Source organism: Schistocerca cancellata, chromosome 1 (assembly GCF_023864275.1).
Source record: "Schistocerca cancellata isolate TAMUIC-IGC-003103 chromosome 1, iqSchCanc2.1, whole genome shotgun sequence".
Lineage (NCBI taxonomy): Eukaryota > Metazoa > Arthropoda > Insecta > Orthoptera > Acrididae > Schistocerca > Schistocerca cancellata.
Window position 1 is genome coordinate 464,938,781 of NC_064626.1, and position 72,089 is coordinate 465,010,869.

Below are 72,089 nucleotides of genomic sequence, written 5' to 3' on the forward strand. Positions count from 1 at the left end.
CCTTTTCCTTAAGATTTTCCAAACCGTCGGCTGTGGTACGTTTAGCTCCCTGCTTGCTTTATTCGTCGACTTCCGCGGGCTACGCGTGATACTTGCCCGCACGCGTTCAACCGTTTCTTCGCTCACTGCAGGCCGACCCGTTGACTTCTCCTTACAGAGGCATCCAGAAGCTTTAAACTGCGCATACCATCGCCGAATGGAGTTAGCAGTTGGTGGATCTTTGTTGAACTTCGTCCTGAAGTGTCGTTGCACTGGTATGACTGACTAATGTGAGTGCATTTGAAGCACGACATACGCTTTCTCGGCTCCTGTCGCCATTTTGTCTCACTGCGCTCTCGAGTGCGGCTTCAGCCGAACAAAACTTTATGAGTTTTTCTACGTATCTGTAGTGTGTCAATGAATGGAGCTACAGTGAATTTATGAAATCGCTTCAATCATTTGTAATAGCCCTGTATATGCTGTCACTTAGCGATATGTGGCTAAACAGTTGCGTCCCAGAGTACACTATATACAGTCTATAATATAACTATATTATTATTCAAATCTTCCATTTGTAGTACAAAAGTAAGCTTATGTGGAAGTCTGGCCACTTCGCCCAGCAGACAAGAGAAAAAATCAGGCTCCGATGACGTGTTACCGGCGTTTCTAAGACACACGTTTGGATGTTTCTCCTAAACTGTGTCATCCAAACATTGCCTGTCACATTTTTTTCTGTTTCTTGAATAAGTGTGGTAGATTTTCCTCTCAGCAAGTTGAAATGTCAAGTAGCGTAAACCAGTTACTGACATGCCATATCTTTGTTCCACGTCAAAAATATGGTTAAAAAATCCTTCCCAAATATCTGCTTGTCTTCGGTAGTAAGTATTCTTCTCTTGTGCCAGTTTCTTGAGACACTGAATACTTTGGAAGTTGTGACAAACGGTATCTTATCTTTTGTTATAGTGTCCAATGCCTCTTGCATAACTTGGGAATCACTTGATAGTTATTATTCTGTTAAATAATTTAATGGTATCTTAACATACATCTTTGGCAACTCCGTTGTCTTGAAAGACTGGTCACTATGCCCCACAGGACGCCCTTACGCTAAATTTTTGTCTGAAAACGAAATAACATAACCAGAGCTAAACTTAAAAAAGTCATGTCGTAGGTTAAAATATAACTTTTCACCAGCATTGCAGCAATAAGCTGTCACAACGTACATTTTTTTAGTACTTGCAAATGAATTTGTCACTTTCCTCACATCACACGTAGAGAAAACACAAAATGTTTCACTGCAGAGAAGCAAGCGTAGCTGTCGCACGGACTCACTGACGAAACAAAACTAGTCTGTCTGAATAGATCGCCATTAGGCTGCAGCAGTCTCAAAGAGAATAAAAAAATGTGGACACGCCCTGACCACTGCAGCCATCCATAGCCTGTGGGGAAAATAAATAAATAAATCAATGAATCAATTCTACAACAATCCAAGTTACATTCTAATGAAACTGCAGATTTCTTGAAGTGTAACGATGCATATGCGGCAGTTGTCGGTCACCAAATACGTTTTAGAACAGCTCTCCATACAGACCGTGCTCCTACAAATGGTCACAGATGTAGAGTAAATTCCGATTTATTTCCCTTCCATATCTAGTCTCTGCAAATCACGTGAAGCGTGAAGCAGCAGTCTCAAAGAGAATAAAAAAATGTGGACACGCCCTGGCCACTGCAGCCATCCATAGCCTGTGGGGAAAATAAATAAATAAATCAATGAATCAATTCTACAACAATCCAAGTTACATTTTAATGAAACTGCAGATTTCTTGAAGTGTAACGATGCATATGCGGCAGTTGTCGGTCACCAAATACGTTTTAGAACAGCTCTCCATACAGACCGTGCTCCTACAAATGGCCACAGATGTAGAGTAAATTCCGATTTATTGCCCTTCCATATCTAGTCTCTGCAAATCACGTGAAGCGTGTCGCAGTGTGTTATTGTACCACAATATATTATTTCACGTGCAGCATGCTGAGTGGAAAAAATTACTGTTATACAACATTTAACTGGGTTAATTTCATCTTATCGAGTGCTACCACTCTCCTAGGTAACTATATCACTTACGTGTTTTAGTTGTTCCCTTGTAAGCCAAGGCCCCTATGGGTCTATCTGGGAGCACAACTGAATATGACCAACAACTAAATCGTAATTTACATTACACTTCCGGGACGGTTTTTCTTATGAGATCCCATCTCAGACTAGCACTTACGTACAAGCTACCTCCTCATTATTTGCAGGATGTATTCCAATCTGTCTTCCTCTACAGTGTTTACCTTCTGGAGCTACCTGTACTATCATTAATACCATGAAACTTATTCCGTGACGTCTTGACACATGTGTCTCTTCTTCTTATCAGTGTTTTCCACATATTCCTTTCCTCGCGTCGCCAATTGTGCGGAGGACCTCCTTATCACGCGCCTTATCAGTCCACCCAATATTCAACATTTTTCTGTAGCACCACATCGCCAATGCTACGACTCTCTTCTGTCCCGGTTTTCCCCAGTCCATGCTGCACTACTACACAATGCCCTCAGAAGTTTCTTCCTCAAATTAAGGACTATGTTTGACATAAGCAGACTTCTCTTGGCCAGGAATTTCCTTCCTGCCAGTGCTAGTATGCTTTTTATGTCCTCCTTGCTCTGTCCGTCATTGATCATTTTGGTACCTAGTGAAAGGTCTCTGTTGGATTCCTTTCATGTTAATTTCTTAAATCTGTTGTCATTTACGGCATAAATTCCTCTTCTAAATTTACTGTGGCGCGTCTGACTAACTGGGAGGAGACTGAGTAGTGGAAAGTGTTACTTTTACACACAAACAAGAACGATCTGTCACACTACTACACTTTAAAACACAGTTTATATGTAATTCATGTCACACAGTCTCATACGGAACCTACATCCGCTTTCTTTTATATACTGTATATGATAAGATACTGTCATCCCCCTTCCCTTCTGTGTGAGAGGATGAATGAGCAAATGTATTTCTAGTTGCATGCTTGAGGGTAGCAGACAAGCCTGTCTGCTAGAGAACAGTAGGACCAACGTCAGAACAGGTAGCTACGCTTTCTAAAAGCAAAGAGGCTTCTATCCTTAGTATGGTCCTGTCCGTCCTTTGTCATGTTGGTGTAGGAAGCTGCCTCTCTGGCCACTTCCGTTTGTATTTGTGAGCCACCCCTCAGGAATGGACCAGGGCAGTCGGTCTGTGGCGAGCGTCTGAAGTGGTAAGATCTCCGGCTAAGCGCGTGTCTGCTAAGTCCGTAGGACAATGGATTTCTTAAGTTCAGCCTAACTGAAAATTTAATCACCTTTATTTCAGGTTTAGCTCTAAAATATCTAATGTTATCTTAAATTGCAACGCAGTGTAATTCGCGTGTGAAGTTCAGAATATCTTCCGGAAGTTGCTTTGTTACTACTTTGTGAGTAAAGTGGAACCACGTGTTCATCAGTAACTCTAACTAAAATCATCAATCTTAAATGCGAGTGTGCGTGAGATTATAACATCTCGTCTTGACAATATTTTTCAATATAGCACCCACGTGGGGTGTACTTTGTGAGACCACTACCACGTGCTTATATAATTGTTTGACCCATCAGGTTAATAGTAAGACGTTAGTAACCAGTTCGAGGTTTTTCTTTTGTAAATTGCTTTCCGATCTAATTTATTTTAATTATCAAAATTATTGTGGAGTTACACGCTTTGTGTAAACCAAGTTGACCACGTGAAGCATGTGGTGTAATCATCAAAGTAGCCCTCAGCTATTCTTTTTGGGAAGATTTCACAGAGAGTTAGTATGAATTTAGTATACCAGTGTGTGGTAATTACCTGACGGACAGGATTGTGCTACGAACGTAATTTCTTTGGGTGAAAATTGAATCGGTTGGTTGTGGTTAATTTCCTCTTGCATATGTTTCAACGTTCTTCGTGTGTTATTTTATGAATGCAGTGTTGTATGCAGTCTCCCAATCTTGGCTCCATATTTGATGTGTTCCGTAAGAAACCCACATTTGCACAGTCCTAAATAAGGCACCAGCTTAGTTATGACTCACGTTTAATATACTGAAATTTTAATGATCAATGTTAAAATAAATTTCCAAATATAAACTGATTTATTTCTTTTTATTTAAATTCTCTGTTATATATATATATATATATATATCACCGGTTAGCGTATGCCTATTAAAAGATTATAATTCATATTAGTCTGGTTGGGAATTTGGTAAGCTAAACTGGATACCTGGTGAAACAGTTGCTCATTAATGCAAGATTAACTTCCCCAGACAGCTCACAGCTTTTGACCCGCTTTTATTGTCTATCAGTTCAGCTTACATAGCAAATTAAAGCAACAACGTTACACTGGGTAGCAGAATTCCTTAACTTCAAGTGCTTTGTGATCACTGATCCTGATGTTAAGTTTCACGCTGTTCTCATTTCTGCTACTTCTCATTACTTTCGTCTTTCTTCCATTTAGTCTCGGTCCGTATTCTGTATTCTTTAGATTATTCATTCCACTCAGCTTCACCTCCTCTGAGGGTAGCAGTGTCATTAGAGAATCTTATCATTGACGTCTTTTCACATTGAATTTTAAATCCACTCTTGAACCTTTCATTATTTCCGTCAATGCTTCTTCGATGTACAGATTGAACAGTAAGGGCGAAATATTACATCCCTATCTTACATCCTTTTTAATGCGAGTGCTTCGTTCTTGATATTCCACTCTTATTGTTTCCTCTGGGTTCTTTTACATATTGTATATTACCCGCCTTCCCTTATAGGTTACCCCTATTTTTCTCAGAGTTTCGAATATCTTGCACAGTCTTACATTGTCGAACGCTTTTTCCAGGTCGACAAATCCTGTGAATGTGGCTTGATTTTTCTTTAATCTTACGTCCATCATAACAGAAGCGTCAGAACTGCTACTCTCGTGCCTTTACCTTTCGTAAAGCCAAACTGATCTTCATATAGCGCATCCTCACTTTGTTTTCCATTCTTATGAATATTACAGTATCTTTATCAGTAACTTTGATGCGTGGGTGTTAAGCTGTTTGTACAATAATTGTCGCACTTGACAGCTCTTGAAATCTTCGAAATTGTATGGGTGATGTTTTTCCAAAAATCATATGCTACATCGCCACACTCATACATTCTATACACCAGCGTTAATGGTCGTTTTGTTGCCACTTTCCCAAATGATTTTAGAAATTCCCGTAGAATGTTTCCTATTCTTAGTGCTTTATTTGATCTCAGGTCTTCCAAAGCTCTTTTAAATTCCAATACTGGTTCCCCTGTCTCTTCCCTATCGACTCCTTTTTCTTCTTCTGTCGCGTCATCAGACAACTCCTCCCCCTCATAGAGGCCTTCAGTGTACTCTTTCCACCTATCTGTTATCTCCCCTGCATTTAACAATTGAATGACTGCACTCTAAATCTTACCACCCTTGCCTTTAATTTTACTGAAGTTTGTTTTGATTTTTCTATATGCTGAGTCAGTCCTTCCAACAATCATGTCTTTTTCGATTTCTTCACATTTTTCATGCAGCCATTTGGTCTTAGCTTTCCTGCATTCCCGATTTATTTCATTCCTGAGGGTCTTGTATTTCTGTAATCCTGAATATTTTGTACTTCCTTCGTTCATCGGCCAAGTGAGACATTTGTTCTGTTCCCCATGGTTTCTTCGTTGTATTTACGTTTCTCTTTATTACATCTGTGATTGCCCGTTTTGGAGATCTCTATTTCTCTTTAACTATCGTACCAATTGAGTTATTCTCTATTCATTATTGCTGTATCTACAGCGTTTTGAAAACATTAAGCGTACCTCTTCATTTCTTAGTACCCCCGTATCCCACTTCTTTGCGCATTGGTTCTTTCTGATTAGCCTCTTAACCTTCAGCCTACTCTTCATCATTACCAAATTGTGATCTGAGTCTATAACTGCCCCTTGGTATGCCTTAAATCGAGTATCTGATTTCGGAATCTCTGCCTGACCATGATGTAATCAAACTAAAATCGTATGGAATTTTTTTGCGGAAATCCGTACGACGGCAAACGAACATTTTTAAATGCAGCGCAGTAATTCGTTCGCTGCTCTGCACGTGTTTTGCGTGGCAATGAAATAATTTACTTTTTCACACAAGCGAGATTTGGTGAATATGGTACGGAGTGCAAATTGCGAGGACAGACACTCGCTCCCTCTCTCTTGCCCTGTTAACTATTTGATATCTTTGTTTAGTGTCACTTGCGAAAAACCAACTACCTTGTCTTGCGTCTGAAAGTATTTTCAGGATTAAAAATGAAACTACCTTGCGTAGTATTGCAATATTCAAAGAATGCAGTAATTTTCGTTCTGCAATGTATACTCAACTGAGCACATAAAACAAAACGAATTCTTTTGTGATGGTGCGCTTGATCCTAAGATTAGTGCCATATAGAGACTGGCGGGTTGTAACAGTACTGAATACGATACATTAGCGTTCTGAGTGAGCCATACTTGCTTCGGCCACGTCTACTGTAGCTGTAGTTAAATAAGATTCTTTTTGTAGAATTTGATTTTTAAATATCAGCACATACGTTGGCAAGAGAAGGACAAATACGTATTTCTCGGAATCAGTAAACCAAGATAATGGATAACTCAGATCCACTGTTTTTCTTCGCTATACCCTTGTTTAAAATTTTTGTTTAAGCTATTACCCAACACGTATCTCCAGATTGTTCTCTGTTATAAGACGTTATTCTGTATGTAAACAGATAGTTGTTGGTAAAAAATGTATGTAGATCTAACAATTGACCAATTAGGTATAACTTTGTCAATCTTATCCTTTACCAATTATGAATCATATATCTTACAACTTCTCAGTATGTTTGGTTCGTCTTTGTGATGAATGAGAACATCTTTGTCTGTCTGCCATAAGCATTTCGCTTCTTTTATTTTTGAAGTATCTGCACTGGCAATTTTGTGTTGTCCTTTCTTTAGATCCTGCCGCTAAGGAAGTGTATTTGGTTCTTCACTAGACAGTTTTAACTAGCGAATACATGAAGTTGATGTAGAGAACTGCACAAGCAAATGACCATTATAGGACATTCTGACCTGTACAGTATAACTAAATCCGACTCAACCACTCATTCAGAACATGGTTGAAATCTCGCACTTATTTTTCCTTGGCAGGTACATTTTTTCTATGATGACACTTGTATAGTGACTATATTTTTAATGGGTTCACCAGGGAACACCGAAGCTCCAAAGTCCAATTTCTGTGTTCTTCGATTCGGTGAAGAGTGTTTATTATTACTTAGGTCCTTTCTTTCCGCTACTTTCGCCTGATTCTCGAACTGAACATCCTTTAACTCTCTAACAACTTCTTTTTCACTTCGACCTTCTCTTATTCATTACATTCATCCCCGGATTGTAGTAAGCTGTCTTTTTCATTCTTATTGTGTTTCATTTCTCCGTGTCGCCTCATGTCTTTGGGATTCTGCCTGAGACTGATCCAACGCTCTCACCCGATTTGCGCATTTCACCTACAGAGGGTCTGATTCATTCGTTGTTGAAGTAATACTGAAGCGTGCTCGTCGAAATATGCCTTACATATCTTCAAGAATCAAAATTAGTAGAATATATCGTCTAAAATTTTAAGTTTCATAAAATATGTCGACAGTTCGTAGAACGTTAGACCTCACTCACACATCGAACGTTACTTTATGTATCACTGAAGATCTTAATTTGAAGTTCATATTTTCTACCCTTTCCGATACCAGCTACTTCTAAAAAGTTTTAATAGTTTCTAGAATATTATGTCCTACTTGCACATTTTCCGACCCTTCCACATATCCTCCGAGTGGCTAGCTCAGTTCTGTTACTTACTTCCACGAGAACATTTTGGAGCATTCTCGACCTCCATTTATTAGTCGTCAAGATTAGTTCCATTGACTTTAATGACTGTTTGCACTCTCGACCTCCACGCAAGAAGGCAATCTGTTAGAAACGGTTAGAGTACATCTCGCCACACATTTTTACCACCCACACTATTCCAAAGTGACTAAACTTTCTTATTACTAGTAAGAGACCGTTACTGTGACCGTGTAACAAAAGGGAGGTCCTATTTGCTATGACGATTTCAGGACGTTTTGGTCATAAATGTGAATGAAGTTGTGAATTTTATAAGACTGTGTTTCGGACCAGAGATGTTGGTCAGAGAGGTTAACTTTTCTTTATCAGAGTAAGTCAAAGAGTAGCAGTGGCAGCGTGTATTGGACGGTATGGCGATATGTTTGGTTTAAAAAGAATGGACGTGTAGCGGAGGCGGCATTAAAAAGGATTATGTAATAATATGTTTTGAGCAAACATATTGAGCAAATGAGGTTATGTTAATGGAAGAATGATAAAATCCAACTTTTAAGGTAATCCAGTTCTTTATATTTGTAACTATGTAGCTTCTCATTATTAGAAAAATACTTATGGTTGAAGTTTGCTGTAGAAATTTTGTAATGAAGCGTGTGGTTTTATCTTACAGTTGAAACAAGTGTCTAGGGAGGCAATTGTACACAGGAGAGTTATTACAAAATATTTTTCTAACTTGTTTAGATGTGAGGTGTATTGTTCTTATGCCTTGCCGAAGTTAAACTCGCATTGTCTCTTTTCATTTATTAGTCGTCAAGATTAGTTCCCCATTTCCATTTACTTTAATGACTGTTTGCACTCTCGAATTGCATATCGTGAGTCTTGTGTTGAGAAGAGTTGTGAAAATTTGTAGAATACCGCTTGCTTTGCACATCCCATGTACGGCAAATGAAATTTGATTTTTGACAGTATCATCATTATCCGTAATAGCAATAAGTTGCAGAGTAGGTGAGATCTCCGTCAGCAAAGACGCGCTAATAAATTTAATCACCATCAGAATTCATATACACTGTAATGAACAGCGATTGGCAGAGTGTATTTGTGAAAATAATATCAGTATCAGTTTAGGGGCTCAATACCAGTAAAAGATTTCAGTGAAGTGCCATCTTTTTAATTTTCAGGCACTTTTATCAGAAAGTCAGATGTATTAATTTTTGTGTTCATTTGCTGTGTAGTTAGAATAACAGTTCTGGTACAGTCATTGTTTGCAACTCTAAACATAAACACTAGTGATAGTCAGAACCAACATTTTAAACTAAGGTATATTTTTTCTGCAGTCAGATGGCGTATGTACATTGCTTTCTCGCAGACGAATTGTTCGGTGTATCGTCTAGATTTCGCAGCCTCTAGTATGAGTACCTCTTATTTCGGTTCAAAAATAAATTTGCACGTACTAGTTCTACTGCCCTGCACTGAGACACAAATATTTAGACATCAATAACAAGTTTTGCACATTTCTCAGTCATCAACTTGTCACTAACGATAACGAGTTTAAATACATAAGAAACTTTCACCTGTCAACCTTTTCTGCCAGGCTGTATAATTACATTGTAGTCCGCTGATATTTGCAGTCATTTGTTTCGCAACCATATGTATATTAAAATTTCAGTTCCAGGGTTTGACTTAGCAGTTACTTTCAAGATTTGTGAGACAAGAATTCAGGTCAGGACTCTGTTCAGACCAGTCCATTACAGGGATGGTATTGTAGTGTAACCACTCCGCCACAGGCCGTGCATTATGAACAGGTACTCAATCGTGCTGATAGATGCAGTTGCCATCCCCGCATTACTCTTCAACAGTGGTAAGGAAGAAGATGCTTCAAACATAAGTGTAGGCCTGTGCTGTGATAGTGCCACGCAAAACAAAAAGGGGGTGCAAGCTCCCTCCTTGAAGAACTCGACCACACCATAACTCCACCGTCTCCGAATTCTACTTTTAGCATACACACGCTGGCAGATGACGTTCACCAGGCATTCGCCATACCCACACCCTGCCATCAGATAGCCACATTGTGTACCGTGATTCGTCACTCCACACAGCGTTTTTCCACTGTTTAATCGTCCAATGTTTACGCTCCTTACACCAAGCACGGCGTCGTTTGGCAATTACTCGCGTGATGTATGGTTTATGAGTAGCCGCTCGACCATGAAATCCAAGTTTTCTCACCTCCCACCTAACTGTCATAGTGCTTGAAGTGGATCCTGATGCAGTTTTGGAATTCCTGTGTGATGCTCTGGATAGATGTCTGCCTATTACACATGACGATCCTCTTCAACTGTCGGCGGTAACTGTCAGCCAACAGACGAGGTCGGCCTGTACGCTTTTGTGCTGTACGTGTCCCTTCACGTTTCCACTTCACTATCACATCCGAAACAGTGGACCTAGGGATGTTTAGGAGTGTGGAAAACTCGCGAACAGACGTATGACACAAGTGACACCCAATCACCTGAGCACGTTCGAAGTACGTGAGTTCCGCGGAGCGCCACATTCTGCTCTCTCACGATGTTTAACGACTAGTGAGATCGCTGATATGGAGTACCTGGCATTAGGTGGCACATCACGTAGTGTACATTTAACTGAACATTTTCTTTCACAACTGGGTTCCGTACGTATGTCTTTGCGAGAAATTTACTCAATAGATAATAAAGTTACTTTATAGTTGATACCTTACCTTTGATTTTCAAGAACTTGTAGCTTGCTAATGAAAATATCATTAACATGTTACTCTTATCACCAGGAATGATAAGTTTTTTGTAGTTGTAATGATACCATGGAATCCGACAAATGCTAAGATGATGTTACTCCTAAGATTTTTGCTCCAGTGATATAAGATGTTGACTGACACAATAATAACATTAATTGAATGAAATAAGGTTTTTATTCCAAGAGTGTACATACAATAATTAGCTACTTTGGTGACCACTGTACTTATTCCTGATGTTGTTGGGCATGAGATATATGGTAGTTAATATTCTGCCAGATAGATAATTGTATGTGACTTAAGAAACCGGATTCAAGTCTTTTTATTTACGTAGGTACTTAAAAAATGGAGATACGTATTCAAGATTTACATTTGACAACAGATTGATGATTAACTGTTTACTTGTCTAGGCAGTAGGTTGAAATGTCACCAGAACTTTACTGACTAGCCTGATACATAATTTATGTGATGTCCATGTCATAAGACAACCATTTCTACTGTATATACATCAGACAATTCATTTTGGCACTAAAATTCATTTGTGAATTTGTTTAATGTATTCCGGACATGCTTGGGAGGTGATCTTGGCTAAACCACACACAGGCAAAGCTTAATGGAAAGAATTGCTGGATGATTTCATGCAATTTGCTGTGGCACTAAGCTGAGGGTCACACCATGCCTCAGCTTACGAAAGATATATCAATGGAAACACTCCTCATTATGTCAATTCTACGGCAATGATTGTAGCCCTTTACATTCCACATTGTCAGTGGAGGTTGTGACAAGACTCGATCCTCCCTAGGTCTGCCTGGAAAACGTACTTATTTTGAGCCCTGTGTGTTGTCAGTGAAACCTGAAGGCAAAGTTCCGCGCCCCCTGAGTCTGCCTGAGGAGTGTGCTCATGATTCCATGTTGTTGCAACTGCGATAAGCGTGTGTTTGACAAAACAGTGATGCTTGTGACATTTTACTATGACACTGTATGACGTTGTCCTCCTATGTTCTCTCAATAATTTTAAACAAAAAATTGTAAACATTTTTGTAATGTACTGTAAATGTGTGTATCTTTCTTGCTTTATCTGAACTGATAAGAATATTCGCTTGTCTTAGTAAGATTTTCTTAAACTTTCGAATAAACAGTTATTTTGTTTTGTACGATGTTGCATGCAATGTGTTTATCTTCCTTACTTAATTTGAATGGAGAGGAATTCTTACCTGTCCTCCTAGGGTTTTTTAAAAAATTTTGTAGTTAATTGTAAAGACTTTGTAACCTTTTATACCTTATTGTAAAACTGCATGTATTTATGGAATTTTATTTGACTGAACTAGATTACTGATGTACCCACGCAAGCATCTTGTGATGCCATACCCTCTGTTGCATGACAAATATGTAAAATGACTTATTACTGGAATATCTGAACACTTGTTTGCATGTATGTACTTTTGCTTGTATTTCAACTTGTGTATGATATTTGTAACATTTTGTAGCTGTTCACTGATATTTTGTATACACTATCGCCCACATCAGGTATTTTTAATCACACATTTTGTCGATTTATTAGGTGATTGATCGCTTCGGAGAAATTTTTGAGTGCCTCCTGCTATTGTATCAGCAGAAACAACTCCGCAAAATTCTTGTGTAATAGGGGAGGGGTGATTTAAGGGGGCTGTTCTATTTGACATGACGATTTTCATGAAGTTTTGGCCTTAAATGTGCGTAAAGTTGCGAATTTTATTAATGTACTCCACCTCTGTAGTGTCGATATAACCATACTGCTTATAAGATTGTGTTTGAGACTAAACATATTGGTCAGAGGAGTCAACTTTGTTTTGTCAGAGTATGTATGAAAGCAGCAATAGCAGAGTGTGTTGGATAGTCTGGAGATATAATTGGTTTAAACAGAATGGAAGCTGGCCTGACGTGTAGTGGAGGCAGCATTATTTGGAAAGGATTTTGTAATAATATGTTTTTCGGAATGATATTGAGCAAATGAGATTATATTAATGGAAGAATGATGAAAATCAACCTTTAACGTAATGAAGATTTTCATATTCTCTTGTTAGTAAATTGCATATGGTTCAAGTTGAACGCACAAATCTCATAATGAAGCGTATAGTCGTGTCTCATATTTTAAAGAAGTGCAAATGGAAGCTGTTGCACGCTGGAAAGTTATTAAGAAATATTTTGCTAACTTTTGTAGCTGTGAGAGCTTTAGGAAAATGTGTATTGTTGTTAAGGCTTGATGAATCATAGTTCTAAAAATCTTTCTTCTTATTTGTGAGTCGTTTAGGTTAGTTCCCTATTTTGATTTACTCTCATGATCCTGTTTGTACACTCGTATTGCACATCGCGAGTTGTGTACTGAGAAGCATTTATGAAAATTAGTAAGATACCGTGTTGCTTTGCACATCGCAAGTACGGAAAAAGAAATTTGTTTTTTGACAGTCATATCATTATTCCCAATAACAAGTTGCCTATCAGCCGAGCGTATCATAGGCCAATAATATAATTATTATCGAAGGTCGTGCTCACTATAAGTCACAGTGATTGGCAGAGTGTATTTGTGAAAGTAATATAAGTATCAGTTGAGAGGACTTAATACCAGTAAAAGATTTGAGTAAAGCGCTGTCTTGTGAATTTTCAAGCAGTTTTATCAGAGTGTCAGATGCGTTAATTTTTATGTTCATTTGCTTTGTAATTATAGTAATAGTTTGGTAGAGTGACTGTTTGCAAGACTGAAAATAAAGATTAGCAATATTCAGTGCAAAAATTTTAAACTGAGTTATTTGCGAGAACTATATTAACTCTGATACGACAAAAACGGTACAAACAAACGTAGTATGGCCATATCTGCTTACGCCAAAGAGAATCAATTGATTGACTTCTTCACTAACGTTTCTTTTTAAATGAGACTACTGTGTTCTTCCTCTCACGTTGTCGTTCGATAGGCACTAACGATCGTACTCCGAGATGGAAGGGAGGAAACGATCGAAGCTAACTCTACGAATGCAACCACTGAATCATACGCCTGTCTATGGAGAGAGAAGACAGAAAGACAAAAGATAAACACTGCAAACTATTCTTAAAAGCTCCACCTTAAGTCCAGACTTGTAACTAGAGATAGCAACATTTATAAAAAAAAACACATAGTTACGAAAGTTACCAACGTAAGTACCTGCTCAACGGATTGAATAAATAACAAAAACCTCAGAAACAAATAATGAGACAGGGTGCACTAATACAATGCGGAATACTTGTCGAATCGGTGAAGGACAGGACTTGGTCACTTCCTGGTAAGGTTAGGTAGTGAGAAATACACTAAAGTGAATAAACTGGCCACTTGCACGCCATGCGTCCATGGAAAAAACTGACCGCTGATTGCATGCCACTACATAGTTTTCTGTGGAATCCAAGAATTCACAACCACAGTGACGAAAATCTGATATTGACCAAAGCGAGATATCCACCAAACTAAAAATTATGTCTGGGTAACAAAACGAAGTGAAACATATCAAAAAACTGAAACAATTATTTCATCATATGATATGATATGATTGTAGTATGCAAATATATATTCATGACATTATTTCTTCTTAAAAATTCTTCATTTGACACTATTGGTCAATTTTGACCCAAGAGTCTTTATTGAATTTGCATGTAAACTAACGAGAAGAATATTACTAACCCAACTGAAACAGCACACTGGTCGGTTTGGAGACAGCCTGATACAGATTTCCAATTTTACATTTTAATATTTTCTTGTAATGTTGAAGTAATATTGCAGCTTCAGCATAGGTCAATTGCCCCAGTGAAACGTGAATTGTTGACGATCGAGTCTTCATACACTGTCTCTGTGTAGGTGGTAAGCATTCATACACTGTCTCTGTGTAGGTGGTAAGCAGAGTGGAAGGGGAGCCACGTGATTGTTGTTTGCCTCCAAAGTGCGTTATCTGCAAGAGACAAAGTGTCTCTGACAGCACATCCCAGCCAGCTAAGACATATACTATTACGAAAATATGTTTCTGCTGTGAGTAAACACAAATTCCTCTTCTTTAACACTCGTACATATTCCTGTGAAGTTTCACCTTGTGTCAAATAATATGCAAAAAATTTTACATGATAATGTATTGTGTTTCTGGATTATGATATTTACGACGATTTTAACAAAAATATATGCTTGAATATCACATACTAATTTTGACAGCGGGAACAACTTTCGTTAGAGACAAAACTCAAATTTTATTTATGGCTGTCAATCAGCAGCCGTGGAGCACGTTTTACGAATACAAACAATCAGTTGTCAGCTGCACAAATTTTTATTAAATTAACTTCTTGACTAGATTCGGTAAAGTAATTTGTTATCCTCAAAAGATTATACAGTTAAGGTTACATCAGGAAACAATCGTCAAGAAAACTCTGGACAATAGAGTATTCCAATAAAATTTTTACATAGAACTGTCAACCGCTTGAAAAAGAAGGTAAAGTTAAATTTTCTACGTTATTTCTTAAATGCTTGACAATACTATGTAAAAAGTTTTAACGGAGGACTCTATCGTCCAGAGTTTGCTTGAAGATTGTTTTCCAATGTAAGCTTAATTGTATGATCTCCTGAGAATGGCAAATCAATAGCCGAAACTAGTCATGAAGTTAATTTAACAAACATCTGTGCAGCTGCAAGCTGATTGTTTCTATTCTTAAAAAGACAAAACTTTCATTGACGCTTGCCAGAGACACCAGCAGTCGTTCAAGAAGCCTGAGAAACAGCTGGGCACAGGTGCTCTACGACCTTAGTATGTTGTCTATCATCCAGTCATTTACTTTGCGTAAAAGGCATTATGCCGACCAATAGTGAAGCACCTCATTTGCTTCTAAAATATCTCTTTGTCCTTAGAGACACTCATTCTTACAGTTTGATGCTTAAACTCAGTTTATCAATTTAGTGGGGTTGGTAGTACGCCCCCGTGCGGGATTAGCCGAGCGGTCAGAGGCGCTGCATTCATGGACTGTGCGGCTGGTCCCGGCGGAGGTTCGAGTGCTCCCTCCGGCATGGGTGTGTCTGTTTGTCCTTAGGATAATTTAGGTTAAGTAGTGTGTAAGCTTAGGGACTGATGACCTTAGCAGTTAAGTCCCATAAGATTTCACACACATCTGAACATTTGATAGTACGCCGCACGCCTGGTTAACAGAACCTGTTTGGTTAGCCCAGAAAGTAAGTTCCGGCTGTCGCGAAATGGAAAGCACAGTGAATCTATGTAGTTGCAGTTTCGACATTTTTCGTAGCGTTGTACCAATTTTCCAATATCCTTATCATAGAAGACAGCCGACTGTGCTTAGCACCAATTCTCTATGCAGGACTGCAGCTCGTTGTCTGTACGAAATTTGTGTGTTCATAACCAGCAGTGCATATGACCAGAGACGAAAATGAGAGCGAGTCATGTCTGGGCTACATGGTGGGTGACCATACACTCCCATCGAGAACGCTGCAGGAGCTTCTTCATTGCCCCTGCACTGCATGGCCGAGAATTACAATGATGTAGGACATGAATGATAGTTACCTTATATTGGGTTGCATGAAATCAGGCAAAATTTCTCGGCAGGCACCCACATCTTTATGTGTCACTTAGCGCACTGAACTGCAAAGCGCAACGTGACGCGGTTGACGTGCAAACCAGAGACACTGCTTAACACATGCGTGCAAAGCTTTACCGGATTTTCTCTGTGGTTTCTGTTTCGCGACCAATATGAACTTAATCAAAATATCCACGGGTGTACTGCCGGTCTACAGTGTCCAACGGGCACAATATTTCGGCAATCATACATGTCGCCATCATCAGGTGAACTGACGGACTGAGCTCCTGTGAACGTGCCGGTACGGAGATCAGTACGCTATGGATGCTCAGGGGGAACTGGGTTCGGTCCCTGCGGCGGCCGATTTAAATGCCCTCCGCCCGCGGCGCGCTCCCTCTGCTGTCCGCGCCCCGCGCAACGGTCGCTCGGTGGAACAGATTGCGACGGCGTCTGTGATGACGTCGGTGTGACGGCTCTGTCCGCCGTGGTCGTCACAACTGTACGTTTGCTCGTTTTACTCTTGATTGTGCTGATGACCTCGATGTTGAGCGCCCATAAACCCCAACACACACACTTACTCTTGATTAACCCAATCGCTGGTTCCCAAGCCTTGCTAAGATTATAGCCACAGTCACGGTTTATGAGGTAGTCATTGGTGCGAATTTCGATGGCCTAGAGAGGCCACCGCGCGAACATGCCGCGGGGCGCGGACGGCGGAGGGAGTGTGCCGCGGGCGGAGGGTATTTAAATCGGCCGCCGCCGCGACCGAAGCCAGTTCCCGCTGAGCAGCCATAGCGTACGGATCTCCGTACCGGCACGTTCACAGGAGCTCAGTCCGTCAGTTCACCTGATGATGGCGACATGTATGATCGCCGAAATATTGTGCCCGTTGGACACTGTAGACCGGCAGTACACCCGTGGATATTTTGATTATCAAATACGCCGGGAGAAACTCAAGAATCACAATCTGAACTTACTTTCTGGACACCGCTCGTAGTTCGGTGAAATCTCGTCGTCCCAGGGCCGGCGGATACCAAAGGGCGCCCAGTGTTGCTAGGAAGCGTTCGAGAACATTCTAACAGAAGTTGATTCCCATGACGTGACCCCGAGACGTTTGTCGCGTTGCGATGGCCTACGAGCATGCAGAGTCTATAGATTATTCCCTGAGCTACAAAAAATAAAAATAGGATGTAACGTATATGCTGCGTAAGGTATGACGAGGATGTGATCGTCCTTCGTATGGGCTTCCTGCTTACATCCTCCTGGTGCTACTCTTAGGCTACAACAGAGACAAGCAAGTCAGCACGAAATCAGCGCTCACGCATTTTGCAGCGAAGAAAAGTAAGTGGCGGCGGACGGCAGTGGCGCCGAGCGGGTGTAGGGTGGGGTGCGGTGTGGTGTGGTGCGAGGGGGAACCACTCAGACGTATGAGAACAGCGTCCGGCTCTCAGGCCGCTGCCGTACGTCTGCATTAGCCGGCGCCACTGGCTGGCTGCTGCTCCTTATACCGGGCGCGCCGCTGTAAATTGCCCCGCATTACTGCGCCACTTTCTTCCCCTGTACTCGCCGCCGCCGCCGCTGCCGCTCTTTTCAAACTCCAGGCGCTCCTCCAGAGTTGCCGGCGGCGTTCCCCGGAGTGAGATATCCTGGCGGACGCGGAACAAGAGCCAGCTGCCTCAGCACTCTGCTTTTTTATCGCCCTTACTTCCGGCGCGGTTCGAGCAATCTAGAAGTCTCTCTCTCTTTTCTCTTCAGGTGGGGTAGCTGATCGACTTCACTGCAGCACTGAAACAAAAATGTAGTCACATACGTGGTAACGCGTTTACAGTTACCTCCCACTCTTTACGGTGATCCGTAGATTATGTTTAAATATAAAAAAAATGTGGTTAATACACGCTTCAAAAAAAGTTTTCCATCACCCCGGTTCCAAGAACTCCTGACGTTGGCTGTGGATAATGTATCACAGACACAGACCCTTTGACTGTTCAGAGATGTCACTAAACCCGCCCAGAGATGTGAACAACCATGCATGAGCAGCGCCCTTTAGACGGAGGGGCCCGACAGCCAGTTCCCAGTCATTGCCCAGGAAGGAGGTACACGTCTCGTGTTGTCTGTAGTTCAACCATGCCAAAACCGTCAATACCGCGTCCGCATTGTTACTTTGTGCCAGGAAGGGCACTCAACAATGGAAGTGTCCAGGCGTCTCGAAGTGAACCAAAGCAATGTTGTTCGGACATGGAGGAGATACAGGGAGACGGGCACTCTCGATGATACGCCTCGCTCAGGCCGCCCAAGGGCTACTACTGCAGTGGATGACCGCTACCTACGGATTATGGCTCCGAGGGACCCTGACAACACACCATCATGTTGAATGATGCTTTCCGTGCAGCCACAGGACGTCGTTTTAAGACTCAAACTGTGTGCAATAAGCTGCATAAAGAGCAACTTAACTCCAGACGTCCATGGCGAGGTCCATCTTTGCAACCGCCGACACTATGCAGCGCGGTACAGATGGGCCCAACAACATGCCGCATGGACCGCTCAGGATTGGCATAACGGTCTCTTCACCGATGAATGTCCCATATGCTTTCAACCAGACAGTCGTCAGAGACGTGTTTGGTGGCAACCCGGTCACTCTGAAAGCCTTAGACACACTGTCCAGCGACTGCAGCAAGATGGAGGTTCCCTGATGTTTTGGGGTGACATGTGGGGCCGAAGTACGCCGCTGGTGGCCGTGGAAGATTCCGTAACGGCTGTACGATACTTGAATGTCAACCTACATCTACATTTACACTCCGCAAGCCACCCAACGGTGTGCGGCGGAGGGCACTTTACGTGCCACTGTCATTACCTCCCTTTTCTGTTCCAGTCGCGTATGGTTCGCGGGAAGAACGACTCCGTGCGCGCTCGAATCTCTCTAATTTTACATTCGTGATCTCCTCGGGAGGTATAAGTAGGGGGAAGCAATATATTCGATACCTCATCCAGAAACGCACCCTCTCGAAACCTGGCGAGCAAGCTACACCGCGATGCAGAGCGCCTCTCTTGCAGAGTCTGCCACTTGAGTTTGCTAAACATCTCCGTAACGCTATCACGCTTACCAAATAACCCTGTGACGAAACGCGCCGCTCTTCTTTGGATCTTCTCTATCTCCTCCGTCAACCCGATCTGGTACGGATCCTACACTGATGAGCAATACTCAAGTATAGGTCGAACGAGTGTTTTGTAAGCCACCTCCTTTGTTGATGGACTACATTTTCTAAGGACTCTCCCAATGAATCTCAATCTGGTACCCGCCTTACCAACAACTAATTTTATATGATCATTCCACTTAAAATCGTTCCACACGGTTACTGTACTAACTGCTACCAGTGTTTGTTCCGCTATCATATAATCGTACAATAAAGGATCCTTCTTTCTATGTATTCGCAATACGTTACATTTGTCTATGATAAGGGTCAGTTGCCACTCCCTGCACCAAGTGCCTATCCGCTGCAGATCTTCCTGCATTTCGCTACAATTTTCTAATGCTGCAACTTCTCTGTATACTACAGCATCATCCGCGAAAAGCCGCATGGAACATCCGACACTATGTATTAGTTCATTTATATATATTGTGAAAAGCAGTGGTCCCATAACACTCTCCTGTGGCACGCCAGAGGTTGCTTTAACGTCTGTAGACGTCTCTCCATTGATAACAACATGCTGTGTTCTGTTTGCTAAAAACTCTTCAATCCAGTCACATAGCTGGTCTGATATTCCGTAGGCTCTTACTTTGTTTATCAGGCGACAGTGCGGAACTGTATCGAACGCCTTCCGGAAGTCAAGGAAAATAGCATCTACCTGAGAGCCTGTATCTAATTTTTCTGGGTCTCATGAACAAATAAAGCGAGTTGGGCCTCACACGATCGATGTTTCCGGAATCCATGTTGATTCCTACGGAGTAGATTCTGGGTTTTCAAAAACGACATGATACTCGAGCAAAAAACATGTTCTAAAATTCTACAACACATCGACGTCAGAGATACAGGTCTATAGTTTTGCGCATCTGCTCGACGACCCGTCTTGAAGACTGGGACTACCTGTGCTCTTTTCCAATCATTTGGAACCTTCCGTTACTCTAGAGACTTGCGGTACACGGCTGTTAGAAGGGGGGCAAGTTCTTTCGCGTACTCTGTGTATAAACGAATTGGTATCCCGTCAGGTCCAGTGGACTTCCCTCTGTTGAGTGATTCCAGTTGCTTTCCTATTCCTTGGACACTTATTTCGATGTCATCCATTTTTTCGTTTGTGCGAGAATTTAGAGAAGGAATTGCAGTGCGGTCTTCCTCTGTGAAACAGCTTTGGAAAAAGGTGTTTAGTATTTCAGCTTTACGCGTGTCATCCTCTGTTTCAATGCCATCATCATCCCGGAGTGTCTGGATATGCTGTTTCGAGCCACTTACTGATTTAACGTAAGACCAGAACTTCCTAGGATTTTCTGTCAAGTCGGTACATAGAATTTTACTTTCGAATTCACTGAACGCTTCACGCATAGCCCTCCTTACGCTAACTTTGACATCGTTTAGGTTCTGTTTGTCTGAGAGGTTTTGGCTGCGTTTAAACTTGGAATGAAGCTCTCTTTGCTTTCGCAGTAGTTTCCTAACTTTGTTGTTGTACCACGGTGGGTTTTTCCCGTCCCTCACAGTTTTACTCGGCACGTACCTGTCTAAATCTCATTTTACAATTGCCTTAAACTTTTTCCATAAACACTCAACATTGTCAGTGTCGGAACAGAAATTTACGTTTTGATCTGTTAGGTAGTCTGAAATCTGCCTTCTATTACTCTTGCTAAACAGATAAACCTTCCTCCCTTTTTTTATATTCCTATTTACTTCCATATTCAGGAATGCTGCAATGGCCTTATGATCACTGATTCCCTGTTCTGCGCATACAGAGTCGAAAAGCGGGTCTGTTTGTTATCAGTAGGTCCAAGATGTTATCTCCACGAGTCGGTTCTCTGTTTAATTGCTCGAGGTAATTTTCGGATGTGCACTCAGTATAATGTCACTCGATGCTCTGTCCCTACCACGCGTCCTAAACATCTGAGTGTCCCGGTCTATATCTGGTAAATTGAAATCTCCACCTAAGACTATAATATGCTGAGAAAATTTATGTGCAATTTATTCCAAATTTTCCCTCAGTTGTTCTGCCACTAATGCTGCTGAGTCGGGAGGTCGGTAAAAGGAGCCAATTGTTAATCTAGCTCGGTTGTTGAGTGTAACCTCCACCCATAATATTTCACAGGAACTATCCACTTCTACTTCACTACAGGAAAAACTACTACTAACAGCGACAAACACGCCACCACCGGTTGCATGCAATCTATCCTTTCTAAACACCGTCTGTGCCTTATTAAAAATTTCTGCTGAATTTATCTCTGGCTTCAGCCAGCTTTCTGTACCTATAACGATTTCAGCTTCGATGCTTACTATCAGCGCTTGAAGTTCCGGTACTTTACCAATGCAGCTTCGAAAGTTTACAATTACAATACCGATTGCTGCTTGGTCCCCGCATGTCCTCACTTTGCCCCGCACCCTTTGAGGCTGTTGCCCTTTCTGTACTTGCCCAAGGCCATCTAACCTAAAAAACCGCCCAGCCCGCGCCACACAACCCCTGCTACCCGTGTAGCCGCTTGCTGCGTGTAGTGGACTCCTGACCTATCCAGCGGAACCCGAAACCCCACCACCCTATGGCGCAAGTTAAGGAATCTGCAGCCCACACGGTCGCAGAACCGTCTCAGCCTCTGATTCAGACCCTAGTGCAACTATCCGACCGATAGTGCAACGGCATCGTATTGGCAAGGCATTCTTCTTCAATGACGACAATTCGCACCCCCATCGTGCACATCTTGTGAATGAATTCCTTCAGGATAACGACATCGCTCGACTAGAGTGTTCAGCATGTTCTCCCGATATAAACACTATCGAACATGACTGGGATATATTGACAAGTGCTGTTTATGGATCACGTGACCCACCAACCACTCTGAGGGATCGCCGTTGACGAGTGGGACGATCTGGACCAACATTGCCTTGATGAACTTGTGGATAGCATGCCACGACGAGTACAGGCATGCATCAATGCAAGAGGACGTGCTACTGGGTATTAGAAGTACCGGTGTGTATAGCAATCTGGACCACCACCTCTGAAGGTCTCGCTGTACGTTAATACAACATGCAACCGTAGCAGCAGCGCAGTTCCGGAATGAAGCGCCTAGAACCGCTCGGACACAGCGGCCGGCTCCATTCTCCTTAACTGAAGGCATCCTTACTTTACACACCTATCAGTAGAGGTGTGTATATGGAGTGCGTCCACCGTTCACCTTTACGACGGTTTACACTGCTGTTGACATTTTCAACGTGGTTTCTGAATTTACAAACTTCGAGCATGCTGGAATAATTGTAGGTCTGCAACTGCTGTTAATCAGTACAACGATAAGCCAGCCAAAGTTGGGAATTTCACCATGTCAAAAAGGTATACGCATTATGAAGTGCAACGGACAGTTACGATGCATACACACTGTCGGTTACGGTGATATGAAAATGGTCATCGAGTGAATAAAAATAGCGAAATTTGCAACTTTGGCTGGTTTTTCATTGTGGTGTCTGAATATCTAGAGAGGAATGGCAGCCCATTCTTCCTCGAGAAACCAAAGAATACAGTGACGATGAACGCTGGGTTGGCGTCGTAACTCAACCAAAGGCGTTTCGTTGCATTCAGGTTGGCACTCTGGGCGGACACGTTCAATTCGGGAACGTAACTGTCACACAAACCATTGCCTCTCAGGTGCTGCTTTATGGCAACTGCACTGTCATGCTGCTACAGTCATCATCTCCGAACTGTCCCTCTACTGTACGTAGTGCTCACTACTGTAAAATGTGTTCATATCCTTCCTCAGTAAGCGTTCTCATAAGTGTACCAAGAGGACAACTTGCTAACCACGAGAAACATGCCCATACCGTAACACTGCCCCTTCAGAACTTTACTGTTGACAGCGCACACGATGGTAGAAGGTGTTTTCTGAACATTTGCCAAGCCCAAGCCACTCAGTCAGACTGGCGCAGATTATAGCGCCATTTATCACTCATAACTACTCGTTTCCAGTCGTCCACTGTCCAGTAATTTCCCTATTTGCACCACCTCAAGCGTCCCTTAGCATGGACGATAGAATTGTGTGACTTATGAGGAGCTGATCTACCGCTGTACCTCCTTCTTTTCAACTCCCTACATACCGTCTCTGTGCTAGTTGGACTGCCCTAACGCAAGCAGTACTCGGCTTGCCAGTGATCAGTAGAGTTTTTCGATGTCCTCCTGACGAGTATCGTGCCAAATTCTGTCCAAGTGGCGCCTCTAAATCCATAGCTGGTTGCAGGTTCCTGCCCATAATGCTCCAAATGATCCCAGTTGGGGAGATATGATCCTGCTGGTGAAGGTATGGATGGAGCAATATAAATTCACGCCATGTGGCGGACATTACCTTGCTGAAATGTAAGCCCAGGATGGCTTGCCATGAATGTCAACAAAAAGGGGCGTAGAAAATCACCGACTTACCACTGTGCTGTAAGCGTGCCGCGGATGACAACCAAAGGGGTCCTACTGTGAACTGAAATGGTATCCCAGATCATCAGTCCTAGATGTCGGACCAAATGGCGGCCGGCAGTATAGTGGTATCTCACCACTGTTTCGGATGTCTCCAAACACGTCTTCGGCCTTATGTCTCATTGATTGGAACGGAATTGTCATCAGTAACGAGTCTCGATTCGAATTGAGCCCCGATGACTAGCGAAATCCCAGACTTTATTGACTGGGAATCGGTCTCCTAAGAATTACACAGACTGTCATTTTTACTAGTGACGCAACTATAATTTTTGATACATCGCCCAAGAAGGATGAACCTAATTAGTTTGGTCGTCCTGAACTTTAAGCTTTCTCCAGAGATTGCTGTTCTCTAATTACTCGCGAGAATGCGAACGGATAAATTCGTTAAGAACTCCGATATTTCGAGATATTTTGAAGGCACGAACTGCGAATTGTCATCAAATAACATAGAGGGTGACCTGCCTGTGGTTTTCGACGTACTTATCAAGCAGTATTGCCGCGAGTTATTCGAAGAAAATGGTAAGCCGTTTGCATCTTCCAAGAAAAAAAACTGCTGGTACGTGGAACCAGTTAATTTACGTTGATAATTATCTTTGTCAGCGAAAAATGTGACACTATACTGACGGTTTACAATATAGTGTTTTGCACAAGTCTTTGTAAGCAGCGGTTCTTCCTTACACACCGTGATTTATATTTAAATGGTTCAAATGGCTCTGAGCACCATGAGACTTAACATCTGAGGTCATCAGTCCCCTAGAACTTAGAACTACTTAAACCTAACTTAACCTAAGGACATCACTCACACCCATGCCCTAGGCAGGATTCGAACCTGCGACCGTAGCAGTCGCGCGGTTCCGGACTGAAGCGCCTAGAACCGCTCGGCCACCGCGGCCGGCTATATTTAAATGCATTTAGTCACAACCATACATAAGTTACTCGTTAGACTCTAAACGCAATTGGTAAGTTTCCGCAAATTTTTGTCGCTAAATACCTTACTCACTTTTGTGCCATATTAAGGAAGATTGATGGTTAGTGTAAAGAATTATTGTAATGATGAATGTTACTATTGTTCTCGAATTGCAATTGATTATTGAAAACAAACTTTGTAAAGTAATAGATGTGCTGTGAGGTCGTTTATTATGGCTAACGTTTAATGAGATGTCTCCAAGAGGTTCTAGACTGGACACCACTTATCCTTATTACGCGGTCCTGTACGACAAATACTTCCTTCTCTCAAAACAGTTACCAAAGAAAATGATGCCATAACAAATTAGTGAACGAATTTATAGAGATTAAGTTACCTTTTTGAAATTTTAACCAACAAATCTGTATTGCCCGTTTCGAAAGAGTTGCAGAGCTTGTAGGATTAACATCTGTAACATGTGAATTACAATTGCGGTTCTTATCAAACGGTTCAAATGGCTCTGAGCACTATGGGATTCAACTGCTGTGGTCATAAGTCCCCTAGAACTTAGAACTACTTAAACCTAACTAACCTAAGGACAGCACACAACACCCAGCCATCGCGAGGCAGAGAAAATCCCTGACCCCGCCGGGAATCGAACCCGGGAACCCGGGCGTGGGAAACGAGAACGCTACCGCACGACCACGAGATGCGGGCGCGGTTCTTATCAGTAGATAACTGATCATTACATTTTTACTTATAGTGCAGTCAAAATAGCGCTAAACTGGAAAATACTGTAACCAGTTTTGATTGTAATGTCGTTAGACATTCGTCTTTTTGAGGAAAATTATAGTTTCCTTCACAAAGCTGCGCCAGCTGTTCTTGCCTTTTTTTTTTTTTTTACCGCTCTCAACTGCAATGCCTCAGCAAAACTCATCCTCTTCACGTTTTCATATCGCTCCCGCTGTATGCGTAGAACCACACCCCTGAACGATGCAAATATCTTTTTTTTTCTCAGTACTTACTTCTACTACGGTCTACCATACTCTGTTATCCATGATTTTCATTACCCACAAATCAAGAAATCAGAACAGATATTTATTCATGCACACGCACACGCGCGCGCACACACACACACACACACACACACACACACACACACACACAAGAGTTAAACCTGTATTATAAATACTGTGTTCACGTAAGGTTTCCGGAGAAACGTGAGCATCAGTGGCAACTTGAAACAACGCTGTCGTTGGAAAGCCGTACAATGTTGCTGTGTATTGAGGCAAATTTCCTGGAACCAGCGCTCGGTGCCAGAGTGGAGCGTGGGATGTAGAGAGACCCAGCTCTTCGTGCTTCTCGGAACACCTGAGACTCGAATGATTATGGACTGTTGTCGCATCGCCCGATATGCAGCTCCATATGTAGGACGCAGCAGCCCTACCAGTATCCGCTAACACGTCATCCGCACTGTTTCGCAGCTCCCGGTCATCAGGTCATACAGAACAGTCGTCCTTCTTGCTGTGCACTAACCTCCCATATGGTCAGAAGCATCCCCATAGCAACCTTTGGAAACAGCAAGTGGAACGCAGAATTGAAGCCATATTCATCGCAGTGAATGAACGTCGTATATGCTCGCTAGTTCCGCGTTGAAGATAAAACTTACAGGACAGGAGAGCTGGAACATTCGTGAATGGTTTTAGGTCTTGTACCATACTGCCTCTTGCCTTATACTGCCTTATCTATGGCGACAGGTGCAACAAAAAATCATCAGTAAATTTGCGCATGAACGTATTTCACTAGCACATACAATGTAAATGTGCTGCAGAAGTTACAATGAGTGTGAATTTCTACGGGACCAAACTGCTAAGGTCATCGGTCCCTAGAGTTACACACTACTTAAACTAATTTATGCTAATGACAGCACACACACCCATGCCCAAGGGGGGACTCTAACTCAGTGGGAGGGGCCGCGCAGTTAGTGACATGGCGTTCGGCTGCAGAAGTTACACCTAGGAAGCAGTTATAATAGGACTCGACTCTACATATATGAACCACACCTTCGTACAATTCTGTAATCCTGAACAAAGCGTCGTAGATCGTGGGTGATTTCATTCGAATGAAATTCAGTGCATGATGCATTTAAAGTTGCAATGCTACGAATAACATTGGATTAGAGGCATGGGACATCAGTTACTAACCTTTTAACAGCAAGAGTCGTTTTTTGTATTTATTCTTGGTGTTCATTTCAGTTCAGCCGTCACCAGATCAAGATATCCGTGATGAGGTCACAGCACAGATGAAGTAGTAGCTTATATACTGATCAGCCGTAACATTATAACCACTGACCTATCGATATAAATCTGTCTAGGCGATAGCAACGTCACCCGATGAGGAATGACTACTAGTCAGACTCACAAGTTTCATGTGGTATCAGCGAGTTTGATATCCCTGTGCAGAATGGGGAAGGCACGCGATCTATCTGAGTTTGACCGAAGGCAGTTGTGATGGGCCGGAGGCTCAGCACGAGCATTTCGGAAACTGTACGACTTGTCTCGTGTTCGAGAAGTGACGTGGTGAGTATCTTCAACACGTGACAAAACCAAGGTGAAACCACGTCGTGACAACTGTGTGTTTGGGCGGCCACCCCTCATTACAGATGTCGGATGTCGTAATCTGGACAAACTGGTAAACCAGGAGAGGCGGCGAACTGTGGCGGAAATAGCACCAGTATTTAATGCTGGGCTCAGTATACGTATTTCTGAACGCACAGTGCACCGCCCACTCCTAACGACAGGCCTCCGCAGCCGACGACCCAAGCATCTGAAAATGTTAATACCACGACCTCGGCAACTACGACTGACATGTACACGTGATCATTGGCACTGGACGTTGGCACAGTGGCAGAAGGTTGCATGGTCTGATGAATCCCGATACGTTCTTCTTCATGCCGATGGGAGGACGCGAATCCGTCGGGTCTTACAAGGGAAAAGCTCCTTCACACCTGTAGTGAGTGACGGAGAAAAGTTGACGGTGGCTCCATTATGCTCTTGGGAACATTCACGTGGACATCCATGGACCTAGTGGTGCTCGTGCAAGGCACCATGACGGCCAACGAGTATCGTACACTCGTCACAAACCACGTACACGCCTTCATGACGATCATATTTCCCGACGGCAGTCATATTTTACAATAAGATAATGCTCCACTCCACAATGCTAGAAGTGTGATGGAATGGGTCAAGGAACACAATGGCGAGTTCCACTTGATGTGCTTGCCTCCCAACTCGCCAGATCTAAACCCGACCGGACGCATATGAGATTTGATTGTAAGTTGCGTCAGAGCTCATCGGCCCCTTACGGTAATTAGGTGACCTGTGAATGCAGATGCGCAGCCAACGCTCTTAGGCGACCACTAGGGCCTCATTGCGTCCATGCCACAATACGTCACCGCTGTTACCCGTGCCAAGACTGGACATATCGGATATGAGGTAGGTGGTTATAATGCTCTGGCTGATCAGAGTATGTTGTAAGAGTCAATTGAGTAAAACAAACAACAAATTAAAACAATTTGGCATGTTGTTTGTTTTACACAGCTGACAGGTACACACTACAAGATGTGACTTCAGCTGCCAATGCTGCCCCCTCATGTGAACACTTTCATTTGATGATAATTTAACAGACACCAGTCACAGGACAAATGTAAAAGGAACTGTTTTTCTACTCTCTCGCTAAATTTCTTAATTATTAACGCCCACAAAGGAAATTTAAGGAAATCCACAGTTAGTTGTGGGACGAAGAACTCATGCACAAGGGAAGGTCACGAGCTACGACTGTACCTGGCAGCAACCTCATGTCAGCGATTCCATCATTTAATACAGTTTGATGAAATTTTTATTTTAGTAGATAAGAGAATGACTCGGTTTAAATTTAGTAATTAAGAAGGGGCCGTTTTAACTGCAGTCAGTGTTTACTGGGTAATAAAGACAGCCATTATAAGTTTCACTTCTCAGTCACACTAGTCACTGCCTTGTAAAACTATTTTCACTCTTGTTAGTGCAGTTCTGGATTATTCCCTATGAAAATAACTGAAGCTTAAATTAGACATCGTACAATATAATTACGGTTTCTTACCAGGCACGATTTTTAATCTTCAACACTGGAGATACTTAAATTAGAATTTCCTTCATAACTTGTCAGTCGCATATTTCTTTCCAAAATCTCTAATTAATAGCCTACCACATTTTACCTGTCATATGCATTTTCTTCACTTCAGTCTCCACAATTATTCAACGTAACTCTGCTCGACTTTAGACTGTCCCTACAGTCACTCACGACATAAGGTAATGATTCACTCTATTGACGCTCGACTCTTACCAAAACGCATGTGTGTTCGAAGCTGAAAACTTACATCCTCAATGGGACATTTCCCGATGGTGTCCACCTCCCAAAGAATTCGGTCGTTGAAACATACGCTCAGTTTCCATCTTATTAAAAGTAGACACTATCTTATTAACGACTTAGTCGCATAACAAATGTGCATTAACAGTCTATTATTAACCGTAGAGATGAAATGAAACAGAATGATTAGTCAATCATTTCACACTGGAATTTCCCTGTGCACCTGTCCCGAGTTGTGTATATCCAACACAGCGACATAGTCCCTTCATACACTGGGAGATAACATTGATGCAATCGTGTGCAATGTACATAACACAGTCTGTCAGAAAAAGGATTTGTGACTGCAGGGAAGGTAGGCTGCTGGTGAATAAAATCAATGACAACAATTTCAATTGTCAGTACTGAGTCGAAAATTGTGTGTGGTATGCGTCCAGGGCTACAATGACAGAAATAGTTAACATGGTGGAACGAACAAAGGCACACGTGTAGTCTCAGTTTTTACAAGCAGGGACAACAAGGGGAAAAAAAACTTCTAAAGGAACTTTGTTTTGTGCCGGGAACTCACCTCCGAGAATGCTAGGCGAGTGACAGCCAGTGAAAGATAAACATCTTAGCATTCCAAGAGAAGAGACCCGGCTGCTTGGTGAAAAGGAATTCTTTTCTCTTTGTAACACAATGGGCCGATTTTCTGTTGTCACACTATGCACGGTGGATAACCTCTGGCTTAAAAATATGTAAGAGAGCACCTCGTGGGCTACCAGGAGCAAACAGCAGAGTCCGGGAAGTCAGGATAACAAATTCCGTAAAGACCATACTTTGAGGAGATATCATTGGCTAAAACATCGAACTAGCCAAAGAGTGGAAGAGTAACTCAGAATTGTTTAAGAATTTCAAGTCCGGAAGTGTATCGGCTGGTTAACGTTGTCATGATTTTCCGTGGTGGGGACATAGTTGTGCTGCTAACAGAAAGATCACCGGCCACCAATTTGCAGAACGACTTTCATTGCCACATGAGAACTGCAGGGACATGCAGAGTGGAGAACAAAGACAGCACCGACAGCGGTCTATTCGTCTTCTGATCAAGACTGCGGTGAGAACTCTTTGGCTTGAGACACGGTGGAGGGGACTTAGGCTCAGAATACAGAAGAGAACACCACACTTGGGTACTTTGTCTGCATATCAGACGGAGATCGGATACGTCGCAATCTGCGGCAGGTCGCAGCGCCTGCTACCTCTCCATACAACTGAATGCCGAGCATGGTGAGAAATCGCTGCTTGGAACAGCACGGAAGGAGAATTAACTTGTGTTTTTAGGTACACTGTTAGTATTACCCACATTTCGGAATCTAATGCATTCACGAATGATTGGAGTCTCGTTATAACGCAATCGGAAATGTTGTTGCATATGTAGTTCTTCTGGCGGATTCAGGCAATCACTGTGAAGCCACCGTGGGTTCCAGTTTTCGATAATTCACATGTATATTGCTGTTTGCCCAATTTCCCTGAACCATACAATCTTTGCTGAGTTTTTCAAGTATTACATGAGTATTGATCCATGTTAACAATAGATACCTTTCTTGTTTTCTCCACTTCTTCTAATGTAACATATCCTGTAATAATTTGTTATTCTTTTCTATTAGTAAGGAGTAGTGTAATACACTGGGCAGTGTGGACCACTGTTTCATTTTATAGTTAGATGAACATCCTATGCGCTATCTTTCGCAAAGTAAAACACACGTCTCACATTGATTTGGGCCACACCTCTTCTGTTTGGTGTCCGTTGAACGTCACCTTTCATTAAGGGGAGCCGGAGGTGGTCAAATCCAAAAAATTGCGATTTTTTTTTGCTACCGAAAATTAATTGGAACATTCCTCTTTAATGTAAACTTTGAATTATTGTTCTACTCGCCCTAGAAGTTTAGTTATTACCAATTTCCCCCACGCCTGCAGAGGAAATGGGCGGCCGCTGAATGCATCTAACACCTTCTCGTGACTTCCTGGCGAACTGCTTGGGATTTTCTCGGCCTGTTACGTATACAACGCCTTACGTTACGCATACAGCCAGCGAGTGTGCAAGGGTTGGCTACATTGTTTTCTGTGACAAATGAAGCGCTAAGAGGGATTTGGTAGTGGCATTAGATGGTTCCTGGCAAAAGAGGGGTCATAAATCCCTGAATGTGGTTGTAACTGCTACTTGTGGTGATAGTGCAAAATTGCAATATTATCAAAACATTGTAGGTGCAAAAATAAAATCAAAGGAGAACACAGTGGAACCTGTGAGGCAAATTTTACTGGATCAAGTGGAGCAATGGAAGTGGATGGAGTGAAACAAATTTTTGAACGTTCAGTTCCCAGATACAACGTTAGGTACAAATACTACCTTGAGGATGGTGACTCCAAATGTTTCAAGACTATAGAGGAACTGAAACCATATGGAAATGAATTTGTAGTTGAAAAGTTGGAATGCATTGGGCATGTGCAAAAGCGTATGGGTGCACGGCTTCGAAGACTCAAACAAACTTTGGGTTCAAGTAAGCTCAGTGATGGAAAGACAATAGGAGGGAGAGGCAGGATTACTGATGAGCTGATTGAACGTCTACAGAGATACTATGGGTATGCTATAATACTAGTAACGTTAGTGACATGCGAAAAGCAGTGTGGGCATTGTTCCTTTATACTGCCTCTTCCAATGAATACCCTCAACACAGCCTGTGCCCAAAAGATTCCTGGTGCAAATATAATGCAAAAAGGACTATGATCACAAACATGGTTTGCCAGCAGCTGTAATAAATGCAATAAAACCAATTTTTCATGACCTAGCACAGCCAGAATTGTTACACAAATGTCTACACGGAAAGACGCAGAATCCTAATGAGAGCGTAAACAATTTGATTTGGAAAGTGATTCCTAAAAGGGTGTTTGTAAGAATAAGAACACTGCACTTTCTCATTTATGATGCAATAGTAACCTACAACCAAGGGAACAGTGTGAAGCTGAAGTTCTGAAGGCATTAGGATTTACAGCTGGGGTGAACACTGTACAAGCACTAAGAAATATTGACAGAGAAAGGATAAGAGGAGCAGAAAGAAGAGAAAGGCATATGAAGTATGATGGAACAACAGGCCAGAAAAGAAGACAGAAGAGGAAGCTTTTGGAGGATGAAGAAGAAGACCCTGAAAATCCATTCTATAGTGCAGGAATGTATTGAGAAACTTTGATAGTCATTTCCCGTAAATTAGAATTTTTCGAATATAAGGAACATTTTCTCAAAATCCACTCAAGCTAGAGAGATGAAATTTTTATACAGCATTCCTAGTGGTCAAACTTACATTGTAACACAGCCATTTGGCAATATGTTCAGAAGTTTCATTTCAGTTTAATTATAAAGCAATTATTTGTAAAAAAAATTAGGGTCATTAATAAAAAAATAATTGGAAGGAAATTAGAAAAGATACTCCAGAATCCCTCTGTCATAACCGCAATACTAAACCACTCTATATGCAAAAAAAATTCAAATTTTTCTATTTGGTAGTTTATTCATAAAAGTTCCTCAAACTTAGTGATTTTAACATGGGCAGCATAGGCACCTCCGGCTCCCCTTAAGTGCATTTGAAAACTGATAGATATTCTGTGAGCGTCATAGACGCAGAACTTGCCTTTAATTTTAACTGACAACTCACATATTAAGAATGATCGAAGGTCTTTCGCTAGACGTGTACAAGCGAGACATATATAAGCACAAGCCCATCCACAATAGTTCTTTCTGTCTCCCGGTCACCAGTTACAGACCAGGTCACACAAAGAAGTTCGACCTCCAATTATTATTTTTTTTTTTTTTTTTTTTTGCAACAGCAGTGTTTCGCCACATTTAACGACGGACGTAGATTTCGCGATAATACAAAACGAGCCGCCCTTCTTAGAACTTTTTCAATATCACCCGTCAGTCCCACCTGATATGGATCCCACACCGCACAGAAATACTCCAGAATAGGGTGGACAAGTATATAGTGTAAGCAGTCTCTTTAGTAGATCTGTCGCACCTTCTATGTGTTCTGCCAATGAATCGCAGTCTTTGGTTTGCCTTAACCACAACATTATCTATGTGATCGTTCCAATTTAGGTTCTTTGTAATTGTAATCCCTAAGTATTTAGTTGAATTTACAGCCTTCAGATTTTTGTGACTTATCGCGCAATCGAAATTTAGCGAATTTCTTTTAGTACTCATGTGAATAACTTCACACTTTTGTTTACTCAGGGTCAATTGCCACTTTTCGCACCATACAGATATCTCATCTAAATCTGTTTGCAATTCATTTTGGTCATCTGATGAGTTTACAAGACGGTAAATGACAGCATCATCTGCAAACAATCTAAGACGGCTACTCAGATTGTCTCCTAAGTCGTTAGTATAGGTCAGGAACAATAGAGGGCCTTTAACATCTCCTTGGGGAACGACGGATATTACTTCTGTTTTACTCGATGACTTTCCGTCTATTACTACGAACTGTGACCTTTCCGACAGGAAATCACGAATCCAGTCGCACAACGGAGGCGATACTCCGTAGGCACGCAGTTTGATTAAAAGACGCTTGTGAGGAACGGTGTCGAAAGCCTTCTGAAAAACTAAAAGTATGGATTCAATTTGACAACCCATGTCGATAGCATTCATTAGTTCATGAGTATAATGAGATAGTTGTGTTCCACATGAACGATATTTTCTGAATCCGTGCTCACTATGTGTCAGTAACTCGTTTTCTTCGAGGTACTTCATAATGTTCTAGTACAGTAGATGTTCCAAATACGCAGTCAGACGAACGGAAATTACACATTTACCCAAATACAATAGCTACACTGAAATAACTGGGAATCATGATGGTCCCCTGGACACTGCAAAAGCTGGGTGAGTTATCCCCACGGATGGGAATGCATGCTCTCCAACGTGCTTCCCTGCTGGCCTATGACGTACCGTCTCAGAAGTGTGACTTGGTTCGTGGTTTCGTGTCAGAAAGGTCGCAGCTCGTAACAACTGACGGAAAGTCACCGAGTAAAACAGAAGTAATATATGTCGCTCTCCAAGGAACTGTCATAGACCCTTTGTTGTCCCTGATCTACAGAAACTAGTAAACAATCTGAACAGTGCTCTTAGACTGTTTGCAGATGATGCTGTCATTTATCATCGTGTAAAGTCATCAGATGATCAAAATGAATAGCAAATTGATTTAGACAAAATATCTATATAGTAAAAATATAATGAAAATTGCGAAGTCATCCAAATGAGCACTAGAGAGAATCCGCTAATCTTCAGCTACACTATAAATCACATGATTCTTAAGGCTGGCCGGCCGTTGTGCCCGAGAGGTTCTAGGCGCTTCAGTCTGGAACCGCGCTGCTGCTACGGTTGCAGGTTCGAATTCTGCCTCGGGGTTGGATATGTGTGATGTCCGTAGGTTAGTTAGGTTTAAGTAGTTCTAAGTCTAGGGGACTGATGACCTCATATGTTAGGTCTCATAGTGCTTAGAGCAATTTGAACATTCTTAAGGCTTTAAACTCAACTACATACTTACATACTTACAGTTGCGAAAGCAAACTATGATTTATTGTGAGGACTCTTAGAAAATGTAAGACGTCCACTAACGAGATTGTTTACACTACCGTTATCCGCTCTCTTTTGCAGGATTCCTGTGCCGTGTGGGATCCGCATCAGATAGGATTGACGGAGGACAGCGAAAAAGTTCAAAGAAGGGCAGCTCGTTTTCTATTATCGCAAAATAAGGGAGAGAGTGGTACGGACATGATACACAAACTGGGGTGGCAGTCATTAAAACAAAAGCGTTCTTCGCTGCAGCAAGACTTTCACATGAATTTTTCAATCAACAGCTTTCTCCGTAGCGTGTAAAAATATTTTGTTGGCATCCAGTTTTGTAAGGAGAAATGACCGTTACAAAAAATAAGAGAAATCAGAGCTCGCACGGAAAGTTGTAAGTGTCCGTTTTTCCCGCGCCCTGTTCGACAGTGGAACGGTAGATAAGTACCTTAAAGGTGGGTCGATGAACCTCTGCCAGGCACTTAATTGTGTATTGCACAGTATTCATGAAGATGTAGAATACCGGTAAGGAGCTCTTGTGGTAAAGCGTTCCATTCTTTCACCAACACCGTTGATAACAGTTGGATATGAATGGTGGGCTCCATGTGGTTCCCAAGTCGTGCAACGACCGTAAACCATAAAATTACCAAATACGCAGCAACCAGTCGCAAAATCATGTTTTACTTATTCACTTTTGCAAATCGATTTCAACTGATTAACAATCGGTTTGCAAAAGTGAATAAATAAAACATGATTTTGCGACTGGTTGCTGCATATTAGGTAACTTAACAGTTGGATAGACTTTGGCGAATCTGGACGTGCTGCAGTACTTCCCCTCACCCCACCCTATACGTCCTCGATGGAATTTAAGTCGGCGGAACGGGCAGGCCAGTCCATTCGCCGCATATTGTCCCGTTGCGAGAGCTACTCCACCCACTTTTCGATGTGGTCGCGCGGTGTCGCCTATAAAAATGAACTCAAGGTGGAACGAAACCCTGAAAAGACAAACTTCGGAAAGAAGTAACTGTCACAATAATATTAACTGCTGAGTATGTCCTCTTAAAATATTGGGAAGTCAGTACACGCATGCAACATTATGTCTCCCCATACCATAACAACTGGACGACTTTACAGTGTGCGTTACGTATATGACGGTATGTCCAGCAGTGCACTGGAAAGCTTGGTGCAAGTTAGTGCGATGGCTATTTATTTCAATATATACAGACAACGGAGTTAAATTTCATTATGAATTTACATGCTTGCACATTATTTTTTGATAAACGTATGCTGTAGTCCCATAGACGCTATCCTCATATGTAAAACTCTTGTGTCACAGTGTTAGTTGCCATACTCCTCCGAAACGGCTCGATCGATTCTGATGAAATTTTACATTTATATTCGGTAGGCCTGAGAATCGCTCTTAATCTATTTTTCATACACCTAAGAGACAAGGGTGGTCCATCCCAAAAATTGTTCTCTTATTTTTTGGACAGATTTTTTTAAAAAATTTTTTATGATGTAGCATTAAAAAATACACACAACGCGAAATTTTCATCATTCTACCACCAACACATATTTTTAATAGCGATTTTAGTAATTTAATAATTATCAACCCTGGTCGATAACTGATCAATTATCACTTCATCAACACCTCGATCGATTCTGATGAAATTTTACATGTATATTCGGTACGTCTGAAAATCGGTCGTATTCTATTTTTCATACCCCTAAGTGGTAAGGGAGGACCACCCCAAATTTTTTTCCTCTTTTTTGGACAGAACATTTTATTTTTATTTTTTTATGATCTGGCATTATAAAATACACGTAACCTTAAATTTTCACCCTTCTACCACCAACCTCTATTTTTTAATAGCGGTTTTAGTAATTTAATAATTTTCAACCCCGGTCGGTAACTAATCAATTATCACTTGATCAGTTATCCCCGCCAGGTGTCTACCGGTGATAGTCTTTCATTATTGGATAGATAGGTAATTGAAGAAAACGTACCATAAGCAACGACTCGAATATCCCTCTTTGAATCGACTTAACTAGGCCGAGAAAATTAACTAGGTAGCACGCGTCATTCGCCAGACCGACATTTAGGCCTGGCGCACACGCATCGATTTTTATCGTACGGAAATATATCGTACGATCAAATTCTTTTAGTGGAACAAAGAAGTTCCTATGCTCTCCTTTGTTCCTCTAAAAGAATTTAATCGTATAATATTTTTACGTACGAAAACAATCGATGCGTGTGCGCTTAGCCTTGTTCATAATGCTGGCGAACACGTTTGAACACGAAATTGCCGCTATGTTTGTATGCTCATGGACGAGCATCTATCTACCGTATAAACGCTGGAACTAATAGTGGCCGATACTCCTGGACTTCCCCCTAAGCCTTTTATCACTTCTTACACAGTTTTCAGCCATTATTATTGTTTGTATCAGGAGCTCCCGCCGACAACGGCTATTGTGTTACACGTCTACATTGTGATACACGTATACATTATTCTTATAGACTAGAGATAATTTATTTGGCAAAACAACGTTTACCGGGTCAGCTATAACATGCAAGGATTTTCAGAGGCGGAACGAAGTTCGCCGGGTATAGCTACTATCTAATATTATAGACAGTCGACTGACTGGAGCAAAGTAGCATTTTCTTCGTCACCGTAACACTTGGCAAAAGTTTGCGCAACATTTTGTATTTAATCACAGTGTTAATTTTCTCCTCTCTTTGGGTGTGTTTTGAGCCCTACAGCTGTCTTTCAGGAGACGTCCAGTTACTCCAGTCCACTTCAGAAGGCACGACCGAATGCGGGCCCCGCGCAGGAGCGGCGCGCAGAACAATTACTCGCCGCTGTGGCGTAAAGAAGTGGGAGCGCTGGAAGAGGTCGAGTGGCGCGCCGTAATTGTCTCCGCGTTCGCAGGCCGTCCCGCCCTCTACCCGCTCTCCTTCTTTCCTAATTTCCTGCCCCACAGATACGGGCTATCTCGCACTATTTATTTGCAACTCTGGCGCTCTGGCGGGGCATATTTGCCGTCGGCGCCTGCTCCAGCGCCCTCCGCCTCGCAGGGTTTGCTTAATTTCCTTTCAGAGGGAACGTCCAATCAGGATCCCTTCGGCCGAAAAACGGGACGCGGACTTCTGCCCCGGCAGGGGCGGCACCAGTGGCTGTCGCCGTCGTGCGGGCTAGAATTAAACCGGCTGGAGTGGCTGCCGGAGCCTCCGGCGCTGGAGTAGGGTGCGGGCTCTCCAGCAGGCGGCAGTAGTGAAGTGGTCTCGGCCGTCTGGTCCCTGCCGCCTCGCACCTGGCTTTGTTCCGCGCGGCTCCACGGCAGAAGCGCCTAATAGCGAACCGCGCCTACGCCGAGGCTGCCTCTCGGCCGGCCGGCTCAATTTACGAGACCTGCCGTTCCACGATCCGTCTCGTTTGATAAAGTATTCAACGTTGTTTTAGCTGTTAAAAGTTCGAAATTCTCAGGAAAACACAGGTGTTATTCATACCTGCATCCGTGGTTTCAGAAGATGGCTGTTCACAAACTAAAAGTCATACGGAAAATAAATAAAGATCTGTGCTCGAATAACAAGAAGAATAAATCTTGATTTTTGACACTTTATTTTTATTGATCGTGATTTTTCGGCGTATGAAATAATTAGTGCTGAAAACTAATCCGTACGTAGGAGAGAATCTCTTCAAGTTTCTTAACTCATTGAGCACCGGTTGTCACACGGGGATCGTCAGTACGATTCTCTTGCCATACACGTCTGAACAGATCATGCTCGATTGCATTAATCTTAGTAATATCAAGGAATTTTACACAAAGCGCGTTACCGAGAGAGTAAGGGCAAAGCAGATTTCGTTAATAGAAAAAAAAACCTTTTAGTGCGCTCTTAGAGATTATCAATGCACTTTCAATAACATGCACTCACTTCATGACTACCAAAAAGAATAAAATTTAAAAATGCAAATTTCTTTCGCTGTAGTTGAGTTTTACTCTAAACATACATTCTAAAGAGATACATACATGTATGTAAGGCCCTGAACCTGGAAATATTGAAAACGACACTCAGTGAGGGAAGTGGCATTTACTACTAACACTTAAATCTTTGGGCGAAGTTTGACTGAAAAATTTCAATCAAAAATGTAAAGTGGTAGAATAATTCATTAACAACAATTTTTTTCAGAATTTTAAAATATAAAATAAATGACTAGATTACACTATTTCCAACAGCTGTGCATAAAGAACCCCTACCGCAACCCGCTCCCCTTTGGTGTTTGTATTGCGAGGGCTAATTACCCTTCATTACAACTCTTCAAAATTAACTGGCAGCGCAGGAAAGAACATAAGCTCTTTTATGTAAATACGTAAGAAGAAATGACATGGAGTTAAATAAGGAACCACAGAGGAAGAGGGTGCTCATGAAGGGAAGCACTTCGAATCCATCTCTGAGGATGTTCGACATTGATATAATCGCGAATGTCTGAAAGAAAGTGTGATGGAACACGATCTTGCTGTAATTTTGGCATGAGCCGTTGCAGCAGCATTTGTCTAGCTACACGAAAACAGTCATAGTTTTCTCCGCTAAGAGAAATGGTCCTTAAACTTTTCAAAAGGACATGGTGCAAAAGGCATTAACTTTAGGTGAATCACGAATGTATTCCACTATGTGGATGGTCCGTGTCCCAAACATGCACGTTATGATGATTCACGTTTCGAGACACATTGAAAGGTGGTAAACCCTTAGCTGGCCTCTTTTCATTTATTCGTCTTTAATTATGCAAATGGAGGGAAGTTGAATTAGCTTAACTGAAGTCATGGTATTACAGTTACTTTCAGAGCTGATTTCACTCCTTATCTGTAAACGCTTGCAATCTAATGTGTTGCTACGTACATCAGTTTGCTTAATGACTAACTTTGGAAGTGTGGGGTGCTGTGAATATGATACAAGTGGTGAGGCCCAGGGAAACGAGCTGTAGGCACCAGTGGACGCACTGGTCTTTGTAGCAACAGAGGGAGAAGAACTGCACATGTGGCTTCCCCGCCTTGTCAGAGGATGAAAATATTTTTGCTGAAAGGAGCGCAGACGGAGAGTTCATTGTCTACTTATTGGATGTTCTGTGGAACGCGATGACCGAGATAAAAAAGCCTTCATTCCAGAAGACGTAGCTCTGTCAACAGGTAGTAGGTACTGGGAGTTAGTTAAAAGAGATGCTTCATCAGATAAGCATCTCCTGGCTTTCCTCAAAACATGGCAAAACAACTATAACCTGTTTAACTTTCAGAAGTCGCAGCAAAGTCAACGACTATCTTCATGGACATATACTAACATTTTCAGGAGGCCAGTAACGTGAGGCTGGCTGGTGGCTGAATGAGCACCGATTGGTGCGTTACAAGTGACGTCAGGAGGACGTAACACTTAGCGTGAAGCTTTTTTAGAAAGAGGGGAAGAAATCCAGTTTATTGGCTTTTTGAAGTTTCCTCATTTCTTGGCACAATATATTGTCAAAGAAACAGTCACGCTACTGATGAGCTGTAGTGACCTTTTAGAGGACTGGTGGACGCGTTTTGTTGGCGAGATGACAGGAGCAAGCTGCTTTTTGGAGACATAGGAAATATCAGATGCTGGGTAGATGCTGACTGAAGCAGGTGCCAGCAAGTGTCGGAGGACGGTGGTAAAAGTCGCGACTGTGCTCTCAAGTAGCGGAATATTGTAGTTCAACTTCAAGATAGCTTACACTGCCTCATATTCGTCGGTGCTTCCTCAGATCTTTCGGATTCTTGGGTGTTTGTTCCAGACAAACAGTCAAAATGATCGTCTTAGTCAGGTTATAGTACATTTCATAGAATTAAATGCGAGATTTATAAGCAACTCCACCGCGTTTGGTAACCTTGCCAACTAAGAGCTTTAGTTTCAAGTTCTCATAGTAAAGTACATCTCTTCAGACCTCATGTTCACACAATTGTTGTTTGATGTTTTATAACTCCAATTTGTCTATGGTAATGCATAAACTATGGTGTACACTTAAATCTTGAGTGTATTATAGCATCCATTCCCTTTCAATGATAAATATGATCTCAATTCCTCCACCGTCAGACTCACTGCTAGAGCCTAAATAAATGAAGGCATCAGGAAAGACGTTACCTACATTAAATACAACATTGGGTTTCAAGGATGTGCCTGATTCATGGCTAATTCAGGTTCTGTTTAATTTCTGTTTCTCGCAGTGCAGTTCTGCACCATGGAACGTGGTGCTGCCACTAACTAAAAATTTCTGTGAAAAGCCGTCTTCCTCCGTTAGCCGCTACAAGCCATTCAAAAACTCAGAACGAAGCTCATTCTACCGTAGTCAGTATGGTTTTAAGGCAGACGTTAGCGTGGAATATGCTACACAGTAACCGCAGTGCTCGCATGTGTAGTGATTTCATCGTGCATCTGGCATCTGACGAATAGTTACTTCCCGTACTGCATCTTCGCTGGTGAGGGTCCCACCTGGCATGTTTCTTCGCACCACATACGCAGCCAGTCTCACGGATGTGTTGTACCACACATGGACTGTTTCCGCTGTTGGAGCTTTCACCTGATATTTGAAACCGAATGGTCACTGAACCGTCATAACTGACTGACGTTTAGGGAAGTCAGGACACGAAACGCACGCATCGCTTTATGCGGTGACTGACATGGATACTCACTAGTGGTGCACTCTGCAACTACGTATTACGAATCAAAACTTGGTGATATTCTCTCTCCAGTGACACATTTCATTTTTCTGTGTGTGTTGTAGTTCTTGCGTAGTCATCTTCTAAAACGTCTCGAGGGCCACGTTTCTGAGCGACATTTCAGGAAGGAACTGAATCATACAAAATAGGTATGCCGAGCGTTTCCACAATGTGTCTTGATAATCCATATCCAAATGGCAACATTTGAAACGTCCTGGCAGAACTGAAACTTCACTAAAGTGCCAAAAAACTGGTACAGGCATGCAGAATACGGAGCTGCGGTCGGCAACGCCTATATAAGACAACAAGTATCTGGAGCAATTGTTAGATCGGTTACTGCTGCTACAATGTCAGGTTATCAAGACTTAAGTGAGTCTGAACGTGGTGTTACAGTCGTCGTACGAGCTGTGGGTCACAGCATCTCCGAGGTAGCGATTAAGTGGGGATTTTCCCGTACGACCACATCACGAGTGCAGCGAGAATGTCAGGAATCCCGTAGGACATCAAATCTTCGACATCGCTGAGATCGGAAAAAGAACCTGCAAGAACGAGACCAACGACAACTGAAGACAATCACTCAACGTGACAGAAGTGCAACCCTTCAGCAAATTTCTGCAGATGCCAATGCTGGGAATGCTGACCATCAACAAGTGTTAGCGTGTGAACCATTCACCAAAACATCATCGATATGGGCTTTCGGAGCTTTCGTGTACCCTTGATGACTGCACGACAAAAAGCTTTACGCCTCGCTTGGGTCCATCAACTCTGACATTGGACTGCTGGTCGGACGAGTCTCGTTTCAAATTGTATCGAGAGGATGGACGTGTTCGGGTATGGAGACAACCTTATGAATCCATGGATCCTGCATGTCCAGGGTACTGTTCAAGCTGGTGGAGACTCTGTAATGGTGTGGAGCGTGTGCAGTTGGAGTGATATGGAAACCTTGATATGTCTAGACACAACTCTGACAAGTGATACGTACGTAAGCATCCTGCCTGATCACATGCATTCAGTCATGTCCATTGTACATTCCGACGGACTTGGGCAATTACAGCAGAACAATGCGACACACCACACATGTAGAACGGCTAAAGAGTGGCTCGAGAAACACTCTTGTGAGTTTAAACACTTCCGCTGACCACCCAACTACCCAGACATGAACGTTATTGAGCATATCTGGGATGCCTTGCAACGCGCTGTTCAGAACAGATCTCCACCCCATCGTACTCTTACGGGTGTATAAACATCCCTCCAGGATTCATGGTGACAGTTCCCTCGAGCACTACTTCAGACATTCGTCAAGTCCACGACATGTCGTGTTGCGGAACTTCTGTGTGTTCGCGGCGGCCCTAGGCGATATTCGGCAGGTGTAACAGTTTCTTTGGCCCTTCAATGTATAATGTTAGTTAGTGGCTTGTGCCTGGAGAGCTCCGATGAAAGGCAAGAGTCCGAGTTCGAACCCCACTTTGGGATACAATTTTAATTAGAAAGTTTCACAATAGGATTAACTCTGCTGCAGAGTGAAAGTTTCATTCTAGAAAAAGACATGAACTTGTGTGACACTGTCGGAGCAGGAATTTTGCTGTTTGGCAGCGCTTAGGAAGCTATTGTAAACCTCACTTCAGCAAACAGATAGAAAAGGACATACATTTGTACTCATCGTCGGATGGCAACCGTTCTATTAAAAGTATTCGTGACTTATTCTAGAATCATTTATCCACGTGGAGACAATCGTGACCGATTTGCTTACGAATATATTTCTGCATATTTCGTTCAGATGAACATGGTGATTGGCTTCCATGCGAAGGATGGGAGATTTCAGCAATATAATATGCTTCTCAGACTACAGCAAGTGTCTAGAAAAGACTGTCGGGAGACTCTGAAGATTTGCAATACCTTCGTTGATCCCGTTAAGTCCCGGTCCCCAATGTTATTAACTTCGTGTCATCGCAAGGTAAGGAACTCGGAAAAAATTAGACGATTTATTAGTAAAAATACAGTCGCAAGCACAGCAAGCAATTTATACCACACAGATCTGTAAACGTCGACGTAGAACAAGTTCTAGGCGACTGATGACCTCAGACGTTAAGTCGCATAGTGCTCAGAGCCATTTTTGATAACGACATCACATTAAGTCAACAGCAATCGTTGTATTCCTCTTCTGTGATCACGAGGCAAACGCCGTCTATGGTAGCACGGCGGAGATTCATGGCCATTGTCAGAGTCGATTTCTGGGTATACTATGAGAACATCCTGCCCATTCAAGCTCTCTATCTCGACTTCTATGACCATATGTCGGAAACTACTTCGATCATACTGCAAATTTGAGGTGCATTTTCGATCTGCGTAATTGGATATGTGAAGCCTTCACCACTTATCTTGGAAAAGGAAGCACTGCGGATGCAAATACCAATGCAATTCTGTCAACACCTCACTGTTTTAGGTCCTGTGGTTTTGCCGTTGTGTGTCCTGGAAACTGTGGTTACTCTGGATCCAAGCAGATTGTATAAAAATGAATCACATTAAAATGGTTACTCTACCATTTGAGTATATTTAGTGCTGATCATTTTGGCGTTGCGTGACGCCCTGTCCACAACTTGTTATTTTCGTTATGCTTGTGAAGAGTTTGGTGCTGCACGTTTGTACAAACAGACGTCCAGTTTCGAAAAAAATATGTGAACAACAGATGAAAACCTGAGACAAAAGAAAGTCCAGATATCTCTAAAAACATTGATTAGAGCTCATTGGATGGGAGCGTGACTACTTTAAATACTCCTCTCTTTGACTGGATTAATAGCAAACCGACTATGTACCGTACACTGAAGGCTATTTATTCCTTTCACAAGGGCACAAAGATAGCGTATCTACATGGAAGACACGGTTTCAAGTCATGAAAGATTCGATTAAATTCTCATCCTCAAATTTCACAATACGAACCAGAAACAATGGATCGCATTAACTGCTCGATATGCCGGCCGAAGTGGCCGTGCGGTTCTAGGCTCTGCAGTCTGGAACCGCGGGAACGCTACGGTCGCAGGTTCGAATCCCGCCTCGGGCATGGATGTGTGTGATGTCCTTAGGTTAGTTAGGTTTAACTAGTTCTAAGTTCTAGGAGACTAATGACCTCAGAAGTTGAGTCCCATAGTGCTCAGAGCCATTTGAACCATTTTTTTTAACTGCTCGATATTCAAAAATGGTTCAAATGGCTCTAAGCACTATCGGACTTAACATCTGAGGTCATTCGTCCCCTAGACTTAGAACTACTTAAACTTAACTAACCTAAGGACATCACACACATCCATGCCCGAGGCAGGATTCAAACCTGCGACCATAGCGGCCGCGCGGTTCCAGACTGTAGCGTCTAGAACCTTTTTTTTTTTTTTGATAAAAGATTAGGCAGTTCGCAAACACTAAATGAAATGCATCCTCTGCAGAAAAAAAAAAAAAACTTTGTAAAACAAATCACAAATTTAAAGCAACAGGGATGTTGTTTTTATTTATTTACTTATTTATTTTCAATAAAGATCACTCTGTTAAAAGGAACATGTAGATCATTTCATGGTATAGTATGTGCGTTACATATTGAGAGAAGCGTGAGGTTCATTGTCAGCTGTCAAATGTGCACACCGTCTGCACCCGGCACATCCCAATTGCGTGGGGGGTCGAGGAAGACTGCCTGAAGATAGTTGGCAAAGGTTTTCCGATAGTGTGACCATCTATGAACCTCATTGTGGGACTGCTGCAAGAAATACCAAAAGTCAAGTCGCGACTTGGCAGCATCCCCATAGAGGTACGCGATCGTCCAGCCTTTGACCCAGATGATCGACTGTGATTTAGTCGCCGGAAAGTAGTCACTCTCCGGATGTAAGAAGGAAGCAGGTGTAATATGTTGCGGGGTCACACAGAGGTAGCAAGCCACCATCTGTCTTCCTAGGAGCCAGACGTCCTCCACCGCGATACAAGTTAAGCGGCGATGGTCGTCATCCACTAGGTGACAATTCGGGCATAGTGGAGTGTCCACTAGTCCAATTGCATGGAGCCGTTGGTTGGTGTTGAACTTGCCACAGGCGACAGAGAACCACAGTGCCCGAACGAAGGTAGGAAGGAATTTTTGGTGCACATGTCTCCAAATCTTCGGCCAATGCAACCTGGGGTGTTTGCGTTCAATGACATTACGACTTATCCGTCGTAGCAGCCAAACATAAAAATCCTTCGCGGATGGCGGTCTCGTGCGCGGGAGCTCGTCTCTGATATAACTAAGTTCCACGATAAATATTGATACATACGCAAAATGTGGGGTAATGTTGCCCACCGCCACCGGATGTATGAGGGACGCTGGAACCAGGAGATCCAGTAGGCGGGATGTAAGGGAATCACCCCCGCTACGCCATAGCTTGTACATCGTGGCTAGAAGGAGCGCCGTCGCTCGACAGTGAACATTCGTAAGTCCGAGTCCCCCCTTGTCCGTAGGGAGCGTGAGCGTTGCGGATCGCACCTTGAGGGGCGAGCCAATCATCACAAAATAGCCTAGTGCTGACTGAAGTCGACGTCCGAGCTTGAGTGGTAGGGGCAGGATCTGCGAAATATGCACCATTCGAGAAACCACATAAGTGTTCAGATATTCGACTCGCCGCAAAGGATCAAGGTGCCGTAGGAGATGTTGTCGGACCATGGTACGTGTTGTCTGTAAAATGCGTCTGTAGTTAACTGCCACAGTATGTTTTACAGATGAGGTTAAGTCTATGCCGAGATAGCGGAATCGTTGCACATAAGGAAACGGAGTGATTTCTTCCGGCGTAAGGCCCCTTCCAACCGGCATTGCCGCCGATTTGTTCATGTTCACTGCACTACCCGCCGTCACACTGTGGCCCAACAACAGTTCAAGGACCGTCTTCACCTCTTCCTCAGAACGAACGAGCAGCAGAAGGCCGTCCGCATAGGCACGACATTTGAAGGTGTAGCCCCGTAGTTCCATCCCAGAAAGAGAATTTGTTAGCCTCCCAATTAATGGTTCCAACGCTATCGTGAACAGCAGCATCGAAAGAGGGCAGCCCTGGCGAATGGATCGTCGAATTTGAATGGGCCCTGCTATACGCCCATTAACCTGTACCAAGGATTGTGCGCCCCCATAAATCCTTCTAATGAGACCAGAAAACGGTCTGGAAATCCCATTTATTCCAGTACAGCGTGCAGATAGGCGTGGCGCACCTTATCAAAAGCACTGTCAAAATCGACCGCCACCATCGCCGCTTTAAGCCGGCACTCCTCCGCCAGCGCTATCACATCACGGCATTCGCCAGTAGCTGTTTGCACATTCACCGATCCACCCGGTATCATCTGTTCTGGAGAGAGAACGCTACGAATTAACATGCGTCATCGGGACGCTAGCAACCGTGCAAAGATCTTATAGTCGGCATTAAGCAGGGTGATGGGGTGATAATGTGTGACCGTAATTCCTGGTTTCGGTTTATGTACTGGCACCAAGAGACCTTCCATAAAAGCCGGTGGAATAGGCGCATCGGAATTTAACATCTCGTTGTACATTTCCGTCCATCGCGGTGCCATTTCGTTGCGAAAATCTCGATAAAATTCAGCAGAAAGCCCATCAATACCTGGGGACCGATTCAACGCACCTTGTGCGATCGCATCATGTACTTCCTCACAGCTAATGGCTGCCAGTAAGGTTCCCGCGGCTTCCACCGTCAGTGTACGGGATACGTACGTGGCTATACGGTTGAGGTCATCGGCAGGGGCTGCTTCTTCCCGATAGATGTGTTGGTAATGGCCGGCGAATGCAGAGACAATGTCCGCTTGACGCGTCACTCTTCGGTCTTCGCGGGTAATTAATTCCCGTACCAAAACGCGTCGTCGGTGCTTTCGTTCATTCACGACGTGGTGCATGGAAGGAATCTCGTGCCTTATCGCATCGCGCACCATGGTTCCCTGAAGATGTTGCCGAGCTAAAGCCACTAGTTTAGCTTTTATCCTTTTGCGTTCGATCCAGATGTCCTGTCCCGGTGGACCATCATCCATGTCGCGCAGTGCTGCAAAGTAAAAGTCGGTCGTACGGCGGCGCCATTCTGCCATCTCCCTGCTACACTCCTGGAAATTGAAATAAGAACACCGTGAATTCATTGTCCCAGGAAGGGGAAACTTTATTGACACATTCCTGGGGTCAGATACATCACATGATCACACTGACAGAACCACAGGCACATAGACACAGGCAACAGAGCATGCACAATGTCGGCACTAGTACAGTGTATATCCACCTTTCGCAGCAATGCAGCCTGCTATTCTCCCATGGAGACGATCGTAGAGATGCTGGATGTAGTCCTGTGGAACGGCTTGCCATGCCATTTCCACCTGGCGCCTCAGTTGGACCAGCGTTCGTGCTGGACGTGCAGACCGCGTGAGACGACGCTTCATCCAGTCCCAAACATGCTCAATGGGGGACAGATCCGGAGATCTTGCTGGCCTGGGTAGTTGACTTACACCTTCTAGAGCACGTTGGGTGGCACGGGATACATGCGGACGTGCATTGTCCTGTTGGAACAGCAAGTTCCCATGCCGGTCTAGGAATGGTAGAACGATGGGTTCGATGACGGTTTGAATGTACCGTGCACTATTCAGTGTCCCCTCGACGATCACCAGTGGTGTACGGCCAGTGTAGGAGATCGCTCCCCACACCATGATGCCGGGTGTTGGCCCTGTGTGCCTCGGTCGTATGCAGTCCTGATTGTGGCGCTCACCTGCACGGCGCCAAACACGCATACGACCATCATTGGCACCAAGGCAGAAGCGACTCTCATCGCTGAAGACGACACGTCTCCATTCGTCCCTCCATTCACGCCTGTCGCGACACCACTGGAGGCGGGCTGCACGATGTTGGGGCGTGAGCGGAAGACGGCCTAACGGTGTGCGGGACCGTAGCCCAGCTTCATGAAGACGGTTGCGAATGGTCCTCGCCGATACCCCAGGAGCAACAGTGTCCCTAATTTGCTGGGAAGTGGCGGTGCGGTCCCCTACGGCACTGCGTAGTATCCTACGGTCTTGGCGTGCATCCGTGCGTCGCTGCGGTCCGGTCCCAGGTCGACGGGCATGTGCACCTTCCGCCGACCAATGGCGACAACATCGATGTACTGTGGAGACCTCACGCCCCACGTGTTGAGCAATTCGGCGGTACGTCCACCCGGCGTCCCGCATGCCCACTATACGCCCTCGCTCAAAGTCCGTCAACTGCACATACGGTTCACGTCCACGCTGTCGCGGCATGCTACCAGTGTTAAAGACTGCGATGGAGCTCCGTATGCCACGGCAAACTGGCTGACACTGACGGCGGCGGTGCACAAATGCTGCGCAGCTAGCGCCATTCGACGGCCAACACCGCGGTTCCTGGTGTGTCCGCTGTGCCGTGCGTGTGATCATTGCATGTACAGCCCTCTCGCAGTGTCCGGAGCAAGTATGGTGGGTCTGACACACCGGTGTCAATGTGTTCTTTTTTCCATTTCCAGGAGTGTATATGAGATGAATGTATGGCGAAGCGCCGGTTTAGCACAAGTCAGCCACCAATCAAGCATCGTCGCATACCTTCCAACCCTTCGCTCGCACATTGTCCATGACTCAAGGATCCGTTGACGGCATTCAGGATCATGTAGATGTTGAATGTTTAGTTTCCACGGGGCCTTACTGTTCCACACCTCCCTACGGGGAAATAGCACCGTGCAGATGTAAGCGTTCTGATCGGAAAATGCCAATGGCCAGCGTTCCCCGTCCTGGACATCATTTGCATGAGCCCTTGAGGTATGAATGCGATCTAATCTGCTCGCCGAATGACTTGCCACATAGGTGTATCCCGGCGCATCTCCATGTCGTAATTCCCACGTGTCACTAAGTACAAGGTCTGATAACGATTCGCAACTCCTGGCTGATGTTTGCTTGCGGCCATTGGTCTTTCTGGCTGAGAACAAAAAAATGGTTCAAATGGCTCTGAGCACTATGGGACTCAACTGCCGAGGTCATTAGTCCCCTAGAACTTAGAACTAGTTAAACCTAACTAACCTAAGGACATCACAAACATCCATGCCCGAGGCAGGATTCGAACCTGCGACCGTAGCGTGGCTGAGAACACAGTTGAAATCTCCACCAATTATTACACATTCATAACGTCCATGGAATAGTGGGGCAATGTCTTCTGCATAAAATCGCGCCCTTCCCGCCGCCGATTATTTCCCGACGGTGCATGAAGATTGATGATGCGTGTCCCAGACGTCGTGAAAGCCAATCCCCTGGCCGACGGAAGATAACACGTTTTCCACTGGGCAGCCATCTCGCACGTAAACTGCCACCCCACTCCCATTGTGATCTCCATGTGACGAATAGGATTGGTAGCCTGCGATGTATGGAAGTACAGCTATGTTGACTTCCTGCAGCAAAGCAATATCCACATCAGATGCCCAAATCGTTTCCTTCAGTAGGTGTATTTTGGCCGGTGAACGCACGTCATTTATATTTAATGTCGCAACACGGTTCGCATGGCGTTGAATCCCACTCTGTCTAGGCGCAACAACATCTCTCTGCATCGGCGCTGGGGGCTGAGTTAGAAGACGTTCTCTCGCCCCTCTCCCTTCACCTTCAGCAATTATTAGGCCGTCTTCGTGAGTGCTGGCTGCCTCTGTATGACGTCCGGCGCCTCCTCAATATCGTTATACCACATCTTTTCAGGCAGTGATATATTCATGTCCATAGCCACAGCATCTGCGTCTGGAGAGCCCACTGGCTGTGATTCCTCTTCAGCATCACCACGTCCCGGTAACGTCAATGTGACAGACCGCTGCGGGTCTGATCGAACAGTTCCCATTGCCTCATCCTGTTTCGTAGAGGCTGTTGTGTCGTCTTGGTCCACTGGCACATCGTCGTCGGGGCAAGGGGAGTCATCCCGAGGAGATGTCGTGCGACGCCGCCGTTTCCTCCTTTTCGGGGAATGTTGTTTCCGTGATCTTCCTTCCGTGTCCTCAGATTGTAGGGAATCACGGCTGCCCGACAGAAAAGCATCCGTAGGAATTGGAAGTGTTTCGAGGCCCATCGTTGTACTTGGCGGTAGTTCGGTCGAATCTGATGTTGTCGTCACAGCATCCGTAGTGGCTGGAACTGCTTCGTCTACTATCGGTGTGTTTGGTGGGAGGTCGACCGACGTAAGCAGGTGAGGAAAGAATACTACACACAGTAGACTACTGTGTTTCAAACTCACCGGACGATAGTTTTCCACGACGCCAGGTGGAACTTCATTGGGTCTTGGAACAGGAACTGAGAAATTTCTGACCACCTGACCGACAGTGCCAAAGACAGTTATGTTTGGAGAAATCGGTAGCTTGGCGCAGAATGTATCTTTGCAGTTAACCTGCGAGTTAATGACATGTGAAGTAATTCCAACAACTAAAAGTCACCTGTTTGTCGTTATAAATTGTTTTCACTCGTGTTATTCATTTATTTCATGTAAAATTTCCCTATGATAACAGTTCGTTGTCGGGCTGAATAATAATTCATCCACCGCGACCAACCACGTCTTGCAGAAATTAACAGACGCTGATTGCGGACTTTCCACGAAAACTCTAATAATTCCTGGAGATTGTCCGGTTTTCGACGGAAGTTGAGGCAGCCAGCGAGCAGAAATCGTTTCCCTTTTATTCATCTCCCACCCCTGCCCCTCTGTGCCCTTTCTCCCCCAATCTGGTGGAACATTAACAAACAGTCGGACGTGGCCAATAGAGCGTCAGCTAAGATGGATTAGGTGTTGATAATCAGGGAGCGGCCCGGTCTGCCGCCGTGCCAGCCAGCGCCGCCGCTGATTGAAGGCGCTGCGGGGGCGGTGAGGGAGGGGGGGGGGGGAGGCGGCGGTGATTAATGTGACCCGGCCTGCAGGCCACGCCCACCGACACCTGTCCCCCACCTCCGCCCCACCCCTTCCTCCTTAGCGCTCCATCGCCCCTGTCTTAGACTTTTTCTTATTCTTCCCGTTACACGGTGGACAGCTTGTTCTCACACCAACCGTTGTCAATTCTTTCTCGGGAAGAAACTGGCGTTTGCAAACAGTAAATTTTCTTCCACTTCAACGTCACATAATGTAACATTGTATATGAACTGACAAACCCATTCGCGGTTATGATCTTTTATTAAGTGGGACTTCAGAGCTATTAAAAAATTGTGAAACTTCACGGTAGATGACCATGAGCTGTTTATTTTTATGCTCAGTGCTTCCGGTTTCGACCAGTAGACCATTATCAAGCCGAAGCTAGTTACCCTTTGCTTTGGCTTCATAGTAGGGTCCGCAGCTCGTGGTCGTGCGGTAGCGTTCTCGCTTCTCGCTTCCCGCGCCCGGGTACCCGGGTTCGATTCCCGGCGGGGTTAGGGATTTTCTCTGCCTCGTGATGACTGGGTGTTGTGTGATGTCCTTAGGTTAGTTAGGTTTAAGTAGTTCTAAGTTCTAGGGGACTGATGACCATAGATGTTAAGTCCCATAGTGCTCAGAGCCATTTGAACCATTTCATAGTAGTCTGTTGATCGAAACTGTTAGCACTGAGTATAAAAATAAACAGTTGATGGTCATCTACAGTGAAGTTTCACAAGTGTTCGGGATTGTTTCTGTATAATTACAAATCCAAGTGGCGCAAGGCGTTAGCCATCTCCACCCGAAGTCCCCAATACACTGAGATACTGAAGATTACATTACATTAGATGTACTTTACGTTCTAATAGAGCCATAGGAGATCCTTCAGGATAACGAACATGTAAGAGAAACTAGAATACACAGTAAATATTAAGAAAGAAAAACAAATATGCTAATGTACCTTCCACATATCCCAAGTGGAATAGCCATTATGGATGTGGAATAAGTAAAAAAATCTTGGGCATATTTTCATTTAAAAGGTTATAAATAACTTGTAAACTTTCAGTACACAGGGGTGCATCTGATAATTCTTAGGCTATGGTCGCCATGCATTATTAAATAGGAACAATACCTATGTCTAGCGATCGCGTTATTGAACTCTGTTAGTACAGATTTCAGACTGTACTAATACAAGCATTACTTGAAATTATTATTAATATATACAAATCAGTTGGTTTTCACAAACTAGTTCCTCAGTGGAGCAGGCGTTGGCCATCAACAAATCCTTTAGGCTGCACTTAAACTGAACTATATTACAAGTAGCGTTTTTATGCCTGCTGGTAAGCTATTTGAAATGGGCTATTGAGTATTTTTGGAACAAAGTAAGTGAGTTTAAATCCTGTGTGGTCTTACAGTTTCGTATCAACTGCCCCTAACCACCAACTTATTTACTTTTCGAATCTCAACGTATCTATCAGTAAAACTTCATCCATTTTGCTTCTCAATCTCATAGATATGGAATAAGTAAAAAAATCTTGAGCATATTTTCATTTAAAAGGTAATAAATAACTTGTAAATTTTCAGTACACCGGGGCGCATCTGATAATTCTTAGGCTACAGTCACCATCCATTATTAAATAGGAGCCGGCCGTAGTGGCCGCGCGGTTAAAGGCGCTCCAGTCTGGAACCGCACGACCGCTACGGTCGCAGGTTCGAATCCTGCCTCGGGCATGGATGTGTGTGATGTCCTTAGGTTAGTTAGGTTTAAGTAGTTCTAAGTTCTAGGGGACTTATGACCACAGCAGTTAAGTCCCATAGTGCTCGGAGCCATTTGAACCATTTTTTATTAAATAGGAACTATGTCTAGCTATCACGTTATTGAACTCTGTTACTACAGATTTCAGACTGTACTAATACAAACATTACTTGAAATTATTAGTAATACATACAAATCAGTTGATTTTCACAAACTAGTTACTCAGTGGAGCAGGAGTTGGCCATCAACAAATCCTTTCTCGTAGGTAGGAGACGAGATACTGGCAGAAGTAAAGCTGTGAGTACCGGGCGTGAGTCGTGCTTCGGTAGCTCAGATGGTAGAGCACTTGCCCGCGAAAGGCAAAGGTCCCGAGTTCGAGTCTCGGTCGGGCACACAGTTTTAATCTGCCAGGAAGTTTCATATCAGCGCACACTCCGCTGCAGAATGAAAATCTCATTCTGGAATCATCCCCCTGGCTGTGGCTAAGCCATGTCTCCACTATATCCTTTCTTTCAGGAGTGCTAGTTCTGCAAGGTTCGCAGGAGAGCTTCTGTAAAGTTTGGAAGGTAGGAGACGAGATACTGGCAGAAGTAAAGCTGTGAGTACCGGGCGTGAGTCGTGCTTCGGTAGCTCAGATGGTAGAGCACTTGCCCGCGAAAGTCAAAGGTCCCGAGTTCGAGTCTCGGTCGGGCACACAGTTTTAATCTGCCAGGAAGTTTCATATCAGCGCACACTCCGCTGCAGAGTGAAAATCTCATTCTGGAATTGCATAGTTGTTCGGAAACGGTTCATTGCGCTGAGGCAATAGTATATCAAACTCTTTGGTTCAGAACTGTTATTTCATAGAAAGGAAGCAGATGGATGTTTTTGGTAATGTTTAAGATCCCATTTCTGGTCACCAATGTTAATGTATATGGGCAGGGAATGGGGGAGTAGGTTGATACATATGCCTCGTGATGATAGTGTGCAGGAGGTCGAGTGGTAAGGATTTGAGAGTGGGCATCCAGGGCTGCCTTTAAATGACAAAAACAGGAAATTAGGTTCAATAAAGAGGACATATTTCAATGTACGGCGCACAAGGGGCGAGCCTGGGGTCGGAAGTTACCAGGTTTAGGCCAGTCTAGGAGGTCGAACAATTAATTGAAATAGGCAACGGAAGGGGAGGGGTTCATGTTGACTTACGTTGGTGGCCGGTCGTGGAAAGCAGAGCCAGAGGCTCTGCCTTCAAAAAGGATGTCTGTTCTGCTCGAGGTCTGGATTGCAAGAGAGATAGGCAACTGTGTTCCGCACCGCAGAATACTAAAGCGTCCACACACGTGACCTGTATCCCACGCACGCTATTGGCTACAACCAATGGCTTGAATTCGCTAGCAGTTTCAGCAGAGGTCTCAGGGTGTCTCTTGTCAGGAGCTTTAACTGGACAGAACTGCCTCAGTTTTTGTGTCACGTAGATACAGCGTACGTTACTCTGAGATAGGACACGTAAAGATTTCACTGTACGTTTGAAATAAATTTTTTAAACCAATTCCCTAAATATTCCTTAACTGGCTGACACCATGTACATTTTGTTGGTTATTCAGACTTCGTCAACGTTTGGTGAGATGACATGACATACTCATTACGATGGCGGCTATAGACCTGACACAAGTTTTAGGTTATATCGGTTCTTTCCAACGCCAGTTTAACCTGAGTATTGAAAGCATTCAAACTAATCTGCCCATAATAAGTGTAGGAATCGAACAAAAATTGAAAAACTTTCATTCCCTCACTTTCAAGTCACATAGAAACAAAATATTAAATTAAATAGGCAAATAAATGAAAATGTAGTCAATCTACTATCCGCCGCTTTTCTCGACAAGTGGTAAACTGCTGAAAATTACCTAAAATAACCAGCATTTTGCGATTGATTCTGATTTTCTGTAACACTGCTCGAAAACCAAGCTTCCGTTTAGGATTATAGTCGTATTTTGACATCATCATTATTGAGTGCTAAAACGGTGAAAACTGAGGTTGAAGAACTATTGTTCACGTTAATTTGTTCGTTTCCAAATCCTACAAGCAGATAAAGGAATATTTTGTAAGTACAGGCAATATACCAGCTACTTTCTATTTTTAATTGCAAAGTATTAATGAATTGTTAAGTTTTAAATTTCCTCCTTGTATGATTTTCTACGTTTGTTCTAGCTCATCCAGTTCCAAATTTTTTAAAGTGAGTGGGGCATTTTACTTTACTCACACCGCAGTTCGTGAAATACTTCCAAACTAGGGATGGCGCCATTTTGTAGTACACAGATGTCCCAACGACAACAGTGGGAAACTACCGTGTCTACCACATGGGGCAACTCTCGCACATTTCATGTACATGCGTACAATCCGACAGGCCACACCACACGGTAACAGTTACATTATTGTCTCAGCAAGACTGTATCATTTCTTATGCCACTTGTTTGTTGCCCGTTTCTGTCTGCACCGTTATTAAAATAGCACTGATCACTTTTCCCATTTTCTATTCTAATGCAATTTTTCAAAGAAATGGAAATTTTGTGAATAAAATTGACTCTTTTAAACGACATTTATTTACAAAACCTCACGATTCTATTCACACGACCGCACTGTCTGCGGTTTTGACTTTTTAAGCAGCTGCGCTCATGGCTTCGTCGCAGACTCAGTGAATCCACAAACTCTTATCAACCACAATAGGAACGACTGCAACGAGAAACTACATTCACGTTCCACGATGCTACTAACATTATTGTTTACCAGAGACTTAACAGGTTGTATCAGCATTCAAAACTATTTGTTTCTGTCAAGACCATTACTGCCACTGTGTATAATTCAACATCACAGAAAGAGCTTAGAGCACTTCAAAGTTACATGTATCTCAGTTGTAAAGTGTATGCACTGTAAATAAACTTATTAATGTGTTACATTCTGTAGATGTCTTACTGTCGTTACGGTCGCCCTATTAACTAGCGACGCAGCCCGTAAGAATTGCTGTAGTAACGGCGCCAATGACGATTTCCTGTTAGAAGCATAGATTCAAATTCAGAATTACCAACACACTCACTAGAATCAGAGGAGATGTAAAACCTATCAATAATTCATCCTCGTAATACAAATTCGGGGGTTGCTTGATGATATCTGGTTCTTGTCAGCAGGTCTGTCATCATGTCTGCAAGAATTCCATTCGTTGAAATACGCACCATTCTAATTTCATCTTAATCACTTTCCTTCCTGATCACATTATGCGTGCTATCAATGAGTGTAGTGTGACTTTCTCTTCCGCTTGTCTTTCTCAAGTTTACTGGGCCTTTGCTGCAGCACAACAATTTAATCGGGCCCTCTTTCTGGAAATAGGATATTTCTCTTTGTAACCACTGCAGCCAAAGTGCTTCTTGGCCGGCAGAACTTAATGCCATGAGCTCTGCTTCTGTCATCTAGAGAGCTACTATTGGTTGTTTTTTTACTGTTTCTTGAAGTTTCTGCACCTTGTGACACAAACAAGAAGCCGGTGGTAGATTCTCTCTCTCCGATCACCCCACCCCAATCGACATCAGTACCCTGTGATGCCATCGTTCTCATCTTCAGAAAATTTTAGTTTGAAATATTTAGTTGCGTTTAGAAATCTTCGGATTCTTCTTACACCTTGCCAATGTGGTAATCTGTGGTTGCTATTAACCTGACTCACCATTCCAACTGTATATGAAAGATCTGCTCTTGTAGCTATCTGTTCCTACATTAGGCAACCTATTGCTTCTCTCATTCTCTCTATTCTTCACGGCAGCCCTTTCTCTCTCTGTCTTTCGGCACGTATCTTGAGTTAAGGCTATTACCTAATGGTACGGATACAGGATGGAAACCTTCCACATTTTCTGAAATCTGACTCACGTAGAGAGTCTGGTCTGTCCATACGGATGGGATTCCTAGGTAACTGGAACTTCTCCAAGGTAATTTAGTTTTATTTGCTCTTTTAATTTCTCTTTTAAAGCCTTTATCGAGGGAGATGGTTACGAAATCGACTTGTTTATGTGACCTGCTACGGTGAATAAATCTCTCCCTTACTTTTTGTGGAAAGCATAGGGGCCAGCTGTGGACCTAAAAAAATTTTAACTTAGTTCAGCGTTATCTAGTATGCTGCTCCAACAGCGATATCTCTGTTTAAGTCCCTAGAATGCTTTCTGAAGTCTTTTAATGCTTTTGTCTGTTACTGTTTCTGTCACGTAGTCAACCTCGTAGTATCAGCATTTATTACTGGTGATACACAAAAATGTTCGCCGAAAAATCATCAATCAGAATTATGAAGTTTAATGCCATCGACTGATGTCATTTGCACTGGCCGCATAAGTCTGAATGCACTAAATCCAAAATACTTCCAGCTGTAGATGTGGAATGTGCAAAGGAAAGACTAGTTCACTTTCTTTCTAGGCATATAAAGCATACAGTATCGGCGGTTTCTTTATATTTAATGCCACATTCCAAAGCTTTCCATAATTCTTCTGTAGCATCTAAGTATGCCTTCCATACCATAGGTATTGCATTAGACATCATTAGACAAGGGTACACACTTTGATTAACCCTGTTATCACTTCGTCGATCCAGTTGTTTCAATATACATACAAGCAGTTCTGATCGTTGGCCGCCACTACTTGTGAACTGATGCTTCGACTTACACGCTGATGTACCATAATCTACATACCTCAACCCAGTCCGAACAGGACTCGGAAGGTCCGACGGTATCACAGCCACCGTGCCGTCCATGGCCGATAAGCGTCTATGGATGCAGCTATGGAGGCGCATGCTGTTAGCACACCGCTCTCTCGTTCATTATCAGTTCTCTTGACCGGAATCTACATATGCGTATATCTTTAACTAAAGATAACGGCTTTATGAATGTCTTCTAAATTTTTTCTATGGCGGCAAATTTTTCGCTTGTCTTCTGATTACTGTGACATTATCTCGCAATTGTAACATTTTTGACGTCTGGAAAGGTAGTGTTGATTGTTGCGATTGCCCAGTAGCTAACTCTTAACAGCAATCCCATTCTTCTGTAAAAGTGCTGAGTCCTCGTGCATTTTCTGAATTTCACCCATGTATCTCCTGTAGTTGAGGTGTTCTGTATATGCACATAAATACACTCCTGGAAATGGAAAAAAGAACACATTGACACCGGTGTGTCAGACCCACCATACTTGCTCCGGACACTGCGAGAGGGCTGTACAAGCAATGATCACACGCACGGCACAGCGGACACACCAGGAACCGCGGTGTTGGCCGTCGAATGGCGCTAGCTGCGCAGCATTTGTGCACCGCCGCCGTCAGTGTCAGCCAGTTTGCCGTGGCATACGGAGCTCCATCGCAGTCTTTAACACTGGTAGCATGCCGCGACAGCGTGGACGTGAACCGTATGTGCACTTGACGGACTTTGAGCGAGGGCGTATAGTGGGCATGCGGGAGGCCGGGTGGACGTACCGCCGAATTGCTCAACACGTGGGGCGTGAGGTCTCCACAGTACATCGATGTTGTCGCCAGTGGTCGGCGGAAAGTGCACGTGCCCGTCGACCTGGGACCGGACCGCAGCGACGCGCGGATGCACGCCAAGACCGTAGGATCCTACGCAGTGCCGTAGGGGACCGCACCGCCACTTCCCAGCAAATTAGGGACACTGTTGCTCCTGGGGTATCGGCGAGGACCATTCGCAACCGTCTCCATGAAGCTGGGCCACGGTCCCGCACACCGTTAGGCCGTCTTCCGCTCACGCCCCAACATCGTGCAGCCCGCCTCCAGTGGTGTCGCGACAGGCGTGAATGGAGGGACGAATGGAGACGTGTCGTCTTCAGCGATGAGAGTCGCTTCTGCCTTGGTGCCAATGATGGTCGTATGCGTGTTTGGCGCCGTGCAGGTGAGCGCCACAATCAGGACTGCATACGACCGAGGCACACAGGGCCAACACCCGGCATCATGGTGTGGGGGAGCGATCTCCTACACTGGCCGTACACCACTGGTGATCGTCGAGGGGACACTGAATAGTGCACGGTACATCCAAACCGTCATCGAACCCATCGTTCTACCATTCCTAGACCGGCAAGGGAACTTGCTGTTCCAACAGGACAATGCACGTCCGCATGTATCCCGTGGCACCCAACGTGCTCTAGAAGGTGTAAGTCAACTACCCTGGCCAGCAAGATCTCCGGATCTGTCCCCCATTGAGCATGTTTGGGACTGGATGAAGCGTCGTCTCACGCGGTCTGCACGTCCAGCACGAACGCTGGTCCAACTGAGGCGCCAGGTGGAAATGGCATGGCAAGCCGTTCCACAGGACTACATCCAGCATCTCTACGATCGTCTCCATGGGAGAATAGCAGCCTGCATTGCTGCGAAAGGTGGATATACACTGTACTAGTGCCGACATTGTGCATGCTCTGTTGCCTGTGTCTATGTGCCTGTGGTTCTGTCAGTGTGATCATGTGATGTATCTGACCCCAGGAATGTGTCAATAAAGTTTTCCCTTCCTGGGACAATGAATTCACGGTGTTCTTATTTCAATTTCCAGGAGTGTATAAGGGTAAATTTACAAAATCTCAGATTTAGCAACACGTATTTCAGTCTCATCTCTGCATTAGACTGTTATGCACTACCATAATTTTTCTTGGTGCAAATAACTTCATGCATAACTTCATGCAGAACGCTCAATTGCCAACTATGCTCGGAAAGTTATGTTGAAGTCGAAACTTCAGCAACTTCGTCAAACAGTTACAATTAAATGAAATTATATGAGACAGCCAACGGAAGGCAGGCTGTCCAGAGCAGCGAGGGCTCAGTCTTGTAACCTACTCTGACTGAAAGGCGAGAGCCGACCCCACAAGAGCACCCGTACAAGCCGAACACAGAACATTCCCGCCCCCACCAATGGGGCCATGGTTAGACGTTCCAATCATCAACTCGAAAACCAGCGGAAAATTCCACTCTATTGCCGACGCACTACTATTCCACCAAAGGAGATACTTGGCGCCAATTTCTGCACCGATTTTGCTACGTCACGGAGCTATCCCGTGAGCAAGCCAATCACAGTTATGATTTTGCAGAAAACGCGGGAATTTGCCCGCCAAGACTGCATGGGAACACAAGTCATTCCCACGCCTCGCTGGTAGCCCGGCAGAAGGTGTTTTCACTAAGTTTCTGCGAAGTAACGGAATCTCTAGCCCAGCCACTCCGTCAGGCCCCTGTGGGTGTGTCGGCCCCGCTCTGATGACAATGTCGGCGTCTGGAAAGCATCCACTCGACTCCCTCACACCCGTCGGCTGAACCCTATCAAGATCAGCAGAACACGCCTGTCACGGGACCACCCAGGTGACGAGAGACGCTGCGTGGGAAGCCCGCTTGTGAAGGAATAGCGACTTTTCACTGCATGCACTTAGAGGGGAAATTCGAATTACTCAGAGTAAGATAGAAATATGAGAGGGGGCTCATGTCACCTCTCAAAGTCCCAAAAGATTTCACACACATCTGAACATCATCATCTGTCTTTGTAATTGCTGGTTGTGGAAGAGTGTGTCCCACTCACTAATGCATAGGATGAAGGGGTAAAGCCAGTGGAATTCATGGAGAAGTAGGATAGCCTGTGGAGTAACGGTAGGACAGTAGCTGTAGATAGGTTTGATGGGAACATGGGTCACCACAGCATCAGAGATCGTCTTCTGGAAGAAGGACGAAGTGTGAGCAATGTCATGAGGATGGTGGGAGTGGACAGGCTGGCTTCTAACCTGGATGTCGGTGGATTCCTGGTAGGCATTCCAGCCAGCACAACAGTAGTCGAGGACGACCTTGCGAAAGGTGACAGGGCGATGAGCTGGGAGAGGGTGAGAGGCAAGGGAGATGGTGGGATCTATGGCTTATACAGTGATACACCCAAGGAGGTTGGGAGAACTGAGGATGAGATTGGGCGTGGTATTACTTGAGGGATGGGTATGCTGAGGGAGGGGGATAAGGTCGCCTTGGACATGGAAAGGAACTAATGCCACCACTGGAGGGGGGCAGGTTCTTGACTATGGATGTTAAGGTCTGTAGCAATCAAGTAGATGGAGAAGCTGCTGTCAGTATGGGAGAGGAAGTCATAGGGGATGGGAGCAGCAGGCTGGATGTATTTGGTGGCACATGTGATGATCAGTGTTGGAAATAACACGGTGAGGATAAGGTGTTTCATACAGTCATTAATCAGGGGTTGTGGCCAGACAAGGATATGCTTAAGGTGGCCAACAGTGACCCCACCTTGCACTACAGGTCAGGGGCTAAGGGTATGGTAAAGGACACAGGGAGAAATGTGGACAACATGCTGATGTTGGATGAAGGTTTCATTTAGCATAAAGGTGTCAGCCTAGTTCTGGGATGGGGTGTGCCTGTTGGGACACAAGGAGTGGATGTTTTGATAAAGGTGGTGATAGTGTCATCACACCAGGATGGAGATAAAGAAAGGGGAAGGAGGGGGGGGCATGAAAGGCTTAGCCGAGGGTGTTGAGGTGGGTAAAGATGAAGTTGTGTGAGTAGGTGTTGTAGGTTTTCAGGTGAAAAATGGAACAGGCAGCGAGAGAGGCCTGCTGGAGGATATGTGGGCATTGGAAGGGATGGATTTTTTTTTTGAAGCGCTACTGTAAGCAAACGTGATGTCTTCAGCTGTGGAGGTGGGTGGAGGGAATTTTTGGGGTTAAGTGGTTGATGCATGGGATGAGCTGGGATGATGAGCTCTGGTTTTGTGAGAGAGGGTTTTGTCTTACATTGAGAGGAATATTGCAGGAAGGAGGGGAGGCGAGGTTGGGACACTGTTTTGAGGAAACGAGAGGCTTTGCAGTGGGGGGCAGGTGGGAGGATTTTTACAGGATGAGATAAGGTGATCGTTGTAGACCAGGTACTTTTGGGACCAGTAGGGCTGCGGAGGGGAGTGTGAAGGGCCAAGTGGGTGCTGGTGGTTATTAATAAGGCCCTCAGGGTTAGTATATGGTTGAGGGGGAGGAGGATTGCATGAAGACATGCATGAGGAAGGTGGGTCTGGAATCATTGTAGATGTGGAAAGTGGAACAGATCTGGAGGGCAGGTTGGGCTTTCAGTTTCACCAACACCTCTGCCTCCATGACCTTGGATTACGATGAAGACAGCTGTAGGACAACGAGGGGGTCAGGGCTGGTGGGGAGAGGAGGAGGTAAGGAAGGGTGTAAGGGTGGTAAGGGAGCCAAAGGTGACAAGGGAGATCTTTTCAAGGAGTTTGGTGTGGAGGGAGAGTTTGGGGGATTTAATAAGGATGGGGTCCTTCTGGGGAATGAGTTGGGAAATTAGGGCATTGGGCAATAATTTGTGGGTTTGTAAGGTGAGGACACAGGTGTCAAGGAACGGAGGGTCATGGTGGGAGTGTACAAAGGTGTCCATGATGTGGGGTTGGAATGTTGGAATAGGTGTAGTATCCAAGGTGGGGGCAGTTGGTTTTTGGTGGATGAGGCAGGAGCAGGGTTGACACTGGCTTGTGTAGGGTGTTTTATGGTGTGGGCAGCCTGGGAAGAAGGGTGAAGGATAGATTGGAATGGATGGTGATTTCATGCAGGCTCTTCTTTGGGTGCAGAGGTGCCAACATGACGTAGTGTCGTTAAATCGTCTGGGGTGGATACTGTGGCTTGGCAGGCTATGACCTGGGTGGGTGAAGGTAGTGATGGGGTTGTAGGACGACTGGGGAAGATGATGTCTTCGGCTGTGGAGATGGATGTATAACACTTCCGTCCGCTAATGTTATACCATACTATAACCTCAAAGCTGGAGGCAGTTCGTATAATGAAATTATTCTTATTAAAGCAATTATGGTGTAAAGCAACAGTGCCATGTTGCCCTCTGAAAGGAATTTAGTTGTGTTGACCATAATATACGTAACGGAGGTGGCTTATCGGAAGTGAAAGTTAGAATAACGTAAATATTTAAACAGGAACAAACAGTGTCCAAATGATAATAACAACGGTCGCCAGCCTAATTAGGTATAAGAATGTGTCACATGCTTGTTCAAGAAACTGAAAATAAATAACTTCAATGGGCAAACACAGCCTATACTATGTCACACGAGAGTGCAATGAACTCTAGTACCTGCGTTCAATTTAAGGTGGGAGCTGACAGAGCGGAACAAACTATTTGCACAAATATAACAGATAACGAAACGCACAATTACCTTGAGGACATAGTCAAACTGTATGGTCTCAATAACGTTACTACTAATATTCGTTGTAGAATCGTAAATTGGACATAAGTTCAATATTACATAGGTTCAACATTACTTTTCCAACATATTCCTATCTGACATGAAATATGGATATGGCTCACAGCAAAATTAGTTATTGTGCATAGATTAAGTCTCTCACTACTAAACATCTTTTTATTTAGAATGAAAGTTAAATATATTTCACTAACAAATACTTTCTCACTGACCTTTGAATAAAAGAAGTTGCTGTTATCATAGATTGTGGTCTTTCTATTAGTCGTTATTTAGCTTAGCACAATAGACAAACTGTAGGTCCTGTTACACTATTAATAAGCACTTTCAATATACAAGAGGAACCAAATACTGTACAGAACTTGACAGGAATAGCAAGAGTAATTGAAACTTTCTATAATTAAGTAACTTTGTACATTTTGACTACTTTTAATTGGGGGGGGGGGCGGCCTTAATCATCTAGACCACTGCAGTGGAGCAAAATAAACGCACTTTCATTACATTAGTGAAACGAGCACTTACAAGCATGAACATTTAACCCTCAACACGGTAGGTAAAAGAGTTCAGTCAAAATTTGCCTTATATTTGAGTACAGTATAACATCCTATGAGCTGATCCTTCACTGTACATTACTATAGTTCTTCTGTTCCATTACAGTGATTGCGCAATGTGGTGGCGAGTTCATGTTGGTAGGTGGATTTGCAAGTAAAATTGGTGGACTCTGTCATTTCTTGGTGGCGATGACAGATATCAATTCCAACATAATTCTAGCTAGTTACTGCAACCATCTGAGGCTTGGCACTTTGGAAAACGGCACAAAAAGCCCCTCTCGACACCAGCACAATTCACTACCTTTTCGTGAGCTGTTGGTGGTTCAGTAGCACATCCCCGACTGACTCTTTGTTCCACCTTTCTATCCATGCCAACCACAATTTGCGAGCGCTACTAAGTTCCGTTTCGAGGGGTTGCACACCACCTTTTACATACAAAATAACTAAAAGCCCTTAGTAAGGATCAGTCTTTACATAACAGCTAGTAGTTACTTTTAAAAAAACATGTCATTTTCACATATTGGTATTTCTATAAAACATTATTTAAATAAAATTACAATTATATACATAAAGCTTTGTTCCCTCCAAATGAGACAAAGAATTTAAATGATAGATATACTATATTGCATGGAGTCAAAGCATGAGATCAAAGTTTTTAGAAAGAAAAAAGCGAACACTCTTGTGCTATCAGTACAATCAAACAATATTTACAATGATAGAAGGTAGAACAGACAAAAAAGAAAAATTTATGTCAGTAGAGGTATGGAGCTCTGGTTTTACAGGTGGAGGGAACTGATGTGGCGAAGTGGTTGATCAATGGGATGAATGGGTATGTTGAGCTGTGGTTTGGTAGGATAGAGCTTTGCCTTACATTTAGAGGAATAGGTGGGGTGGTTTTCTTTAAACGTATTGCAAGAAGAAGGGGAAGCTCTTGAGGACGTGTGGCAGGCGCGGAAGTGGGAGTGGACTGATATATGTGGGGATACAATACGGATAAGATGATGGAAAGGAACAAAATGTAATGACGGATAAGGAGGGGGGGGGGGCTGGAGGAGGTAGTCCATCAAGTGATGGTGGGGGCAGGGAAGGGGATTTATAGATGATGGTGGTGATAGGAGCATCCATGTTTAAATGGAGATGAGCCTACTGGCAACGGGCGTCGCCAAGGAAGGAAACGAAAACGATGAGCTGGGAGACGACACAGTAGGTGAAGACGAGTGGTTCAAATGGGTCTGAGCACTATGGAACATAACATCTGAGGTGATCAGTCCCCTAGACTTAGAACTAGTTAAACCTAAGTAACCTAAGGACAACACATACGTCCATGTCCGAGGCAGGATTCGAACCTGCGACTGTAGAAGCAGCGCGGATTCGGACCGAAGCGCCTAGAACCGCTCGGGCACAACGGCCGGCTCTAGGTTAGGACGAAGACGAATAAACAGCACGGTGAAAGCACGGCGAGGGCGACGGCGACAGTTATACCGACGGCGTCGGCGACGGCGGCGGGCAGCTGGGAACAGACGCGGAAGTGGCGCTCGACAAAAGCGGCGGCGGCGGTGGCGGCGGCGGCGGCGGTGGCAGATGGACGGCAGACAGGTGGCGGCGGGCAGCGAGACGGCGCCGGGTGGGGTCACTGAGAACTTCCAGCCACCGAATCTGTACTGAGAGTAGCCCAGTCAACAAATTCTTCAGTGTGGAAGTGGGAGTCCAACCCGCTGGCTGCTTTTGCATAGGTTGAAATACATTACTTATCTATCATTTTACCCAGAAAGCGACCTCTTTTAGGTTAAAACTAAAAAACTCCTCCCGAACAGGCCATGATGGCCCAACGGTACCGACCGACCGCCATGTCATTCTCAGCCATAGGCGTCAATGGATGCGGATATGGATGTGCATGTGGTCAGCACACTGCTCTCCCAGCCGCATGTCAGTTTCCGAGACGGGAGCCGCTGCTTCTCAATCAAGTAGCTCCTCAGTTTGCCTCACAAGGGCTGGGTGCATCCCACTTGCCAACAGTGCTCGGCAGAACGGATGGTCACCCATCCAGGTGCTAGCCCAGCGCGACAGCGCTTAACTTTGGTTAACTGACGGCACCGGTGTTACCACTGCAGCAAGGCCGTTGGCTCTTTTAGGTTATGATTCGGGATATTATGTCCTCTCGTGTTTCACTACCCAAGGCTAAAGATAAACCTGTAGTTTTGTCCTTAATGTTGCAATAAAAGTGAAAATCCTTTCGACACTGGTTTTTCGCTTGATATAAATACGTTGCCGGAAAAAAAGTACACCTGGAAAGATGATGTCGATTTTGATCCAGTGCCGACATATGCCACATGGGGATTGTAGACGTACTGATAATGGTTTCAACGACGTCCGGCAACAGACACCGTAGTGGCTACCAGAGAGCCATCTGTGTCTACCCTTTAATACGAAACGCTCACAGACAGAAGGCATATTGTGGTGTAAACGTTTGAAGCAAGCAGGCAACCATGCCATAGAGACACGCTAGTGTTTCCTACAGCCGTTGAGCGCGTTTGAAAGAAGTTAAATTATGGTCTTCCGAGTGTCGAGATGGTTCTTTCAAAGAAATGCCACATGAGTTGGACATGGTACCTCAGCTGTGCAACGGTGCTGGTATCAGTGGTCTCGTGAACATTCTCACCAACGTAGATGGGGTTCTGGACGTCCAAGCAGCACAGTCGCTAGCCAGGATCGTCGTATTGTAAGGGTAACAGTGGCAGAACGTACAGCTACCATACCCCATCTAAGAGGGCTTGTGCGTCCAAACCTGTCACCTGGAACAGTTGTGAAGCGGTTATTAGCAGTGGATCTATGAGCAAGTACGTCTCTAGCGCGTCTTCCAATCACGCAACAGCATCGACCTGCACAGTTTGAATGGTGCCGTTAGAGGATCACTTGGAAGATGGAATGGCGCTCCGCGGTCTTCAGCGGTGGAAGCAGATTCTGCCTGCATGCAAGTGATGGTCGTTTGCGCGTGCGGCACAGACCTACTGAGTGCTGTCTCGTAGAGTGCATTTGTCTAAGACACTTGCCCTAACCCCTGGCCTTTTAATTTTGTCAGAATCACCTGCAACCGTACATGTAAATTTTCAACAGTTATTAATGTTTCCATTTCGCAATCGAAAACACTTATTCAGCTAACTGGCGAGTGACCACATCAGGTATTGAGGGAACACTCAGATCACTCGGAAACTGATTATGGCAAAGTCAGTGCTCGTCTTCGAAACCAATTAGTTCGTTTCAACCCACAAATTGTTGGCAGTGTCTTTACAGTCGCTGTTACAGTTATTCCTTTTTAGGCTCTGCTGAGCTTCAAGCCACAACATAAAACAGTAGAAAGCAAAAGGAAGAAAAAATTAAGTTTTAAAGACCGACCGACGAGAGAGTCGTTACAGGTAGAGTGTAAGATTGGAATGGAGTACGATGGTAAAATAATTGTCCACGTATGTTTAAAAAGAAGTATCCCGATATTCGCTTCCAACAGCTGAGTTGCGTTTCTGAAAACTTAAACTTGGTTAGTCGAACGTGGTTTTGAACGTCATACCTATCGAATTAAGGTCGACTGCCTTGACCACTACACCAGCTCACCCACTCCAATACGGAAAGGATATCGCAATATACCATCTACTTTCTTAGTTTCATAACTGTTTCTACAACGTGCCAAAATGTGGCATCTACTTAAGAACAGATATCCTGACATCCAAAGCTGAAATCGTTCACTTTAACTTCTTATTTCCAGTTACGAGCAAATATGTCAATCACTGATTTCTCTTGTTTCAGGTACGGCATGCTGATGCTCTGACCGGAAATCGTGCTGCATCTCTGCGCGGATGAGTAAAAGTACTCTGCTGCAAATTCTTTTCCTTATTTCTTAAAGTTGGTTCATTATGGGTATTATGTGTTAGCAGAAAGAGCCAAACACTACACAATGTCCTTAATAATCTTAGTTTTTCTGTATCAGATATTATCATTTTACTATCCAGTTTTACTTGGAATGGCCGTTCAAGAAGTGCATTTCACAGAGTAGTTTATTAATCTCCACCTTACTCCCCCGTCCTCTACCACCCCTGTGCAAAGTACAGGCTGAGCTGAGCTGAGCTGACGTTGGATGACTTAACTTTGTCCTCTACAAGCTATAGTCGATAGTAAAACACTTACACATAGATAAAATACTCAAATCCGTCGTTAAAGGTACCAATGTCGAGCCTAGAAATAGGTACATCTTGTCACTTATGGATCCGACAAGAGGCCCCTTTGCATTAATGCAGTTGTCTAATACGCAACACATTGAAAACACTCTTGAATGCTAGAGACAATTGAGGCAACTATTACTAGGTATCTCTCAACAGAGGAAAGTTTCTTGAAAACAGTAATGTCTGCCCTGACTAGGGATCCCCATTCTATCGTAGGTTTATAAGCTAGTAATATTGATGATACGCTGCGTACTTATTTTTGAGAGTTATTTATTACGGATGGTAATTTATTTTTAAACTTTTGCCATACTGTATTTAGCTTTTATAAACAAATATTTATAACCAAGCAAACAACTGCAAATCTATTAGCAAATCATCACGTTTGATGGTGTTTGTTTCTGGCTTTTTTATGAGTCCCCAGTTAAGATTAAAATCGATCATAACGTTTTACATATCTGCCTGTTATTGATTGATGCGTGTCGAGTAGAAATGAGTTAACAAAAATTTTAGTTATAGTAGATAAGATAGGTTTCGATAATTACAGTAATATCGGTGATGATCGTAATGTGTATATAGATTACTTTTCGGAAAGACATTTAAGCAGTGACGAATCAAGTGAACAAAAGAATCAGTTAACCTTCCATAAATTTCTTTGGTAGAAAGCAATCCATATATGGATGAACTTTAATAAGGAACTCCAACATGTAGATTTTATAGTTGAAACAGAAGGAAATTATAATATACAGGAGGTAATAGATGAGAATAATGGTGAGGAAAACTCTAGTCACATTTTATGACTCTTTCAATTTAGTTGGCAGTTGGTGTTGAAAACGATTATAGCCTTTTGGTGAACTTTCTAGAAACTGGTTGTGGATGTAAAGAAATGTCATTTATTTTCTACTAATTACTTCTTGTAAATGTGCTATGAATGCGCTGAACTCGATCTTGCCATGGCAATGTTCATAGATTAGATCAAGTGATTTTAGGTTAAATTTGCCGTCTGACCGCATATTCCGCATTAACATTTGTTTCGGAGAAAGAAAACACAGAAAGGAAAAGTGTACGAACCCGTTACATATAAAGGTAGGATAGTTTCGTCAAAAAATCAAAGTTAAAAGGCTACGACGTCTTACTAAGGTCTATAACACTACAGGTTTGATAGCAAATGTACATGAAAATAGCCGGCCACGATGGCCGAGCAGTTCTAGGCGCTCAGTCCGGAACCGCGCGACCACTACGGTCGCAGGTTCGAATCCAGCCTCGGGCATGTTAGTGTGTGATGTCCCTAGGTTAGTTAGGTTTAAGTAGTTCTAAGTTCTAGGAGGGGACTGATGACCGCAGATGTTCAGTCCCATAGTGCTCAGAGCCATTTGAACCATTTTGCATAAAAATACACTGAATCTGAAGAATACTGTAACATCTTTTACAGATGCTGAGTTTATTGTAAAATTTCTGAACAGTTATGCAGAACAGTATGCTATTCTATTGTCTGGCAGAAGCAGCAAAGTATTCAAAACATGTTTAAAACTACTATCTTCTAGTGAATCAATAGTTAAAATGTATGAAATTTACAAAACATGTTTTACAGATGAAATGTTGGAAAAACCAGTTCCTTGAACGAAATTTTCCAACGTTGGATAGAAATTTGCCCTGATATAGCAGTTACCAAACCTAGAGCAGATTTATGTGTTTTATGCCAAAAACATTTTACATCTGGAACAGAAATGGCTTTAGTTCCTGAAGAGACAAAATTCAGAAAGTGAGATCCCATCTACAGATCGTTTCTGAATGGTATTTAGAGTTAGTATTTTGGCGCTTACGTGCACAACCACAAATAAGCTGTCTTATTCCTGAGAGTGCCAGTACAACTAATCTTATAATTAGTCTTTTCCATCATCATTTAGAAAATAACAGTTTAGGAGAAGAAAAAATGTTTGTCTATGCCGCTATGCTGACAACTGCGCTGAACATAACAAAAGAATCTTGATGGGACACTAGCCAAGGAGGATTTTCACTGATAAAAACAAGAAAATCGTATCATTCATGCCAGTAGAGCACAAAAAAAATTTTGGCTATTTTTCGGCCGTTTAAAAGGAAAGTTGTGGTTCATGGTGTGGGTTCCTAGTTCATGAACCACGGGCAACGTATGAGTGGCCATGTAAGTGGTCCCGACAGTCGGGATACCAGTTACTTTGGAATAAGGCTGGGCATCTCGGACATATTCTGAGTCGTGGTCACTTTTGTGCTCATACGGCAAAGACTACCAAATCCACCGGTTAGTCCCTCAACCGTTAGGGGTAAAACTCAATGGGACTCGGGGCAAGTAAGGCTAGCAACCTGCTCCCCTGGTACTTTAAATATGATGCTGGCAACTATCAGAGCAAAATGCCTCGGGCCTTTGGAGGTGACGGAGTCCCACCCCTAACTGACAAACCAGGGACTCCTAAGATACGACTCGGCAAAAAAATGGTAATGAGATGGGGAGCTATTAATATCAATGGGGGCTACTCTGGGAAGAAGGTAGAGCTGGCAGAGGCTGCAAGTAAGATGGGGCTGGATGTTTTAGCTATTAGTGACATTCGGGTAAGGGGTGAGAAAGAAGAGGAAGTGGGAGAATACAAGGTCTATCTGTCAGGAATCAAAGCAGGAATATCACAATGGGGTGTAGGGCTTTCTATCAGGAAAGAAATGGAACCCAGCTTAGTTGCAATAAGGTACGTAAATGAACGACTGATGTGGATAGATTTGACAGTGTCTAGCAAGAAAATTAGGATTGTGTCAGTATATTCGCATTGTGAAGGGACAGATCAAGATAAGATGGATAGTTTTTATGATGCACTCAGTGATGTAGTTGTTAGAGTACAGGACAAGGACAGTGTTCTGCTCATGGGTGATTTTAATGTCGGGATTGGAAATCGAACAGAAGGGTATGAAAAGGTTATGGGTAAATTTGGAGAGGATATGGAGGCCAACAGGAACGGGAAACAACTCTTGGATTTCTATGTCAGTATGGGCTTAGTAATCACAAACTCCTTTTTTAAACATAAGAACATTCACCGGTTTACTTGGGAAGGCAGGGGAGCCAGATCTGTCATTGACTATATAGTAACAGATCAGGAATTCAGGAAGGCTGTGAGGGACACTCGTGTATTCAGGGGATTCTTGGATGACACTGATCATTATTTAATCTGCAGCGAAATTGGTATTGTGAGGCCGAAAGCGCAGGAGGTCAGGTCCATATGTAGGAGGATAAGAGTGGAGAAACTTCAGGATAAGGAAATCAGGCACAAGTACATAACAGCGATCTCAGAAAGGTACCAGTTAGTTGAATGTAGTCAATAACAGTCATTGGAAAAGGAATGGACAAGGTACAGGGACACAGTACGAGAAGTGGATAAAGAATGTCTTGGAACAGTAGTGTGTAAAGGTAGGATGAAGCAAACAGCTTGGTGGAATGACACAGTCAAGGCAGCCTGTAAAAGGAAAATGAAGGCGTATCAAAAATGGCTACATACTAGAACTCAGGTAGAGAGAGAAAGTTATGTTAAAGAAAGAAACAAAGCCAAACAGATAATTGCAGCATCCAAGAAGAAAACTTGGGAAGACTTTGGAAACAGGTTGGAGACTTTGGGTCAAGCTGCTGGAAAACCATTCTGGAGTGTGTAATGGTCGCCTAGTCGTAGATATTGCTAATTGCTATAATCGCACTATTTCACTCCCATTTACGGAGCTTGTGAGCACCTGATGTTAGGTTGGCACCATTAAAATGCATTGTGTTGTGGTAATGCTACTTGCTGGATCGCTGCTGTGTCTCAATGCTGATGCTGGCTCTAAATCTGGTTGTCTAGGGTTAAAAACATGAGGTCCCGTGTTTTTTATGTGCTTTTGATGATAAAGAACGAGCGAAACCAACAAATGCGTAAACTTCAAATATTTATTACTCTGGTGGCCATCTTAATTCCACTGTCCACCAAAGACCATGACACAACACAAAGTAGT